Source organism: Lycorma delicatula, chromosome 1 (genome assembly GCF_047948215.1).
Source record: "Lycorma delicatula isolate Av1 chromosome 1, ASM4794821v1, whole genome shotgun sequence".
Classification (NCBI taxonomy): Eukaryota; Metazoa; Arthropoda; class Insecta; order Hemiptera; family Fulgoridae; genus Lycorma; species Lycorma delicatula.
The window spans coordinates 18,289,776-18,361,864 of record NC_134455.1 but is presented as its reverse complement, the minus strand read 5'-3'; positions in this window follow the sequence as shown (position 1 = coordinate 18,361,864).

The following is a 72,089-nucleotide window of genomic DNA, read 5'->3' as shown; positions in this document are numbered from 1 at the left end:
CCACTGTCTGCGTCGGCTATCTGGTTTGCCGACACGGGAACACGCACATACCGTTGTCCATGAGAGAAGCAATCCGCATCTAAATCTAAACCACACAATACTAAAGATTGAGCTTGAGCTTTATTGATTGTGATTGCAAATGCCAATCGAATTGAGAATTGCAATCTTTTAAATTGAAATGGTGTATCGGTCGGGATCATGGGTATTCGAGGAATGAGGACATCTTCACCTTTGAAAGGCCCCGTTAAAATCGTTGCTTCCACTACGTTATTCATCAATTTCTTAACTGCAATTCGCGTGCCGTTGTAGAGTTTTGGCTGATTAATATTCCGCAACAGGATAATTGACACGCCTATTTTCAATTTTAATATGTGTGGTAGCATCCCTAGCAGATCAAGTGAGTTTAAAAATTCCGTTGGATAATTATCTACTTCATCTGCTTCCACAACGGTGTCTATCGACTTATATGTAATTTCCTCACTTTGAATGCTGGATTGAATAACATTATTAAGTTAATAGACATCTTTAATCTTTGCGGCAAGGATAGCTCGTTCACTGAGCCAATCGTGATTTCTATGATTAATTTGAATATCAGAAAATACTTTTTTGATCAGTTCTTCTTTCGACTTTACTAAATTAAATTTAGTAATTTAGTCATTTTTTGATCGAACCGTTGCTAGAATCAATCTAATGAGGAATGTTTCCCCAGTTCCTGCTGGCGCATCCAAGAAGAAGGTCCCCCCAACTCCGTCATTTATAATTTGCATTATGCGATCATAAATGCCTTTCTGTTCACGCGTTAGTTTGGGAATGTTTGATTAGACATATGATTGTAGATCACCAATGTTGTAATTATGTTTACGACGTAAATCCACATCAAATGAAGCAATCCCAGCTCGTGTGGGTGCTGGCATTCACAATTGACCAAGAACTTTATTTGCATTAGCTAAGCACTTGTCTTCAATATTTATCAATGCTTCGTTGTAAATGCCTTCTGTAAATTCAGACAAAAGTGAATATTTAACCTAACAAAGGATTTTTTGGTCATTATATAGATATATTATTTTCTGTGTATTTGGTTATTTCGACTTTTTTGTTTGCATAGTCTTAAGTCTATCTTGGCTATAAGAAAGTTGGTTGTTTCAATTTATTTACTGTAAGTCATCCTTCTTGGTGGCTTTTCTTTTTGTTTTGGTGTTTGTTTTTTTTTAAAATAAAATACAAATGTTTTAGCTGTTAAATATAATTCAAAGAAATTTGTTAATTAATCAGTTGTGATTTTGTTTACATTGACAACGGCCGTATGGGCTCTTTGTGATTGGTCGTTGTGTTTGACAGCGGCCATTTTGCATTGATCTGATTGGTTTTCCTTTGTTTACATTTCCATCTGATTTATTAGTCTCTTATTTATTAAAAAACTCTACAAATTAAAAATAGATAGATAGATTTATTATAAATAGATGAAAACAATCTTTGATCTGGATTATATATCGTGATAAAATTTGAGCTCAATCGGTGCAGAACATTTTGAGTTTTTGAAGCGTACACAAACGAACTTAACATTTATATATATATATATTTATACTGTGTTTTGTGTACTTATACTTTAATAATAAAACTAATTTTTATAACAGAACAGCATAATTTTACACAACGGCACAACTAATTACAATAAACATTTCTTTGATTGATTATATAACATTTTTGATCTTTGTATCTCACAAATATTATTAGATACATACAGTTGAAGTAGTAATTCTTACCGTATCAATTCTTTTAAATTACACCAACACCTATTCTACGTATAAAAGAAAAGGATGTTGAGCCTCCACAGATTTTTCGATTTATTTTAGCTCTACTTGGTGTATGGATTCAGCTTCTGATATAAAGTGAAAGCTGACTCAATGAATCTTAATTATATTTGTCAGTTTCAGTAATGATCAATACCTACACTCTCTTATCTAACTTTATCAGATTATGAACAAGCGATGAGAAAATGTATCAATATTATTGGCCAGTTACAAAATTATGAATGGGTTTAAGTTATTAAATCTGAGGTATCACTTTTTAGAAAACAAAGATAATCACAAGTTTTATTTAAAAAACAAAAATTATGTTTACGGACTGATATAAAACAAATTTAAAGAGAAATGAGCGAAAATTAATGAAATATAACAATTGTGTTACACTGGAGCAGCTATTGTCCTCAGATGAAGATAACAAATATGTTTCATACGCTATCTACGTGGTTCCTGGAGTGAGGTTACCGTTCTGTTCGTAGACTGTTACATAATTCTGTTGCAAGTATAAATGAATCTATTAATGTACTTTTAGTTGTTTACTTTGATCTCTAATTCAACGCTATTACTGATTTTCAACATTACTAACAATTATAGCCTGCACTTCAATAACAATAATGAAGCAGATTAATATACTACATTCATGTCTCTCACATAACTGCTATTACCATTATTATATATACAAAACAATTAAAAACAAACTAATACTGTTGTCGTTTACTACACGATAAATAGATAAAAAAATTGATTAATGTTAAAATACGAGTAGAAATTTCATATACTTTTACATTTTATTTTAATACCGCAATAATTCTTGAATGTAATGAAACATATTTTTATATTTCAACAACCGACTTCAATGACTAAGTCTTACAGAATCTGCGTCTAATCCGGAAGGATCTATGTTGGTAATTTTTTTTTTTTAATGATGACATGTTTTTAAGCGTTACGAAATTCATTTTAAATTATAAAAAAAGGACTGGAATAGCTGTAATGGGCCATACTATGTAGTTACCGGAGATATAATAAGTTAAATGAAAAATAAATATTGCTAAAGAAATTAAAACAGGCGTGACAGAAAAAGATTAACAGACTGTAATTAATAATTTTAATCTATTATTATCTTTCTTTTTATATTAAAAATACACGAATAATCTTCATCATGAGGTTATCTTCTTATTGAGTAAACCCTTCTCTTCTCTTCTCTTTCTTTTCCAGCTATACTTTCCCAATTTCTTTTAGAAGCTCTTTAAATATTTATCGTCTTCTTTTATTTTCACCTTCAATTGATTCTTCTAAAATTGATTTAATCAACCTCTCATCTCGCAGTATGATATATGTCGACGGCAATTGGATTTCTTATATATAGGATTTTTCTTATTGAATTCTATTTTTAACTCCTCTCATTATTTCCTCGTGTCACTCTATCCACTTATTTTCTCCATTTTCCTCCATTAATTCATTCTTCTCGTCTTTAGAATTACTTTTTTCCAGATTCTGATTTTATTTTCGTGAAGTTTTTCATTTTACGTCAGCTTTTTCATTAAAGAAGATATTGCAAAAAATATTCGTCTTTTTACTTTACATTATTTTTGTAATAATTCTAAAAAAAAATTGTTCTAATCATTTTTTAAATTATTTAAAAAATAATTGTTTTTAGATTATTCAAGATAGAATCATAATGTTTCAGATAAATTTAACTGTGTTTAAATAAGTCTGAAATGGCAATAAATATTTCACTTATTTAAAATTACTTATTTATAATAATTTGGTTAAATTATCAAGCTTCAATAATTTTCCGTACTAATACCAGAAAAAATACTTTTAAATAGGTTTCACAACATGTTCTTTTAATTTTATTTTTTTGCCGCTAATGTTAATTGGTTAGGTCATAAGCCAGACTTAACAGTAATTATTACAAGTATTCTTACGTCTCGCACCAGTAACTTAATAGTTAGTAACAATCTGATGAAATAAGGGTAAATAGAATCTGGTATTTGCTTATTGAATCAAATTAATCGATAACTATCAACGAATCCTGACTGCTACTCTTCTGTCAGAATAATAAAATTCATCCTCATAAATTTTTTATAGTCTTATTTGAAGACTATATAATTTTGTAAAAAATTCGAAAATTTTTCGACTAGGTAAAAATCAAAACTGGTTTTGTATTCATACAAATATTACTCAACCGGTGATTTGTACTCAAAACCGCTACTTTAAACACAAGGTATTGATAAACATATTTATAACCGAATAATAATTATCACTGACAACAACATCTCAGCACTCATCGACATGTCCGTCTGCCTACATCTTTTCTTCCATCCAGCGTATAATACCACGCACGTAAAGGCAGCCTGTTTTAAGACATTCACAACAGCTAACTCATCCATCTTTCTCGATATCGTCTGACCGAGACGATCAGAAAATTTTTCTTTCTGTTTCTGTCTAGCCTCCGGAATCACCGTAAGGTATTACTCCAGAGGATGATATGCATGAATGTAAATGAAGTGCATAGTCTTGTTCATTCTCAGATAGGCCGTTCCTGAGATGAATGGTTAATTGAAACCCAACCACCAAAGAACATCGATACCCACGATCTAGTTGGGTATAAAATTAACTACATCTACTAGAATTTGAACCTTACAACTCTCTCAGTATGTTTAAAAGATTACTATATACCAAATACATATCGATCGTTATGTCTAGTAAAATGGCTTCAATCCTGAAACCATGCCCACCCGTTTTTGTTCAAAATACGACGAAGAAAATGTTGTTGATATATGCACAACATTGCTATGCATATATCCGTATATGCACATTAATGCTGTATATGCTGAAAATGCTGTATATGCAATTAGTATTAATTATATCAGAAAGGTAAATCCTTCTGCGCAATTTCGATAATACCAAATGAAATGAATCCCCTGAAATTTTAAGATTTTTGAGTTTTAGTCACTTGATTGAAATCGATCGATTTTCTTGCTCTTTGTCTGAAACGTTAATATATCGGACTTCTTCAATTTTTTTTTGTCGCAAAGCTTAACTGGACAAATCTTTATCCGAGTTGAAAGAAGCAGAATTTTTTTTAAATTATGCGAGATTGATTTTATGTGTGAAAGTTAATACCATTGGAGTGAATTTGGATGCACTGATCTTTTTAAAGCAGCCTGAGCATAAATTTACCTGACTTTGGAGTATTGGTAGAAGAAAATTCCATTTTTATTGTCTTATGCAATGATACTTAATGAAAGGTCTTCATGTATCTAAGGAAGTTACCTAATTAGTCACAGTAGATCAAAGTGTTGATGGTTAAAATTTTAAAGGTAAAATAAAAAAAAAAAAAAATAGTAGATAGTGTAATAGGTTGAACCAAAAGTGCTGATAAGTCAGCCCGTATCTTCTCAGGTGTTTGTTGTAACATGGGAACGAGAGTGCCCAACTCATTATTTTCCCAGCTCTCCACAACGTTTCCTTTATCCGCTGACAACCTGAGAGTTGAATTTAGTCAAAATTTCCTTTTTATGGCTACTGATATTTAGAATTTTTATAATACCAAATAAAAGTGCTACACCAAAAATCGTCTGTAAGCTAGTGAATTTTATCCATTGCTGATGTGAAAATTTCTTATTTTTCCACACCATCACAATAATAAAAATTCCTTTCGGCACGCCGGAAGATGGAGGTAGATCTCACCGGGGCAAAATAGGGGTAGGCAACTCAGATTGTACGAGTTCGTATACTAGGAACTTTAAAGAAATTCAATATTTTACTTAATAAGAAAGTTATAGCGATATATTTTTTTTACTGTTTTTATTTTTTAGTTTCGGTCATCCCTTGCCGTAAGGGTCATGTCAAAAGTTGTTCCTAAAAAAATTTTTTATATACTGTGCCTTTTAAGGTGGATATGATGTGATTTGTCTTCGAAATCTCATTTTTTCCACCCACTGGGCCAATGGTTGACGATATCAAAAAACTTTACTTAGATAAGTTTTATGCCTTTACCAAAAGAATAGTAGGAACTTTAAACGAATACAATATTTTACTTAAAAAGAAACAACAATAACAATATTTTTCTTTCGAAAAAGCACCCCGTTTCCACTCCAATGGTCCGATTTTGCCCATAAACAAATTTAACCGTGATTTTTGGTCGTTACATTTTATGTATCAATTTGAAAATGATTGGCGCAAAATTACAACAGTTATCGTGTCCACAAGAATGTGAAATATATATATATTAAGTTTTGGACTGACAGTGGTTTTGGGGTCTGGGGGGATATGAAACGCAAAGATACGTCGAAATTTTCCGGAGGCAAATCATGGTACCCATTAAAATAGATAGCTTTGTTATGAAATCTACCTAAAAACGGAGAAACGCCAAATTTAAAAAGAATTCTTTTTCAAATTAAAAAAATACAAATATTATTAAAGCATAAAAAAAAATAAACTAGAAAAATTGTTGCTACAGAAGAGAAATGGTTTGCTTTCGTAGTTCAATTCTGAGGATATTTACTAAGTTAATACATCCATATCAGATTATTAACTAGATGGTAGATTACTCTTAATAAATTAGATATACAATTAAGCAATTATAAAAATTGTAGCAAATTTAATCAAAATTTTTAGTAAATCACAAAACGAATAAAATATCCTGTACGGTCACTATCCTGATTATAATAAATCAAATATATGAGATCGAAACTTTCTATAATTTTATTAACATATTTTTATTCGGTTAAATTTGAAACAAAATTTGAAATTTTAACACTTTACTGAAATATTCTTAAATTGTCTTCTAAAATGAAACTCATGTTATGTTTATATGAATAAGAGAGTCATAATTTATTCTTTTAAAAGAAAATGTTCTTTTATTTATTATTTCTTCTGAATCTTTAATAGTGTGATGATAAAGTTCACTGAACACATTTTATACATCATACTAATAGTTGATAAAACTGAAAAATGCACACAGATTATGAAATAAAATTTATTTTAGGAAGTATAAATTACAACAAACGAATGGGGTCCATCTTAGATCAGGTAGATGATACCTGTAGGAAACTAAAAATAACTAATTAAAATATCATCAAAAAAGTATTGGAATATTTCATTTTTGTATGTATTTTCCACTTAATACTTATATATTTTCTAACTAAAAACACTCAATCGTCAGTAAAATAAAAAAAAAAAGGTTTTTGTTTTAGTATTTAGTATTATTTTATTCAATTTGTATTTCAAATAAATAAATTGTTATGCTTCCTAAGATGAAAGCATAACAAAATTTGCAATTAAATTCAATGTTTAAGAAAATATAGGTTCTATGCACATTAAAACCTGATGTGTTACAACCTTTTCTGACAAAATTTTAGCATTGAGGAAATTGTAATTAATAAGTATTAAGAAAAAGAATATAGCTGATTTAAGATTGTAAACAGATATTACCTGAACGTGAACAGACATTAGAGGTGGTTTTAATGATAAAAACAACTTGTTCAGAATCTATTGACAGCGCATCATATTTGTAAAGAGAAGTAGTTGTATAAAAATTTGGATTAGGTAATACTAACATAGACTTCAAAATGCTCGATGCTGAAATAGGTTATAAATATCCTGATGAAATAGAGAAGGCTGAAATTAGAAGATGTGTCAAGTATGAAGTTGGTAAAAAATAACTTGCATTCTAAACCAAACTGCAGGAGAAAAGAAAAAAGTCAAAAACAAGTCAGTGCACATCAAACAAAGACCTTTTTTACTCGAAGGCCAATGAAGAAAATTTTGAACCACAGTATAATCACGCTGTTACATTAAAATAATATAATAACAGAAAACTAATTAATAACAACGGAAACTTAATTACAGTATAATAATACATTTCACAAAATTAACAGACTGTATGATAAAGTTAATGAGAACTGTCTTCCTGATTTCATTCAAGTACTGAATCAAATTATTAATTATTGACTTCTAAAGAAAAGGTACACTATAATTCCTATCTATCCATGCAAATCTACTTTGCCTCTCATAAATACATTACTACATAATCAAATGTGATTAATCGTTTCTGAAATAAATTCTCAAACTTCCCCTATATTTGAAAAAAATAAATGAAAATAAAGTCAATATAATTAATAATTTTAGAAGTAGGATTAACAGTTTATATTATAAAAAAAGTCCTTTTTAATTAAATAATGTTTATTATTAAACAAAAAAATTGTTGGAACAGGAAGGTGTAACGTTTTTAAATTGCTAATATTTTTCATTCGTATAATTTTAGTTAGATTCTAGATTGATTAAGGATCATTAGTGATATTTTTTCCCCAAACATCTTATTAAATTGAAAAAAAAGTAAACTTAAACTAATTTAAGAAAAATATAATTTTAATCTACAAACAGAAGGTAGAAGATAACAATTTTTTTTATTTAAAATTAATTTGTAAATTTAACAGATTCATGCTTGTTATTGACAGAACAGCACTCATACTGATGATATATATATATATATATATATATATATATATATATATTATATATCCTCTGATCCTTTTCATCCAATTCAAATGTTGTGACTTTTAAAAGCAATTGTTTAAAGAGTTGCTACTTGGTTCGGAAGCTTAATTATAAAAAAAATGAATTTTAAGATATAGCTGAATTCAGTGGTTTTACTTTAGAAAATGTCAACATAGAGAAAAGAATCAAAAAAAAAATTAGTTAAATATTAAACCAATACAGTCCTGCTTCAGAATAATAATAAATAATATTTAAAAAATTTGGAAAAAAATTGGATAAATCCCTATTGTAACAGTTAGGTAAGAATTGGATCTAGAAAATTATTCTTTGTCCTATGCAACAGTTACATTAAACCGGACCTAATCCAAAAACAAGGAATTTTTGAAGACAATAGTTGTAATTTATGTTACATAGGACAAAATGAAAGAAAAATTTACACTATAATAAAGAAAAATTTGACTCATTACAAATGTAGAAGAATAGAAAAATCAGTTCTATCTCAACATTACCTGGAAACTGATCATAAAACTAATTTATTAGAAGCAAACGTTTCTAGAAATATGGATAATAAACAGGAATTAATTACTTTTACACAAAAACTTACTTTTCAACAATGGTGAAGAAATTCCTTTGTTGAATAAATGGGTGATGGATATCTAAATATTTTTTAAATTTAAAAAATTATGAAAAAAAATCTGTATTAAAACAAAGAAAACATATTTTTTTTAAAGATATATATCAGAAGAACACTAAACTGTTGTACCATCCCTTAAAACTAGTTCATGGGAGGTGAATGTTTCTGATTGGTTTAACGCTATCTCTCTCTCTCTCTCAGTATAGATCAATTTTTTCATATCCACTTCTATGTAAAGAGATTGTATTATGCCATGGTGTTCAATCTAAGTTAGATTGTAACATCACAGTTGCATTACAGTTTTTTTTTTTATTTTTTAAGCAGACCATAGACTTTTCGATTGGGGGTAAATTAAAACAGAACTTTTATTTTTTGATGAAAGCTTTTTATACAATACAATGATAGAGTCATTTTATACCATTTACTTTTCATATTTTAATTATTTTTTTTATATTATTTCTTCATTTATTAATTTTTGTTATTATTTATAATAACCAAATTATAAGTTATATTGTTATTTATAATAACAACATCTTAAACCCACCGGATTGATCTAGTGGTAAAATGAATTTAATTTGTCTGCAACTATTTGAAGCCAAAGGTTCTGAGGTGCAAATCCTAGTAAAGGTTACTTTATACAAATTTCAGTGATTAGACAGTGAATACACATTGATGGTTAAAGTTCAATTATCTAGTTCTCAGAAGTGGTCGGTCTGCGCATATACATGACACTTACATGTGGTACAAATCATTTTCTTCTCATTTGACCATGAAGTTTCCTTGTTCTTTACAACTTGAAGATTGCAACTTACACATTAGGATTAGAGAACAAAACCTTTTTGAAATACATTTTATTGATGATTTTTAGCAAAAAAACAATACAGCTCTCTTGTTTTTCTGTTTAAATAGAGCAAAATCAATATCTGGTTTGATGGTTTAAATTGCAATTTAAATAAATATTTACATTGATATAGGCAAATTATTTTAATGCATGCAGTGATAATAATCGAAGTAATCCATGAACCTAAAGGAGGTTAAGTGGTGTAAAGTATAAAAGTATATTAAAGTGGTGTATAATTATTCTGGTAATACAAGTAATGTCTATTAAATATTATTAATAATAAAAGAAATTATTATTCAGTAATAATAGCTAAAATTGCAGCAAGTTTTAAGATCATATTTATTTATCTTTAAATTGGTTTTAGAACATCATTAAAATAAAAACAGAATTTTGTAATTAAATATGTGCCACCAGATATACTTTTACTTGATTTTATCACTACTTATAATTTTATGTTGATAACCATAATAAATAATGTTCTGGAACGTTTTTGTTAAAAATAGTTTAAAAATAATTTTAATTTTCATCAATTTAATTTATAGATATTCTAAACAAAAAAAAAAATAAATTATGGAATTTTAATTATTAGATTTTAAATAATCTGTACTTTATTATTGATAAGAATATATATTAATATGGGTTGTAGAGTTTACTTTTGTATCTACAGATGAGGGACAAAAAGGACAAAAAGGTTGGACAAAAAGGTTGATTTCAGACATTAGCCGATAGGTCAAACGAAAGCATGGCGAGGTCTGCTATTATGTCTCTCAGATGTTCTCTGGACATGGAAATTTCGAGCAATATTTATTCCGCTTTGGTAAAAGAAGCTCTCCACGTTGTCGGTACTGTGAACGCGATGACACAGCTGAGCATACAATATTTGAATGGGATAAATGGACAACACTTAGGTTTCTCAGGGGAATACAAAATCTGTCACCCGAGGAACTAATCAGCTTCATATTGAGTTCTAGACAAAATTGGAATAATTTTGAAAAATTCTCCTTTTTAGTTTTAAAAGAGAAAAATGATACTGAAGGACGTATGGGGTACTAATAAAGACTGAAGTAATTGTAGAAGTAGAATATTCATGAGTATTGTCTCTTTATGAAACCTACGACCGCGAGTAGGCGTTACGAGATCGGACTGGGAATGTAAAGACCGAGACCCGGCTTCGTAGTTGGTGGCTGGGAACGACATAGTCGGGCCTGGCCTACCTTCTGCGGTGTTAGAGGCAGGCAACACCAAAAGACCGAGACCCGGTTCCCGGGGCTGGGGCTGGGGACGGCATAGTCGGACTCGGTTCCTGCCCTGGGGATTTGAGGCAGGCAATGAAAAGAAAACAAAAAGAAAAGATCCGACCGGGGGAGCTGACCTACCGTGCCGGACATACAGTCGGAGGGTGGGGAGGCCTCCTTTGATAAAAGGACACTTCCTCGGGCTGCGTATACTTAATTGGATAACCGGCCCGATGGTGTAGGGGGAAAAAAAAAAAAAAAGATGCACTATTAGAAATCTCGATAGCAGAAACCAGTGAAATGTCAAATTAATTTACAAGAGAAGTGCTAAGTATCCAGTATAATTCTGTGTGCAGTTTTATTTTTAAAAAAAAGATCTCACACAATTTTAAACTGTTTTTTGGACATTTTAATCCAAATACTCATTAATGATTCCTCTGTCTAATACAGATTTGTCCTTTAAAAGCCAAATAGTTGTTATTTCTATTTTCTTTCTTTGAAAGTAATGTTACAAGATAAGGATTATTCCGTTACTGTTTTTGGTCATTGCATGTTTATTAACTAGAATCAAAACCTTTAAAATGTGTGATACAGCAATAAAAAAGAAATCAGTAATATAATAATGTATTTACGCTATTTAATTATTTTATGTATGAAATGATATCTTTAGTAACTAATAATATTCATTCAGGATATGATGGAAGAGTATAAGTCGGTAGTTTGAGGAATTTTCTTTTGTAGTTAATCTATCTACATTAATTCTTTTTCCTTTACCTGTAATATTAAGTTCATTGTATACTTCATTTATTTTGCGAACACATATTCCTTCTATTATATATATTATATACTCATATCAGAAGTACTTTTGTGTTTTTCTATAATATTCAAGTAATATGTCTAAAAATTAATTTTTTTTAAAATTCTCATTATATTGATTGCTCTTTGAATGACATAATATTTTATTGTGATATAATTGATCACAAATAACTGACTGGTATTAATGATGTCAGGCAAATCTTACAACTACCAATCATGTAATAGATCATGATTTTTTTTTTAATTTAAATATTTTGAGGACTATATTATGTTGGGAATCATCTCTGAAGAATATTCTGAAATCAATTCAGCATTCTGAAGTAATGGAATGATGTATATAATAATACGTAGACAAAACTTATCTTCAAAAAAATTTATAAATTTAATCTAGAATATAAAAATATTGTAGGAACTTTATAGTTGTCAAAAAAATTACTGATAATTATCGAGGTTCAATATCTGATTAACTAATAGTTATTAAATTTTTCCATAATGTACTCATAAAATAAAATATTAAACAGTCATTTGAAAACAAAATACTAATTAATAAGAAAAATATTAGAAAATGTTGCATTGTTGCTATTTTTTTTATTGACAATAAATACTTCACTTCAATATTATACTAATATTTATAGTAATTACTCGAAAACATTAAAATACCTTTTGTATAATACCTAAATTTATTAATGCGATACTTTGAAAGTTAGTTTTATGTTACATAAGATGGATTGCTTTATAAATGAAATTAAGTTTCGAGCGTTTGTTTACATTACTCCATGGTTTAAACCAAACTGAACAAAGACGCATTTCCCAGTCTTCTGCATAAGATTACTTCCATAATAGCAATATTTTCTTTTGTTATGAATAAAATTAACATTACCTATTTATTCTCTTTATTCATCAACTTTTTTTATTATAAAATTTTCTACTACATTTAAAGAAGATTTTAGCTTACAGAATAGTCTAACATTTTCCTTTGATGAAGAATAAACAACAACATCGTTAAATGCAACTGTGTTTTTAAAAAATACTACTGGATGAATCAGAAGTAACAAAGAATGAATAAAATAAAGTAACTAACAATAAAACCTCAGCCCTAATTACACGTTTTATCACAGGTTTATTTTAATGCAGCAAATTAAACATTTTTAATTCTAATACTGAAGAACAGTACAATTTTAGTAATGTAGTAAATTTAATAATTTTCTGTTATATTCCTAAATATATTATATGATTCTGTATTGTGTGGTACATTAGTGATTTTAATTTCCAGTCTACAGTATTTATTTATTTATTAAAATATAACCGCTTCAATACACACTTATATAAATATATCTATATATATAAAAATGTTAAGTTCGTATGTGTACGGCTTCAAAAACTCAAAATGTTCTGCCGGTGCAGAACATTCGTGCTAAAATTTGAGCTCAATTATTATTGGGCTCCAATTTGTGCACGATATATAACCCGCATCAAAGATTATTTTCATCTATTTTTAATAAATCTATCATCTATTTTTAATTTGTACATTTTTAATTTGGAAATGAAAACAAAGGAAAACCAATCAGATCAATGCAAGATGGCTGCTGTCAAAACAACGACCAAATTTCTTTGAATTATATTTAACAGCTAAAACAACTGAATTTCATTTTTTAAAAAACACACAATAAAAAAAAATAGCACGATATATAACCCGCATCAAAGATTGTTTTCATCTATTTTTAATAAATCCATCTATCTATTTTTAATTTGTGCAGTTTTTAAATAATTAAGAGGCTAATAAATCATATGGAAATGTAAACAAAGGAAAACCAATCAGATCAATGCAAGATGGCCGCTGTAACACAACGACCAATCCAAAGAGCCCGTATGGCCGTTGCCAACTGTAACCAAAATCACAACTGATTAAGTAACAAATTTCTTTGAATTATATTTAACAGCTAAAACATCTGTATTTTATTAAAAAAAAAACAAAAAAACAGCAAAACAAAAAGAAAAGCCACCAAAAAGGACAACCGCAGTTGGTGATGATATGAATGATGTATAGCGTATGAAAATGCCATGCCTGACCGGGATTCCAACTGGGAACCACCAGATTAAAGTCGGAGACGTTGCCACTCGCGCCACGGATGCGGCAAACATGTTCGTTAGGAGCCGAATAACACGACTTACCAATATTTCGTTGTGTGCCAAACCAATTTTATAAGGACTATAATTACTTTTAATACGCGAAACCCTTTCCAGTGATTGAACATTCATTTAAACCTCTTCAAAAATTATTCCTTTTCAACTAAGCCACATTTTGATATCATTGTTTTTCTATAACACGGCTGGAATTCTTTCGTTTAATGATAAGAAGCGTTGTCAAAGACAATAACCGAATTCTCTTCCATAGGACATAATACACCGCTAAACTATTTCTAAATAATTCAAATTCGTGTAATTTTTTTACGAATCGCATTTTTATCAAAATCTCACCTTTTTCATAATTACAGAAGGTTTTAATTTCAAAGAAAAAGAATCAGAAGTCCTATTAATTATGTTATACGTTTATTTACCCTACCTTACAGAAATTTTAAAAGTGGGAATAAATTAAATATTTTTAATCTAATAAATAACAATTGGAATTGAAATAAAAGTGAGTTTTTTTTAAATCTAAGGTATCTAATGGCTATCCAAAAAAAGATGCAAAGCTGTAATGAGATCTGACAATAATTGTTAGCACCCTCAGGTGTGCATTTAACCAGAGCAGCATGCACAAGACCGGATTGAGTAAAAGAGGTAGAAATGAGAAACGTTCACCTCCATAGACTCTGAAACATTCACAGCTTGGATAAATATTATCAGCCAATCATTGTTGGGAAAATTGATATTAATAAATAACCAAACAGACTATAAATATTAATTGCAATCAAAGTTTTAGAAAAAAAAGTGAAAGATGTAGACAATAATAAATCACTCCATAGTAAGTAGTAATTACTGGAGTATAAGTGATATGTATGGTGGTTTCAAAGGCGTTAACTTTATAATCAAATCCACAAATTTTTGAGAAACAGTTCAGTTTGAAAAATTATTTTCACCGGATTTCGAGTTGATAATCAAAGGAAAGAATGTTTGTTAAGTTAATGAAAAAAAGGAAAATAGAACAAGTGTATGCACCAACTAGTACAGAAGATGAAAACTAGATTGAAGTGTTTTGTGACAACCTACTAGGGACTTTTACCTAATGTACATGCAATGATAAATTTACTGTAGACAACTTTACCTCAAAGATTGGTCAAGGAAATTGGAGGAATTTTTTTGTTATATAATAGGAGAAACGAACAGCAGAAAAAAATTTTAGTAGAATTTACAGAGACAAATGAGTATAGGTAATGAATTCATTTGCAGGAAGTGCATTGAGAAGTACTGAACCTGTATAATACCGAACACAGAAATAAGGAATAATATAGGCTTCATATAAAAAAAGATATTTATAAAATAAAGACACATACCATGTGTTGAGATTGTCTTGGAACTGAATACTACTTGTAAACATAGACATGTACAAGCAGTGCTTAGTGAAATGGAATCGGGAAAGAGGAAATCATTCAAGACAACTGCTATTCAGATTGTAAGAAAAATTACAAGAATATTAATAGGGAGTAATGAAGCTAAGTTTCCTGAATCATCGGAAAGGAATTCAAATACCTCTGGAGTAAGTAAGCAAGATACTATACTGAAATAGCAAAAAAGATCTAGATACGGGGCTTACTGGGAGCAACAACTGCAGAAGATTGTGATATTAAGTAAAAACGTTGTTATAAAAGAAAAGGATGATGAAAGAATCTACAGTTACTTGGTGAATTATAAAGAACTGTTATGTAAAAGAGTAAGTTACCTGCATGGCTGGTCGGTAACAGAATAACTTTATGAGAGAAACAGAGAAGAAACTAATAAAATTAAATGTGAGTGTAACTTGTGGAACCTGATAATAGCTTTATATAATAACAATGGTGTTAACATAAGAGAGTAGAAGAAAATACTTGAAAAGTTAGGAAGTATCTTGAGAAATTTATTGGGATATACAGGGAAATCTTAGAAACTATGTGGAAAGATAGGGATATATGCAGGAAATGGGATCGAAAAGAATATTATAGGAAGTATTATCTGCAATTATTTAGGCAAATGAAGGGAATCAACTTAGATGGGTTGTCAGTAGAAGCTGATAAGGCGAGAGCAACAGCAAAATTTTAACATGTTGTTTTATTAATGCTTAACTTGTTTAACTTTTAAGCAATGGGCATATTCTCAGTAAAAATTTCTTTTTAAGAAGGCAGATAGGATGGATCTAACAAATTGTAAACTCCTCAATATATTTCCAGTAAACAACAAAAACATTTTATTGAGGTAATTTTTAACCAGTTTAATAAATGTTTGCGCTTCTTCTTTCTGGGAGTAAATCAAGGGGGATTCAGACCAAGGATTTAGCACAAAAGTCAGTAACTTATATTTCTATTGAAGCAACTGTTAAAGAAATTTAAAGATTTTGAGTTTTTCCATTCAGCTACCTATTCATTAGTTTTCAAATGCTTGATCCAATCAAGAAGCAAGAAACTATTAGCACTTTAAGAAAGATAGATAAAACAATTCGTAACATTTAAATTATATTTATTGGGACAATACGGCCTTTTTACATTGGATAGGAATTTACATGAAACAAAAATAAACCAGGGAGTATGGTAAAGAAGTGGTTTGGGTTCATCAGAATTATTTTCCTTATTTCTACTGGAAATTTTACAGATAATAAATTGGAGCAAGAAGTGTATTAAAAATGATTAATCAAAATATTTGTAGTTGATGTTATTACATTAATTTCTGAGAGTTAATTTGAGAAGAATTGAAGGTAATTTTGAAGTAGCTATTTGTGGAGTGTGAAGCTGTTTGAAAAACAATAAACCCGCCCAAATGCCAATTTGTCCCGCTGAACAGCCAACAGGAGACTTGAAGTTGAATAACTTCAACGTAAAATGAATGGAGGAAGTCAACCATCTTAGGAACATCTTTAGTGCTGATGATCAGCATAAAAAGTAACGATCAGATATATCCTAAATTGGATAAACCTATCTAGATATAAATAATATTTCAAGTTAAATGTCAACATCAAACTAAACAATGTTATGGAGAAGATTAATTCTACCTATCATGATTTACGCTGACAAAACATAATCAAACATAATAATTATCTGGAGTGGATCATAAGACAGTAAAACAAATTAAGAACAGTTGGATACATGTAGATATGTTATAATATTTGTATATGTTAGGAACTACTTGAGGAAGAGAAAAATAAAAACATGAACTAGGAGACCTGCTGGATTGCTGGATATAATTGCTAGGATCACCAAGAGAAAATGAAAATGAATGGAAACACATAATTAGAGTAAAGGATAATTTGACTAGGGGAAGGATGAGAGTAGTCGTCTTGTAATTGAGTGAGAGGGTATGTCTCCAAGAAATGGATTGAGAGGAGGAAATAAGAAGATTTTGGGGAGGAGTACATGGCTAACAGTAGTCCAGAATAGAACAGAGTGGAAACGAATCACAAAAATTTGTTTAGTGAGATAGTGTTATGAATTTTTCAGAAAAAATCATTAACTGAATGTTGTGTATAACATTCACTAATTGTTAGGATGTATTTCTCAAAGTCTTTTGTTTGTAACTAAAATAGATGTTATCATGTTAACTTTATTTTACTCTAATCATATATGATAATTGTGGTCCTACTATAAAATATTAAACTTATCAATTTTTAAATAATCTCATCTAATCTGGTTTTGAACAAATATATTTATTTTTATTTACTTAAAATTTGTTATTACAAAAAAATTTTCAACTCAAATAAGTAATAAAATTTATGTTTATAATTTACTGTAAAAAAAATTACTATTTTTATTATTGTTGTTATCATTGCAGGAATCGTCAAATTGAGTATTACAAAAAATTTTTATAATATTCATACATAAGCTTAAAAATAAAGATTTCAATGATAGAAATGATACCAAGTGATAAAAAATAAATTAAATAAATTTTCTTTTCTTTAGAATTTCAAAACAGACTACAATGACACGTTAATTTTTAATAACAAGCTACTTAACCTGGTATGTTTAGGACTTCTGGCATGTTTAAAAGTAGCATGGGTTCTTTACACATTCCAGTTTTTTAAAAAACTTGTCTGAAATTAACAATCATGTTGACGTTTTATTTTAAACAGAGAGATATAGTTTTAATATCTTTGTGTTCTAGAAATATTAACACCTAGATACTCAGTATTAATACCTTAACATTTCTGATGAATTAAACATATTTAAAGTACAGTGTCCCACGAAAAAAAAAATCGGGTTTTTGTTTAAAAGAGATGAAAAAAAGACAGAAAATCGTATTATTCTTTCTGTAACAAATAACATTATTCTCACATGTTCGCATGTGAGAATGTATACATTATACTGTCACGTGTTCGCGGATCGATTCGATATTTAGAGATTAACAATTTAAAATTTTTATACAATTACAATTTATTGGTTTTAAAAACATAAGTGAAACAAGACAAATCAATAATAATAATAGTAAAAAGAATGCCCTGAGGTAGATAATTCCCAAGTCCGGAACATAATACGTTTGTTCCACGACCAAGCGGAAACAGCTTTACATAAGTACTGTAGGAGTACATAGTGCTGGCTAACGGGGCTCCGAGTGTTTTCCTCTGAGATGGAATTTTCTTTGGCTTAATTCCACCTACAGGCCGTATCAATGATTGGTTTTTCGACCAGCTGAGAGATGAAAATTTAACTGATTAAGGAAATGGATTTACACCATCTTTAGAGCTGGTGGTGTGGTGGCCATGGTCGAGGTGATTGCAGATGTGACGGAGGCTCTGCCGCTGTCCACATGCCCCCTGCGATACAAGAGAGCGTATATGCTCTCTGCCAGTAATATGCCTGTTCCACCAAATTAACGGACCGGTGCTCCAGGGTAGGTTGCCCCTTATTTGGGGGGGGGGGGTACCACGGCGTCTAGCCTTGCTACAGAAGGGATTGAATACCATGCCAATTGAACAATCAATAAACATGACATAGAGTTCACGCAAATACCCTCGTATGGAACGAACCATTTCGCTCGAGGCGAAAAGGAGAAAGAGTACTGATGCTGGAAGGATGTTGAAGGAGGTAAAAAAACATACAGAGGACTATATTCAAGAGTAACTTTGGTAAATCAAAATATCTGGTTTTGGAGAGGGTGGCAATTTTTCGAAGACAAGGGCTTTCCTCAACGATCAAAAGACAAACAATTTTGCTGGAGGCCCAGTAAATGAGATCCGTAAAACGTACAATGACTTCATGTAGAGACGGTTAATGACATCCAGTAGCAGAAGATCCCTGGGCTAAATAAGATAGATGAGTTTGCTGTACAAGAGTTGAGGTATTGCGATTCTGGATGAAAAAATGGTTCTAGAAGTTTGTCATAAATAAAGCTTCACCAAATAATAATGTGAAATCTCCTATTGGAAACTAGTTTACATAATACAATGTCAGTATTCTTCGATTCATAATTGACTGCTTTTAGAACTGAAGACTCCGTTTCTCATAAAAGTGGCTTCTTCAGTAAATAAAACTGAATTTACCTTATCAGCGTTGTCTAGAAGCCAATGACATATGTTTAAACACTAGGGGGTAATCTGTTGGCTGAAAATGTTGAACCTTCTGCTGGCGAAAAGATAAACATTTTTTTTCGTAGGATGTGCCACACTTTTTTTTTTGACAAACTAGTACGACATAAAATTCGCCTTGTAAAATTGCCTGAGCTACGGAATATGCTGAATCACACGATGATTTACTTGGCGTTCAACAGATAACGAACACGATGAAAATGACTCTCCCTCATAAGTGTTGATAAACCGAAGTAAAAGGTTTCTTCGTATTTGGAATCCGCCCTCTGTAAATTTCTCCTGATATTAACGTCAAGTAGCGCCAGAAAATCCTTAACAAAATTCTTAAACAAAAATTATATAGGCATATTCTTCGTTAGAAAATTGAAACGGTATTTTTATACTACAATAGAAAATATGTAGTGTAATTGTTTTTCTCTAAACTTTTTGTCTGGATGATTATTTATGACAAGATTCAAACGAAGTACGCAATTTTTATTTTTGACCAGTTGTTATAATTGTCACCTTATACAATAGCGTTTTTTAAAGTGTATTTCTAAAAAAACATACATTTTAATTTAGTTTTTTAAGTAGTTATTTCGTTTTACCCGTGTAAATGATTGAATACACAAAGAAGAAATATTGTTTTATAAATTTTATAATGCTTTTAAAATTATTTTTAGTAATTAGCGTTTTATTTTTTTAAATAATTTTCATTAAGTACAGAAAATATAATACAATTTCTGTCTATTTCCTTCAACTAAAACCCGATTTTTAAAAGTTTCTATATACTATTTATTGGATGTATTTACATTAATTTTCTCAGAATTAAATCGTCTTCATGTTTTTTTACATTGTTCTGCATTTATTTCTAATTTAATAAAGCTATTTTATTACAACCTGATAAAACTTGTTTATCGACACGGAATTTTGTGTGTCATTTCTGATATCTTAAAACGTACTGGAATAAAAGTTCTGAGACCGGTTTTATCCTATTTTATATCTCAAACTACATGAGAAACCACCAACTTCTCCCTTTAATTTCGGTACCAAAAATTACAGTAGGGCTTCTTTTTATTAAAAAAGTTGGTTCTACGAGGAAAAATCTCACGCTAGCCGTAACTTGACAACAACCCATTTCCAGACTTATGTTTACATGAAATTTTCTCATTATTTTCACGATGAGAACATGTCCTGAAAATTTATCCATTTCTTTGTGGGACACTGTATTATACATAAAATAAATTTATGAAAATATTTTTATATTTTTTTCTTAACGTTAAAATGCACACTAAGAAAGGGTTTTTAAATCAAGTGTTTAAAGGGTAAAATGGAGTAACAATGAAATTTAAATGTTTGATTACTCTGTAACAAATGAAGAAGAACTTGTTTTTTTGGTGTGCGTAATTTTCACATGATTATTTAAAAAAATAATTTTCAGATTTTTTGAAATTCCAAATTTGAAGGGTTAAAATGCGTTTGAATTTTTTTTTTTAACTCGTCTATTTTTTAATTTCTTAATAACAAATGAAGATATCAGCTTGATTTTTGGTGTGCGTAATTTTCATGCTTGAAAAGCAATTTAAAAATTATTCTAAATTCGACTTTGAAAGGGGTGAAGAAAGGTAAAAAATCTAAACAATGCTTGCAAATTTTTCCCGTTTCCGACTATACTTAACGAGATATTCACTAGATTGATGCTTCAAAATACTCTTGAGATACCGAAAAACCATTTTATGGTTTTTTATGTTAGAATGTTTAAGAGGTAAGACGGTGTATGCCGAGGCAGCTGATCCGTTATATATAATTTTTCAGCATGTACGATGATACTGGCTACATCTGTCTCCAGTTACTTGACTAAAAAACATAAAATAAATATAACTAAAAAATTTAAAAAAGAAGATGAGAAACAAAGTACTGTCTCCTCCAATTGGTGTCTGTTGGGTAACGCAAAGAACCAAGCAAAATACATTTTTCCTCGTACTTTGTACGGGTATGAAGTTATAAAAAATATGTTTAAGATGAAGATCGACTGTTTTAATACATCCATTCTTAGACCATTAAACGTTTCGGTTCTGTTCTGTACCCACTGTTGCTCGGAAGAAATTACAATACACAGATATTTTCTTATAAATTCAACAGGTTTAATTTTTAATTATTATTATAATTACTATTTTTACAAGGATGAGTTTAAAAAACACAGAAAGGTCCAGGGGACAGAATTTTGTAATTAAATATGTGCCACCAGATATACTTTTACTTGATTTTATCACCACTTATAATTTTATGTTGATAACCATAACAAAATATGTTCTGGAACGTTTTTGTTAAAATTAGTTTAAAAATAATTTTAATTTTCATCAATTTAATTTATAGATATTCTAAACAAGACAAATAAATAAATTATGGAATTTTAATTATTCGATTTTAAATAATCTGTTCTTTATTATTGATAAGAATATATATTAATATGGGTTGTAGAGTTTACTTTTGTATCTACAGATGAGGGACAAAAAGGACAAAAAGTTTGGACAAAAAGGTTGATTTCAGACATTAGCCAATAGGGCAAACGAAAGCATGGCGAGGTCTGCTACTATGTCTCTCAGATGTTCTCTGGACATGGAAATTTCGAGCAATATTTATTCCGCTTTGGTAAAAGAAGCTCTCCACGTTGTCGGTACTGTGAACGCGATGACACAGCTGAGCATAAATTATTTGAATGCGATAAATGGACAACAGGTTTCGCAGGGGAATACAGAATTTCACACCCGAGGAACTAATCAGCTTCATATTGAGTTCTAGACAAAATTGGAATAATTTTGAAAAATTCTCCTTTTTAGTTTTAAAAGAGAAAAATGATACTGAAAGACGTATGGGGTACTAATAAAGACTGAAGTAATTGTAGAACTAGGATATTCATGAGTATTGTCTCTTTCTGAAACCTACGACCGCGAGTAGGCGTTACGAGATCGGACTGGGAATGTAAAGACCGAGAACCGGCTTCGTAGTTGGTGGCTGGGAACGACATAGTCGGGCCTGGCCTACCTTCTGCGGTGTTAGAGGCAGCCAACACCAAAAGACCGAGACCCGGTTCCCGGGGCTGGGGCTGGGGCTGGGGACGGCATAGTCGGACTCGGTTCCTGCCCTGGGGATTTGAGGCAGGCAATGTAAAGAAAACAAAAAGAAAATATCCGAACGGGGGGGCTGACCTACCGTGCCGGACATACAGTCGCTGGGTGGGGAGGCCTCCTTTGAGTAAAAGGACACTTCCTCGGGCTGCGTGTACTTAATTGGATAACCGGCCCGAGGGTGTAGGAAGAACAAAAAAAAAAAAAAAAAAAAAAAAGATACTCTATAGAAATCGATAGCAGAAACCAGTGAAATGTCAAATTAATTTACAAGAGAAGTGGTAAGTATCCAGTATAATTCTGTGGGCAGTTTTAAAAAAAAAAAAAATGATCACACATAATTTGAAACTGTTTTTTGGACATTTTAATCCAAATATTCATTAATGATTCCTCTGCCTAATACAGATTTGTCCTTTAAAAGCCAAATAGTTGTTATTTCTATTTTCTTTCTTTGAAAGTAATGTTACAAGATAAGGATTATTCCGTTACTGTTTTTGGTCATTGCATGTTTATTAACTAGAATCAAAACCTTTAAAATGTGTGATACAGCAATAAAAAAAAATCAGCAATATAATAATGTATTTACGTTATTTAATTATTTTATGTATGAAATAATAACTTCTTTAGTAACTAATAATATTCATTCAGGATATGATGGAAGAGTAATAAGTCGGTAGTTTGAGGAATTTTCTTTTGTAGTTAATCTATCTACATTAATTCTTTTTCCTTTACCTGTAATATTAATTTCATTGTATACTTCATTTATTTTTCGAACACATCTTCCTTCTATTATATATATTATATACTCATATCAGAAGTACTTTTGTGTTTTTCTATAATATTTAAGTAATATGTCTAAAAATTAATTTTTTTTTAAAATTCTCTTTATATTGACTGCTCTTTGAATGACACAATATTTTATTGTGATATAATTGATCACAAATAACTGACTGGTATTAATGATGTCAGGCAAATCTTACAACTGCCAATCATGTAATGAATCATTATGTTGGGATTCATCTCTGAAGAATATTCTGAAATCAGAAAAAAAAGCTTTAGAAATCAATTCAGCATTCTGAAGTAATGGAATGATGTATATAATAATACGTAGACAAAACTTATCTTCAAAAAAATTTATAAATTTAATCTAGAATATAAAAATATTGTAGGAACTTTATAGTTGTCAAAAAAATTACTGATAATTATCGAGGTTCAATATCTGATTAACTAATAGTTATTAAATTTTTCCATAATGTACTCATAAAATAAAATATTAAACAGTCATTTGAAAACAAAATACTAATTAATAAGAAAAATATTAGAAAATTTTGCATTGTTGCTATTTTTTTTATTGACAATAAATACTTCACTTCAATATTATACAATATTTATAGTAATTACTCGAAAACATTAAAATACCTTTTGTATAATACCTAAATTTATTAATGCGATACTTTGAAAGTTAGTTTTATGTTACATAAGATGGATTGCTTTATAAATGAAATTAAGTTTCGAGCGTTTGTTTACATTACTCCATGGTTTAAACCAAACTGAACAAAGACGCATTTCCCAGTCTTCTGCATAAGATTACTTCCATAATAGCAATATTTTCTTTTGTTATGAATAAAATTAACATTACCTATTTATTCTCTTTATTCATCAACTTTTTTTATTATAAAATTTTCTACTACATTTAAAGAAGATTTTAGCTTACAGAATAGTCTAACATTTTCCTTTGATGAAGAATAAACAACAACATCGTTAAATGCAACTGTGTTTTTAAAAAATACTACTGGATGAATCAGAAGTAACAAAGAATGAATAAAATAAAGTAACTAACAATAAAACCTCAGCCCTAATTACACGTTTTATCACAGGTTTATTTTAATGCAGCAAATTAAACATTTTTAATTCTAATACTGAAGAACAGTACAATTTTAGTAATGTAGTAAATTTAATAATTTTCTGTTATATTCCTAAATATATTATATGATTCTGTATTGTGTGGTACATTAGTGATTTTAATTTCCAGTCTACAGTATTTATTTATTTATTAAAATATAACCGCTTCAATACACACTTATATAAATATATCTATATATATAAAAATGTTAAGTTCGTATGTGTACGGCTTCAAAAACTCAAAATGTTCTGCCGGTGCAGAACATTCGTGCTAAAATTTGAGCTCAATTATTATTGGGCTCCAATTTGTGCACGATATATAACCCGCATCAAAGATTATTTTCATCTATTTTTAATAAATCTATCATCTATTTTTAATTTGTACATTTTTAATTTGGAAATGAAAACAAAGGAAAACCAATCAGATCAATGCAAGATGGCTGCTGTCAAAACAACGACCAAATTTCTTTGAATTATATTTAACAGCTAAAACAACTGAATTTCATTTTTTAAAAAACACACAATAAAAAAAATTAGCACGATATATAACCCGCATCAAAGATTGTTTTCATCTATTTTTAATAAATCTATCTATCTATTTTTAATTTGTGCAGTTTTTAAATAATTAAGAGGCTAATAAATCATATGGAAATGTAAACAAAGGAAAACCAATCAGATCAATGCAAGATGGCCGCTGTAACACAACGACCAATCCAAAGAGCCCGTATGGCCGTTGCCAACTGTAACCAAAATCACAACTGATTAAGTAACAAATTTCTTTGAATTATATTTAACAGCTAAAACATCTGTATTTTATTAAAAAAAAAACAAAAAAACAGCAAAACAAAAAGAAAAGCCACCAAAAAGGACAACCGCAGTTGGTGATGATATGAATGATGTATAGCGTATGAAAATGCCATGCCTGACCGGGATTCCAACTGGGAACCACCAGATTAAAGTCGGAGACGTTGCCACTCGCGCCACGGATGCGGCAAACATGTTCGTTAGGAGCCGAATAACACGACTTACCAATATTTCGTTGTGTGCCAAACCAATTTTATAAGGACTATAATTACTTTTAATACGCGAAACCCTTTCCAGTGATTGAACATTCATTTAAACCTCTTCAAAAATTATTCCTTTTCAACTAAGCCACATTTTGATATCATTGTTTTTCTATAACACGGCTGGAATTCTTTCGTTTAATGATAAGAAGCGTTGTCAAAGACAATAACCGAATTCTCTTCCATAGGACATAATACACCGCTAAACTATTTCTAAATAATTCAAATTCGTGTAATTTTTTTACGAATCGCATTTTTATCAAAATCTCACCTTTTTCATAATTACAGAAGGTTTTAATTTCAAAGAAAAAGAATCAGAAGTCCTATTAATTATGTTATACGTTTATTTACCCTACCTTACAGAAATTTTAAAAGTGGGAATAAATTAAATATTTTTAATCTAATAAATAACAATTGGAATTGAAATAAAAGTGAGTTTTTTTTAAATCTAAGGTATCTAATGGCTATCCAAAAAAAGATGCAAAGCTGTAATGAGATCTGACAATAATTGTTAGCACCCTCAGGTGTGCATTTAACCAGAGCAGCATGCACAAGATCGGATTGAGTAAAAGAGGTAGAAATGAGAAACGTTCACCTCCATAGACTCTGAAACATTCACAGCTTGGATAAATATTATCAGCCAATCATTGTTGGGAAAATTGATATTAATAAATAACCAAACAGACTATAAATATTAATTGCAATCAAAGTTTTAGAAAAAAAAGTGAAAGATGTAGACAATAATAAATCACTCCATAGTAAGTAGTAATTACTGGAGTATAAGTGATATGTATGGTGGTTTCAAAGGCGTTAACATTATAATCAAATCCACAAATTTTTGAGAAACAGTTCAGTTTGAAAAATTATTTTCACCGGATTTCGAGTTGATAATCAAAGGAAAGAATGTTTGTTAAGTTAATGAAAAAAAGGAAAATAGAACAAGTGTATGCACCAACTAGTACAGAAGATGAAAACTAGATTGAAGTGTTTTGTGACAACCTACTAGGGACTTTTACCTAATGTACATGCAATGATAAATTTACTGTAGACAACTTTACCTCAAAGATTGGTCAAGGAAATTGGAGGAATTTTTTTGTTATATAATAGGAGAAACGAACAGCAGAAAAAAATTTTAGTAGAATTTACAGAGACAAATGAGTATAGGTAATGAATTCATTTGCAGGAAGTGCATTGAGAAGTACTGAACCTGTATAATACCGAACACAGAAATAAGGAATAATATAGGCTTCATATAAAAAAAGATATTTATAAAATAAAGACACATACCATGTGTTGAGATTGTCTTGGAACTGAATACTACTTGTAAACATAGACATGTACAAGCAGTGCTTAGTGAAATGGAATCGGGAAAGAGGAAATCATTCAAGACAACTGCTATTCAGATTTTAAGAAAAATTACAAGAATATTAATAGGGAGTAATGAAGCTAAGTTTCCTGAATCATCGGAAAGGAATTCAAATACCTCTGGAGTAAGTAAGCAAGATACTATACTGAAATGGCAAAAAAGATCTAGATACGGGGCTTACTGGGAGCAACAACTGCAGAAGATTGTGATATTAAGTAAAAACGTTGTTATAAAAGAAAAGGATGATGAAAGAAGTTACTTGGTGAATTATAAAGAACTGTTATGTAATAGAGTAAGTTACCTGCATGGCTGGTCGGTAACAGAATAACTTTATGAGAGAAACAGAGAAGAAACTAATAAAAATTAAATGTGAGTGTAACTTGTGGAACCTGATAATAGCTTTATATAATAACAATGGTGTTCAAATAAGAGAGTAGAAGAAAATACTTGAAAAGTTAGGAAGTATGTTGAGAAATTTATTGGGATATACAGGGAAATCTTAGAAACTATGTGGAAAGATAGGGATATATGCAGGAAATGGGATCGAAAAGAATTTTAGAGGAAGTATTATCTGCAATTATTTAGGCAAATGAAGGGAATCAACTTAGATGGGTTGTCAGTAGAAGCTGATAAGGCGAGAGCAACAGCAAAATTTTATCATGTTGTTTTATTAATGCTTAACTTGTTTACTTTTTAAGCGATGGGCATATTCCCAGTAAAAAATTCTTTTTAAGAAGGCAGATAGGAAGGATCTAACAAATTGTAAACTCCTCAATATATTTCCAGTAAACAACAAAACATTTTATTGAGGTAATTTTTAACCAGTTTAATAAATGTTTGCGCTTCTTCTTTCTGGGAGCAAATCAAGGGGGATTCAGACCAAGGATTTAGCACAAAAGTCAATAACTTATATTTCTATTGAAGCAACCGTTAAAGAAATTTAAAGTTTTTGAGTTTTTCCATTCAGCTACCTATTCATTAGTTTTCAAATGCTTCATCCAATCAAGAAGCAAGAAACTATTAGCATTTTAAGAAAGATAGATAAAACTATTCGTAACATTTAAATTATATTTATTGGGAACAATACGGCCTTTTCTACTTCGGATAGGAATTTACATGAAACAAAAATAAACCAGGGAGCATGGTAAAGAAGAGGTTTGGGCTCATCAGAATTATTTTCCTTATTTCTACAGGAAATTTTACAGAGAATTTATTGGAGCAAGAAGTGCATTAAAAATGATTAATCAAAATATTTGTAGTTGATGTTATTACATTAATTTCTGAGAGTTAATTTGAGAAGAATTGAAGGTAATTTTGAAGTAGCTATTTGTGGAGTGTGAAGCTGTTCGAAAAACAATAAACCCGCCCAAATGCCAATTTGTCCCGCTGAACAGCCAACAGGAGACTTGAAGTTGAATAACTTCAACGTAAAATGAATGGGGGAAGTCAACTATCTTAGGAACATCTTTAGTGCTGATGATCAGCATAAAAAGTAACGATGAGATATATTCTAAATTGGATAAACCTATCTAGATATAAAAAATATTTCAAGTTAAATATCAACATCAAACTAAACAATGTTATGGAGAAGATTAATTCTACCTATCATGATTTACTGCTGACAAAAGATAATCATTATCTGGAGTGGATCATAAGACAGTAAAAAAAATTAAGAACAGTTGGATACATGTAGATATGTTATAATATTTGTATATGTTAGGAACTACTTGAGGAAGGGAAAAATAAAAACACGAACTAGGAGACTTGCTGGATTGCTGGATTTAATTGCTAGGATCACCAAGAAAAAATGAAAATGAATGGAAACACATAATTAGAGTAAAGGATAATTTGACTAGGGGAAGGATGAGAGTAGTCGTCTTGTAATTGGGTGAGAGGGTATGTCTCCAAGAAATGGATTGAGAGGAGGAAATAAGAAGATTTTGTGGAGGAGTACATGGCTAACAGTAGTCCAGAATAGAACAGAGTGGAAACGAATCACAAAATTTTGTTTAGTGAGATAGTGTTATGAATTTTTCAGAAAAAATGATTAACTGAATGTTGTGTATAACATTCACTAATTGTTAGGATGTATTTCTCAAAGTCTTTTGTTTGTAACTAAAATAGCATGGGTTCTTTACACATTCCAGTTTTTTAAAAAACTTGTCTGAAATTAACAATCATGTTGACGTTTTATTTTAAACAGAGAGATATAGTTTTAATATCTAGGTGTTCTAGAAATATATTCACCTAGATACTCAGTATTAATACCTTAACATTTATGATGAATTAAACATATTTAACGTACAGAGTGTCCCACGGAAAAAAAATCGCGTTTTTGTTTAAAAGAGACGAAAAATAGACAGAAAATCGTATTATTCTTTCTGTACCAAATAACATTATTCTCACATGTTCGCATGTGAGAATGTATACATTATACTGTCACATGTTCGCGGATCGATTCGATATTTAGAGATTAACAATTGAAAATTTTTATACAATTACAATTTATTGGTTTTAAAAACATAAGTGAAACAAGACAAATCAATAATAATAATAATAGTAAAAAGAATGCCCTGAGGTAGATAATTCCCAAATCCGGAACATAATAGGTACGTTCCACGACCAAGGCGGAAACAGCTGTACATAAGTACTATAGGAGTACATAGTGCTGGCTAACGGGGCTCCGAGTGTTTTCCTCGGAGATGTAATTTTTCTTTGGCTTAATTCCACCTACAGGCCGTATCAAGGATTGGTTTTTCGACCAGATGAGACATGAAAATTTAACTGATTAAGGAAATGGATTTACCCCATCTTTAGAGCTGGTGGTGTGGTGGCCAGGGTCGAGGTGATTGCAGATGTGACGGAGGCTCTGCCGCTGTCCACATGCCCCCTGCGATACGAGAGAGCGTATACGCTCTCTGCCAGTAATATGCCTGTTCCACCAAAGTATCGGACCGGACTTCCAGGGTAGGTTGCCCTTTATTGTGGGGGGGGGGGTGTACCACGGTGTCTAGCCTTGCTACAGAAGGGATTGAATACCATGCCAATTGAACAATCAATAAACATGACTGAGAGTTCACGCAAATACCCTCGTATTGAACCAACCGTTTCGCTCGAGGCGAAAAGGAGAAAGAGTACTGATGCTGGAAGGATGTTGAAGGAGGTAAAAAACGTACAGAGGACTATATACAAGATTAACTTTGGTAAATCAAAATATCTGGTTTTGGGGAGGGTGGCAATTTTTCGAAGACAAAGGCTTTCCTCAACGATCAAAAGACAAACAATTTTGCTGGGGGCCCAGTACATGAGATCCGTAAAACGTACAATGACTTCATGTAGAGACGGTTAATGACATCCAGTCGCAGAAGATCCCTGGGCTAAATAAGATAGATGAGTTTGCTGTACAAGAGTTGAGGTATTGCGGTTCTGGATGAAAAAATGGTTCTAGAAGTTTGTCATAAATAAAGCTTCACCAAATAATAATGTGAAATCTCCTATTGGAAACTAGTTTACATAATACAATGTCAGTTTTCTTCGCTTCATAAATGACTGCTTTTAGAACTGAAGACTCCGTTTCTCATAAAAGTGGCTTCTTCAGTAAATAAAACTGAATTTACCTTATCAGCGTTGTCTAGAACCCAATGACATATGTTTAAATTCTGGGGAGTAATCTGTTGGCTGAAAATTTTGAACCTTCTGCTGGCGAAAAGATAAACATTTTTTTTCGTAGGATGTGCCACACTTTTTTTTTTTACAAACTAGTACGACATAAAATTCGCCTTGTAAAAGTGCCTGAGCTACGGAATATGCAGAATCACACGATGATTTACTTGGCGTTCAACAGATAACGAACACGATGAAAATGACTCTCCCTCATAAGTGATGATAAACAGAAGTAAAGGGTTTCTTCGTATTTGGAATCCGCCCTCTGTAAATTTCTCCTGATATTAACGTCAAGTAGCGCCAGAAAATCCTTAACAAAATTCTTAAACAAAAATTATATAGGCATATTCTTCGTTAGAAAATTGAAACGGTATTTTTATACTACAATAGAAAATATGTAATGTAATTGTTTTTCTCTAAACTTTTTGTCTGTATGATTATTTATGACAAGATTCAAACGAAGTACGCAATTTTTATTTTTGACCAGTTGTTATAATTGTCACCCTATACGATAGCGTTTTTTAAAGTGTATTTCTAAAATAACATACATTTTAATTTAGTTTTTTAAGTAGTTATTTCGTTTTACCCGTGTAAATGATTGAATACACAAAGATGAAATATTGTTTTATAAATTTTATAATTCTTTTAAAATTATTTTTAGTAATTAGCGTTTTATTTTTTTAAATAATTTTCATTAGGTACAGAAAATAAAATACAATTTCTGTCTATTTGCTTCAACAAAAACTCGATTTTTAAAAGTTTCTATATACTATTTTTTGGATGTATTTACATAATTTTCTCAGAATTAAACCGTCTTCATGTTTTTTTACATTGTTCTGCATTTATTTCTAATTTAATAAAGCTATTTTATTACAACCTGATAAAACTTGTTTATCGACACCGAATTTTGTGTTTCATTTCTGATATCTTAAAACGTACTTGAATAAAAGTTCTGAGACCTGTTTTATCCTATTTTATAGCTCAAACTACATGAGAAACCACCAACTTCTCCCTTTAATTTCGGTACCAAAAATTACAGTAGGGCTTCTTTTTATTAAAAAAGTTGGTTCTACGAGGAAAAATCTCACGCTAGCCGTAACTTGACAACAACCCATTTCCAGACTTAAGTTTACATGAAATTTTCTCATTATTTTCACGATGAGAACATGTCCTGAAAATTTATCCATTTCTTTGTGGGACACTATATTATACATAAAATAAATTTATGAAAATATATGTATATATATGTTTTTCTTAAGGTTTAAATGCACACTAAGAAAGAATTTTTAAATCAAGTGTTTGAAGGGTAAAATGGAGTAACAATGAAATTTAACTGTTTTTGATTTTTCGGTAACAAATGAAGAAGAATTTGTTTTTTGGTGTGCGTAATCTTCACATGAATATTTTAAAAATAATTTTCAGATTTTTGAAATTCCAAATTTGAAGGGTTAAAATGCGTTTGAATTTTTTTTTTAACTCGACTATTTTTTAATTTCTTAATAACAAATGAAGATATTAACTTGATTTTTGGTGTGCGTAATTTTCATGCTTGAAAAGCAATTTAAAAATTTTTCTAAATTCGACTTTGAAAGGGGTGCAGAAAGTTAAAAAACCTAAACGATGCTTGCAAATTTTTCCCGTTTCCGATTATACTTAACGAGATATTCACTAGATTGATACTTCAAAATACTCTTCAGATACCGAAAAACCATTTTATGGTTTTTTTATGTTAGAATGTTGAATGAGGTAAGACGGTGTATGCCGAGGCGGCTGATCCATTATATATACTTTTGCAGCATGTACGATGATACTGGCTACATCTGTCTCCAGTTACCTGACTAAAAAACATAAAATAAATATAACTAAAAAATTTAGAAAAGAAGATGAGAAACAAAGTACGGTCTCCTCCAATTGGTGTCTGTTGGGTAACGCAAAGAACCAAGCAAAATACATTTTTTCTCGTACTTTGTACGGGTATTAAGTTATAACTAATATTTTTAAGATGAAGATCGACTGTTTTAATACCCCCATTCTTAGACCATTAAACGTTTCTGTTTTGTTCTGACCCCACTGTTGCTCTGAAGAAATTACAATACACAGATATTTTCTTATAAATTGAACAGGTTTTATTTTTAATTATTATTATAATTACTATTTTTACAAGGATGAGTTTAAAAAACACAGAAAGGTCCAGGGGACAGAATTTTGTACTTAAATATGTGCCACCAGATATACTTTTACTTGATTTTATCACTACTTATAATTTTATGTTGATAACCATAATAAATAATGTTCTGGAAAGTTTTTGTTAAAAATAATTTAAAAATAATTTTAATTTTCATCAATTTAATTTATAGATATTCTAAACAAAACAAAAAATAAATTATGGAATTTTAATTATTAGATTTTAAATAATCTGTTCTTTATTATTGATAAGAATATATATTAATATGGCTTGTAGAGTTTACTTTTGTATCTACAGATGAGGGGGCTATGTGGACAAAAAGGTTGATTTCAGCCATTAGCCATGGGTCAAACGAAACCATGGCGAGGTCTGCTACTATGTCTCTCAGATGTTCTCTGGACATGGAAATTTCGAGCAATATTTATTCCGCTTTGGTAAAAGAAGCTCTCCACGTTGTCGGTACTGTGAACGCGATGACACAGCTGAGAATACAATATTTGAATGCGATAAATGGACAACACTTAGGTTTCGCACGGGAATACAGAATCTCACACCCGAGGAACTAATCAGCTTCATATTGAGTTCTAGACAAAATTGGAATAATTTTGAAAAATTCTCCTTTTTAGTTTTAAAAGAGAAAAATGATAGTGAAAGACGTATGGGGTACTAATAAAGACTGAAGTAATTGTAGAACTAGGATATTCATGAGTATTGTCTCTATATGAAACCTACGACCGCGAGTAGGCGTTACGAGATCGGACTGGGAATGTAAAGACCGAGACCCGACTTCGTAGTTGGTGGCTGGGAACGACATAGTCGGGCCTGGCCTACCTTCTGCGGTGTTAGAGCCAGGCAACACCAAAAGACCGAGACCCGGTTCCCGGGGCTGGGGCTGGGGACGGCATAGTCAGACTCGGTTCCTGCCCTGGGGATTTGAGACAGGCAATGTAAAGAAAACAAAAAGAAAAGAAAAGATCCGACCGGGGGGCTGACCTACCGTGCCGGACATACAGTCGGTGGGTGGGGAGGCCTCCTTTGAGTAAAAGGACACTTCCTCGGGCTGCGTATACTTAATTGGATAACCGGCCCGAGGGAGTAGATGCTCTATTAGAAATCGATACCAGAAACCAGTGAAATGTCAAATTAATTTACAAGAGAAGTGGCAAGTATCCAGTATAATTCTGTGTGCAGTTTTATTAAAAAAATGATCTCACACAATTTTAAACTGTTTTTTGGACATTTTAATCCAAATATTCATTAATGATTCCTCTGCCTAATACAGATTAGTCCTTTAAAAGCCAAATAGTTGTTATTTCTATTTTCTTTCTTTGAAAGTAATGTTACAAGATAAGGATTATTCCGTTACTGTTTTGGTCATTGCATGTTTATTAACTAGAATCGAAACCTTTAAAATGTGTGATACAGCAATAAAAAAAAAATCAGCAATATAATAATGTATTTACGCTATTTAATTATTTTATGTATGAAATGATATCTTTAGTAACTAATAATATTCATGCAGGATATGATGGAAGAGTAATAAGTCGGTAGTTTGAGGAATTTTCTTTTGTAGTTAATCTATCTACATTAATTCTTTTTCCTATACCTGTAATATTAATTTCATTGTATACTTCATTTATTTTTCGAACACATCTTCCTTCTATTATATATATTATATAGTCATATCAGAAGTACTTTTGTGTTTTTCTATAATATTCAAGTAATATGTCTAAAAATTAATTTTTTTTTAAATTCTCTTTATATTGATTGCTCTTTGAATGACACAATATTTTATTGTGATATAATTGATCACAAATAACTGACTGGTATTAATGATGTCAGGCAAATCTTACAACTGCCAATCATGTAATGAATCATTATGTTGGGATTCATCTCTGAAGAATTTCTGAAATCAGAAAAAAGCTTTAGAAATCAATTCAGCATTCTAAAGTAATGGAATGATGTATTCAATAATACGTAGACAAAACTTATCTTCAGAAAAATTATTAAATTTAATCTAGAATATAAAAATGTTGTAGGAACTTTATAGTTGTCAAAAAAATTACAGGTAATTATCGAGGTTCAATATCTGATTAACTAATAGTTATTAAATTTTTCCATAATGTACTCATAAAATAAAATATTAAACAGTCATTTGAAAACAAAATACTAATAAATAAGAAATATATTAGAAAATTTTGCATTGTTGCTATTTTTTTTATTGACAATAAATACTTCACCTCAATATTATACTAATATTTATAGTAATTACTCGAAAACATTAAAATACCTTTTGTATAATACCTAAATTTATTAATGCGATACTTTGAAAGTTAGTTTTATGTTACATAAGATGGATTGCTTTATAAATGAAATTAAGTTTCGAGCGTTTGTTTACATTACTCCATGGTTTAAACCAAACTGAACAAAGACGCATTTCCCAGTCTTCTGCATAAGATTACTTCCATAATAGCAATATTTTCTTTTGTTATGAATAAAATTAACATTACCTATTTATTCACTTTATTCATCAACTTTTTTTATTATAAAATTTTCTACTATATTTAAAGAAGATTTTAGCTTACAGAATAGTCTAACATTTTCCTTTGATGAAGAATAAGCAACAACATAGTTAAATGCAACTGCGTTTTTAAAAAATACTACTGGATGAATCAGAAGTAACAAAGAATGAATAAAATAAAGTAACTAACAATAAAACCACAGCCCTATTTACACATTTTATCACAGGTTTATTTTAATGCAGCAAATTAAACATTTTTAATTCTAATACTGAAGAAGAGTACAATTTTAGTAATGTAGTAAATTTAATAATTTTCTGTTATATTCCTAAATATATTATATGATTCTGTATTGTGTGGTACATTAGTGATTTTAATTTCCAGTCTACAGTATTTATTTATTTATTAAAATATAACCGCTTCAATACACACTTATATAAATATATCTATATATATAAAAATGTTAAGTTCGTATGTGCACCGGCTTCTGCCGGTGCAGAACATTCGTGCTAAAATTTGAGCTCAATTGTTATTGGGCTCCAATTTGAGCACGATATATAACCCGCATCAAAGATTGTTTTCATCTATTTTTAATAAATCTATCATCTATTTTTAATTTGTACATTTTTAATTTGGAAATGAAAACAAAGGAAAACCAATCAGATCAATGCAAGATGGCCGCTGTCAAACACAACGACCAAATTTCTTTGAATTATATTTAACAGCTAAAACAACTGAATTTCATTTTTTAAAAAACACACAATAAAAAAAATTAGCACGATATATAACCCGCATCAAAGATTGTTTTCATCTATTTTTAATAAATCCATCTATCTATTTTTAATTTGTACAGTTTTTCAATAAATAAGAGGCTAATAAATCAGATGGAAATGTAAACAAAGGAAAACCAATCAGATCAATGCAAGATGGCCGCTGTCAAACACAACGACCAATCCAAAGAGCCCGTATGGCCGTTGCCAACTGTAACCAAAATCACAACTGATCAAGTAACAAATTTCTTTGAATTATATTTAACAGCTAAAACATCTGTATTTTATTAAAAAAAACACCAAAACAAAAAGAAAAGCCAGCAAGAAGAACAACCGCAGTTGGTGATGATATGAATGATTTATAGCGTATGAAAATGCCATGCCTGACCGGGATTCCAACTGGGAACCACCAGATTAAAGTCAGAGACGTTGCCACTCGCCCCACGGAGGCGGCAAACATGTTCGTTAGGAGCCGAATAACACGACTTACCAATATTTCGTTGTGTGTCAAACCAATTTTATAAGGACTATAATTACTTTTAATACGCGAAACCCTTTCCAATGATTGAACATTCATTTAAACCTCTTCAGAAATTATTCCTTTTGAACTAAGCCACATTTTGATATCATTGTTTTTCTATAACACGGCTGGAATTCTTTTCGTTTAATGATAAGAAGCGTTGTCGAAGACAATAACCGAATTCTCTTCCAAAGGACATAATACACCGCTAAACTATTTCTAAATAATTCAAATTTGTTTAATTTTTTTACGAATCGCGTTTTTATCAAAATCTCACCTTTTTCATAATTACAGAAGGTTTTAATTTCAAAGAAAAAGAATCAGAAGTCCTATAAATTATGTTATACATTTATTTACACTACCTTACAGAAATTTTAAAAGTGGGAATTAATTAAATATTTTTAATCTAATATATAACAATTGGAATTGAAATAAAAGTGAGTTTTTTTTTAATTCTAAGGTATCTAATGCCTATCCAAAAAAAGATGCAAAGCTGTAATGAGATCTGACAATAATTGTTAGCACTCTCAGGTGTGCATTTAACCAGACCTGCATGCACAAGATCGGATTGAGTAAAAGAGGTAGAAATGAGAAATGTTCACCTCCATAGACTCTGAAACATTCACAGCTTGGATAAATATTATCAGCCAATCATTGTTGGGAAAATTGATATTAATAAATAACCAAACAGACTATAAATATTAATTGCAATCAAAGTTTTAGAAAAAAAAGTGGAAGATGTAGACAATAATAAATCACTCCATAGTAAGTAGTAATTACTGGAGTATAAGTGATATGTATGGTGGTTTCAAAGGCATTAACTTTATAATCAAATCCACAAATTTTTGAGAAACAGTTCAGTTTGAAAAATTATTTTCACAGGATTTCGAGTTGATAATCAAAGGAAAGAATGTTTGTTAAGTTAATGAAAAAAAGGAAAATAGAACAAGTGTATGCACCAACTAGTACAGAAGATGAAAACTAGATTGAAGTGTTTTGTGACAACTTACTAGAGACTTTTACCTAATGTACATGCAATGATAAATTTACTGTAGACAACTTTACCTCAAAGATTGGTCAAGGAAATTGGAGGAATTTTTCTGTTATATAATAGGAGAAACGAACAGCAGAAGAAAAAGTTTAGTAGAATTTACAGAGACAAATGAGTATAGGTAATGAATTCATTTGCAGGAAGTGCATTGAGAAGTACTGAACCTGTATAATACCGAACACAGAAATAAGGAATAATATAGGCTTCATATAAAAAAATATATTTATAAAATAAAGACACATACCATGTGTTGAGATTGTCTTGGAACTGAATACTACTTGTAAACATAGACATGTACAAGCAGTGCTTAGTGAAATGGAATCGGGAAAGAGGAAATCATTCAAGACAACTGCTATTCAGATCGTAAGAAAAATTACAAGAATATTAATAGGGAGTAATGAAGCTAAGTTTCCCGAATCATCAGAAAGGAGTTCAAATGCCTCTGGAGTAAGTAAGCAAGATACTATACTGAAATGGCAAAAAAGATATAGATACGGGGCTTACTGGGAGCAACAACTGCAGAAGATTGTGACATTAAGTAAAAAAGTTGTTATAAAAGAAAAGGATGATGAAAGAAGTTACTTGGTGAATTATAAAGAACTGTTATGTAATAGAGTAAGTTACCTGCATGGCTGGTCAGTAACAGAATAACTTTATGAGAGAAACAGAGAAGAAACTAATAAAAATTAAATGTGAGTGTAACTTGTGGAACCTGATAATAGCTTTATATAATAACAATGGTGTTCAAATAAGAGAGTAGAAGAAAATACTTGAAAAGTTAGGAAGTATGTTGAGAAATTTATTGGGATATACAGGGAAATCTTAGAAACTATGTGGAAAGATAGGGATATATGCAGGAAATGGGATCGAAAAGAATTTTAGAGGAAGTATTATCTGCAATTATTTAGGCAAATGAAGGGAATCAACTTAGATGGGTTGTCAGTAGAAGCTGATAAGGCGAGAGCAACAGCAAAATTTTATCATGTTGTTTTATTAATGCTTAACTTGTTTACTTTTTAAGCGATGGGCATATTCCCAGTAAAAAATTCTTTTTAAGAAGGCAGATAGGAAGGATCTAACAAATTGTAAACTCCTCAATATATTTCCAGTAAACAACAAAACATTTTATTGAGGTAATTTTTAACCAGTTTAATAAATGTTTGCGCTTCTTCTTTCTGGGAGCAAATCAAGGGGGATTCAGACCAAGGATTTAGCACAAAAGTCAATAACTTATATTTCTATTGAAGCAACCGTTAAAGAAATTTAAAGTTTTTGAGTTTTTCCATTCAGCTACCTATTCATTAGTTTTCAAATGCTTCATCCAATCAAGAAGCAAGAAACTATTAGCATTTTAAGAAAGATAGATAAAACTATTCGTAACATTTAAATTATATTTATTGGGAACAATACGGCCTTTTCTACATCGGATAGGAATTTACATGAAACAAAAATAAACCAGGGAGCATGGTAAAGAAGAGGTTTGGGCTCATCAGAATTATTTTCCTTATTTCTACAGGAAATTTTACAGAGAATTTATTGGAGCAAGAAGTGCATTAAAAATGATTAATCAAAATATTTGTAGTTGATGTTATTACATTAATTTCTGAGAGTTAATTTGAGAAGAATTGAAGGTAATTTTGAAGTAGCTATTTGTGGAGTGTGAAGCTGTTCGAAAAACAATAAACCCGCCCAAATGCCAATTTTTCCCGCTGAACAGCCAACAGGAGACTTGAAGTTGAATAACTTCAACGTAAAATGAATGGGGGAAGTCAACTATCTTAGGAACATCTTTAGTGCTGATGATCAGCATAAAAAGTAACGATGAGATATATTCTAAATTGGATAAACCTATCTAGATATAAAAAATATTTCAAGTTAAATATCAACATCAAACTAAACAATGTTATGGAGAAGATTAATTCTACCTATCATGATTTACTGCTGACAAAAGATAATCATTATCTGGAGTGGATCATAAGACAGTAAAAAAAATTAAGAACAGTTGGATACATGTAGATATGTTATAATATTTGTATATGTTAGGAACTACTTGAGGAAGGGAAAAATAAAAACACGAACTAGGAGACCTGCTGGATTGCTGGGTTTAATTGCTAGGATCACCAAGAAAAAATGAAAATGAATGGAAACACATAATTAGAGTAAAGGATAATTTGACTAGGGGAAGGATGAGAGTAGTCGTCTTGTAATTGGGTGAGAGGGTATGTCTCCAAGAAATGGATTGAGAGGAGGAAATAAGAAGATTTTGTGGAGGAGTACATGGCTAACAGTAGTCCAGAATAGAACAGAGTGGAAACGAATCACAAAATTTTGTTTAGTGAGATAGTGTTATGAATTTTTCAGAAAAAATGATTAACTGAATGTTGTGTATAACATTCACTAATTGTTAGGATGTATTTCTCAAAGTCTTTTGTTTGTAACTAAAATAGCATGGGTTCTTTACACATTCCAGTTTTTTAAAAAACTTGTCTGAAATTAACAATCACGTTGACGTTTTATTTTAAACAGAGAGATATAGTTTTAATATCTAGGTGTTCTAGAAATATATTCACCTAGATACTCAGTATTAATACCTTAACATTTATGATGAATTAAACATATTTAACGTACAGAGTGTCCCACGGAAAAAAAATCGCGTTTTTGTTTAAAAGAGACGAAAAATAGACAGAAAATCGTATTATTCTTTCTGTACCAAATAACATTATTCTCACATGTTCGCATGTGAGAATGTATACATTATACTGTCACATGTTCGCGGATCGATTCGATATTTAGAGATTAACAATTGAAAATTTTTATACAATTACAATTTATTGGTTTTAAAAACATAAGTGAAACAAGACAAATCAATAATAATAATAATAGTAAAAAGAATGCCCTGAGGTAGATAATTCCCAAATCCGGAACATAATAGGTACGTTCCACGACCAAGGCGGAAACAGCTGTACATAAGTACTATAGGAGTACATAGTGCTGGCTAACGGGGCTCCGAGTGTTTTCCTCGGAGATGTAATTTTTCTTTGGCTTAATTCCACCTACAGGCCGTATCAAGGATTGGTTTTTCGACCAGATGAGACATGAAAATTTAACTGATTAAGGAAATGGATTTACCCCATCTTTAGAGCTGGTGGTGTGGTGGCCAGGGTCGAGGTGATTGCAGATGTGACGGAGGCTCTGCCGCTGTCCACATGCCCCCTGCGATACGAGAGAGCGTATACGCTCTCTGCCAGTAATATGCCTGTTCCACCAAAGTATCGGACCGGACTTCCAGGGTAGGTTGCCCTTTATTGTGGGGGGGGGGGGTGTACCACGGTGTCTAGCCTTGCTACAGAAGGGATTGAATACCATGCCAATTGAACAATCAATAAACATGACTGAGAGTTCACGCAAATACCCTCGTATTGAACCAACCGTTTCGCTCGAGGCGAAAAGGAGAAAGAGTACTGATGCTGGAAGGATGTTGAAGGAGGTAAAAAACGTACAGAGGACTATATACAAGATTAACTTTGGTAAATCAAAATATCTGGTTTTGGGGAGGGTGGCAATTTTTCGAAGACAAAGGCTTTCCTCAACGATCAAAAGACAAACAATTTTGCTGGGGGCCCAGTACATGAGATCCGTAAAACGTACAATGACTTCATGTAGAGACGGTTAATGACATCCAGTCGCAGAAGATCCCTGGGCTAAATAAGATAGATGAGTTTGCTGTACAAGAGTTGAGGTATTGCGGTTCTGGATGAAAAAATGGTTCTAGAAGTTTGTCATAAATAAAGCTTCACCAAATAATAATGTGAAATCTCCTATTGGAAACTAGTTTACATAATACAATGTCAGTTTTCTTCGCTTCATAAATGACTGCTTTTAGAACTGAAGACTCCGTTTCTCATAAAAGTGGCTTCTTCAGTAAATAAAACTGAATTTACCTTATCAGCGTTGTCTAGAACCCAATGACATATGTTTAAATTCTGGGGAGTAATCTGTTGGCTGAAAATTTTGAACCTTCTGCTGGCGAAAAGATAAACATTTTTTTTCGTAGGATGTGCCACACTTTTTTTTTTTACAAACTAGTACGACATAAAATTCGCCTTGTAAAAGTGCCTGAGCTACGGAATATGCAGAATCACACGATGATTTACTTGGCGTTCAACAGATAACGAACACGATGAAAATGACTCTCCATCATAAGTGATGATAAACAGAAGTAAAGGGTTTCTTCGTATTTGGAATCCGCCCTCTGTAAATTTCTCCTGATATTAACGTCAAGTAGCGCCAGAAAATCCTTAACAAAATTCTTAAACAAAAATTATATAGGCATATTCTTCGTTAGAAAATTGAAACGGTATTTTTATACTACAATAGAAAATATGTAATGTAATTGTTTTTCTCTAAACTTTTTGTCTGTATGATTATTTATGACAAGATTCAAACGAAGTACGCAATTTTTATTTTTGACCAGTTGTTATAATTGTCACCCTATACGATAGCGTTTTTTAAAGTGTATTTCTAAAATAACATACATTTTAATTTAGTTTTTTAAGTAGTTATTTCGTTTTACCCGTGTAAATGATTGAATACACAAAGATGAAATATTGTTTTATAAATTTTATAATTCTTTTAAAATTATTTTTAGTAATTAGCGTTTTATTTTTTTAAATAATTTTCATTAGGTACAGAAAATAAAATACAATTTCTGTCTATTTGCTTCAACAAAAACTCGATTTTTAAAAGTTTCTATATACTATTTTTTGGATGTATTTACATAATTTTCTCAGAATTAAACCGTCTTCATGTTTTTTTACATTGTTCTGCATTTATTTCTAATTTAATAAAGCTATTTTATTACAACCTGATAAAACTTGTTTATCGACACCGAATTTTGTGTTTCATTTCTGATATCTTAAAACGTACTTGAATAAAAGTTCTGAGACCTGTTTTATCCTATTTTATAGCTCAAACTACATGAGAAACCACCAACTTCTCCCTTTAATTTCGGTACCAAAAATTACAGTAGGGCTTCTTTTTATTAAAAAAGTTGGTTCTACGAGGAAAAATCTCACGCTAGCCGTAACTTGACAACAACCCATTTCCAGACTTAAGTTTACATGAAATTTTCTCATTATTTTCACGATGAGAACATGTCCTGAAAATTTATCCATTTCTTTGTGGGACACTATATTATACATAAAATAAATTTATGAAAATATATGTATATATATGTTTTTCTTAAGGTTTAAATGCACACTAAGAAAGAATTTTTAAATCAAGTGTTTGAAGGGTAAAATGGAGTAACAATGAAATTTAACTGTTTTTGATTTTTCGGTAACAAATGAAGAAGAATTTGTTTTTTGGTGTGCGTAATCTTCACATGAATATTTTAAAAATAATTTTCAGATTTTTGAAATTCCAAATTTGAAGGGTTAAAATGCGTTTGAATTTTTTTTTTAACTCGACTATTTTTTAATTTCTTAATAACAAATGAAGATATTAACTTGATTTTTGGTGTGCGTAATTTTCATGCTTGAAAAGCAATTTAAAAATTTTTCTAAATTCGACTTTGAAAGGGGTGCAGAAAGTTAAAAAACCTAAACGATGCTTGCAAATTTTTCCCGTTTCCGATTATACTTAACGAGATATTCACTAGATTGATACTTCAAAATACTCTTCAGATACCGAAAAACCATTTTATGGTTTTTTTATGTTAGAATGTTGAATGAGGTAAGACGGTGTATGCCGAGGCGGCTGATCCATTATATATACATTTGCAGCATGTACGATGATACTGGCTACATCTGTCTCCAGTTACCTGACTAAAAAACATAAAATAAATATAACTAAAAAATTTAGAAAAGAAGATGAGAAACAAAGTACGGTCTCCTCCAATTGGTGTCTGTTGGGTAACGCAAAGAACCAAGCAAAATACATTTTTTCTCGTACTTTGTACGGGTATTAAGTTATAACTAATATTTTTAAGATGAAGATCGACTGTTTTAATACCCCCATTCTTAGACCATTAAACGTTTCTGTTTTGTTCTGACCCCACTGTTGCTCTGAAGAAATTACAATACACAAATATTTTCTTATAAATTGAACAGGTTTTATTTTTAATTATTATTATAATTACTATTTTTACAAGGATGAGTTTAAAAAACACAGAAAGGTCCAGGGGACAGAATTTTGTACTTAAATATGTGCCACCAGATATACTTTTACTTGATTTTATCACTACTTATAATTTTATGTTGATAACCATAATAAATAATGTTCTGGAAAGTTTTTGTTAAAAATAATTTAAAAATAATTTTAATTTTCATCAATTTAATTTATAGATATTCTAAACAAAACAAAAAATAAATTATGGAATTTTAATTATTAGATTTTAAATAATCTGTTCTTTATTATTGATAAGAATATATATTAATATGGCTTGTAGAGTTTACTTTTGTATCTACAGATGAGGGGGCTATGTGGACAAAAAGGTTGATTTCAGACATTAGCCATGGGTCAAACGAAACCATGGCGAGGTCTGCTACTATGTCTCTCAGATGTTCTCTGGACATGGAAATTTCGAGCAATATTTATTCCGCTTTGGTAAAAGAAGCTCTCCACGTTGTCGGTACTGTGAACGCGATGACACAGCTGAGAATACAATATTTGAATGCGATAAATGGACAACACTTAGGTTTCACACGGGAATACAGAATCTCACACCCGAGGAACTAATCAGCTTCATATTGAGTTCTAGACAAAATTGGAATAATTTTGAAAAATTCTCCTTTTTAGTTTTAAAAGAGAAAAATGATAGTGAAAGACGTATGGGGTACTAATAAAGACTGAAGTAATTGTAGAACTAGGATATTCATGAGTATTGTCTCTATATGAAACTTACGACCGCGAGTAGGCGTTACGAGATCGGACTGGGAATGTAAAGACCGAGACCCGACTTCGTAGTTGGTGGCTGGGAACGACATAGTCGGGCCTGGCCTACCTTCTGCGGTGTTAGAGCCAGGCAACACCAAAAGACCGAGACCCGGTTCCCGGGGCTGGGGCTGGGGACGGCATAGTCAGACTCGGTTCCTGCCCTGGGGATTTGAGACAGGCAATGTAAAGAAAACAAAAAGAAAAGAAAAGATCCGACCGGGGGGCTGACCTACCGTGCCGGACATACAGTCGGTGGGTGGGGAGGCCTCCTTTGAGTAAAAGGACACTTCCTCGGGCTGCGTATACTTAATTGGATAACCGGCCCGAGGGAGTAGATGCTCTATTAGAAATCGATACCAGAAACCAGTGAAATGTCAAATTAATTTACAAGAGAAGTGGCAAGTATCCAGTATAATTCTGTGTGCAGTTTTATTAAAAAAATGATCTCACACAATTTTAAACTGTTTTTTGGACATTTTAATCCAAATATTCATTAATGATTCCTCTGCCTAATACAGATTAGTCCTTTAAAAGCCAAATAGTTGTTATTTCTATTTTCTTTCTTTGAAAGTAATGTTACAAGATAAGGATTATTCCGTTACTGTTTTGGTCATTGCATGTTTATTAACTAGAATCGAAACCTTTAAAATGTGTGATACAGCAATAAAAAAAAAATCAGCAATATAATAATGTATTTACGCTATTTAATTATTTTATGTATGAAATGATATCTTTAGTAACTAATAATATTCATGCAGGATATGATGGAAGAGTAATAAGTCGGTAGTTTGAGGAATTTTCTTTTGTAGTTAATCTATCTACATTAATTCTTTTTCCTATACCTGTAATATTAATTTCATTGTATACTTCATTTATTTTTCGAACACATCTTCCTTCTATTATATATATTATATAGTCATATCAGAAGTACTTTTGTGTTTTTCTATAATATTCAAGTAATATGTCTAAAAATTAATTTTTTTTTAAATTCTCTTTATATTGATTGCTCTTTGAATGACACAATATTTTATTGTGATATAATTGATCACAAATAACTGACTGGTATTAATGATGTCAGGCAAATCTTACAACTGCCAATCATGTAATGAATCATTATGTTGGGATTCATCTCTGAAGAATTTCTGAAATCAGAAAAAAGCTTTAGAAATCAATTCAGCATTCTAAAGTAATGGAATGATGTATTCAATAATACGTAGACAAAACTTATCTTCAGAAAAATTATTAAATTTAATCGAGAATATAAAAATGTTGTAGGAACTTTATAGTTGTCAAAAAAATTACAGGTAATTATCGAGGTTCAATATCTGATTAACTAATAGTTATTAAATTTTTCCATAATGTACTCATAAAATAAAATATTAAACAGTCATTTGAAAACAAAATACTAATAAATAAGAAATATATTAGAAAATTTTGCATTGTTGCTATTTTTTTTATTGACAATAAATACTTCACCTCAATATTATACTAATATTTATAGTAATTACTCGAAAACATTAAAATACCTTTTGTATAATACCTAAATTTATTAATGCGATACTTTGAAAGTTAGTTTTATGTTACATAAGATGGATTGCTTTATAAATGAAATTAAGTTTCGAGCGTTTGTTTACATTACTCCATGGTTTAAACCAAACTGAACAAAGACGCATTTCCCAGTCTTCTGCATAAGATTACTTCCATAATAGCAATATTTTCTTTTGTTATGAATAAAATTAACATTACCTATTTATTCACTTTATTCATCAAATTTTTTTTTTATAAAATTTTCTACTATATTTAAAGAAGATTTTAGCTTACAGAATAGTCTAACATTTTCCTTTGATGAAGAATAAGCAACAACATAGTTAAATGCAACTGTGTTTTTAAAAAATACTACTGGATGAATCAGAAGTAACAAAGAATGAATAAAATAAAGTAACTAACAATAAAACCACAGCCCTATTTACACATTTTATCACAGGTTTATTTTAATGCAGCAAATTAAACATTTTTAATTCTAATACTGAAGAAGAGTACAATTTTAGTAATGTAGTAAATTTAATAATTTTCTGTTATATTCCTAAATATATTATATGATTCTGTATTGTGTGGTACATTAGTGATTTTAATTTCCAGTCTACAGTATTTATTTATTTATTAAAATATAACCGCTTCAATACACACTTATATAAATATATCTATATATATAAAAATGTTAAGTTCGTATGTGCACCGGCTTCTGCCGGTGCAGAACATTCGTGCTAAAATTTGAGCTCAATTGTTATTGGGCTCCAATTTGAGCACGATATATAACCCGCATCAAAGATTGTTTTCATCTATTTTTAATAAATCTATCATCTATTTTTAATTTGTACATTTTTAATTTGGAAATGAAAACAAAGGAAAACCAATCAGATCAATGCAAGATGGCCGCTGTCAAACACAACGACCAAATTTCTTTGAATTATATTTAACAGCTAAAACAACTGAATTTCATTTTTTAAAAAACACACAATAAAAAAAATTAGCACGATATATAACCCGCATCAAAGATTGTTTTCATCTATTTTTAATAAATCCATCTATCTATTTTTAATTTGTACAGTTTTTCAATAAATAAGAGGCTAATAAATCAGATGGAAATGTAAACAAAGGAAAACCAATCAGATCAATGCAAGATGGCCGCTGTCAAACACAACGACCAATCCAAAGAGCCCGTATGGCCGTTGCCAACTGTAACCAAAATCACAACTGATCAAGTAACAAATTTCTTTGAATTATATTTAACAGCTAAAACATCTGTATTTTATTAAAAAAAACACCAAAACAAAAAGAAAAGCCAGCAAGAAGAACAACCGCAGTTGGTGATGATATGAATGATTTATAGCGTATGAAAATGCCATGCCTGACCGGGATTCCAACTGGGAACCACCAGATTAAAGTCAGAGACGTTGCCACTCGCCCCACGGAGGCGGCAAACATGTTCGTTAGGAGCCGAATAACACGACTTACCAATATTTCGTTGTGTGTCAAACCAATTTTATAAGGACTATAATTACTTTTAATACGCGAAACCCTTTCCAATGATTGAACATTCATTTAAACCTCTTCAGAAATTATTCCTTTTGAACTAAGCCACATTTTGATATCATTGTTTTTCTATAACACGGCTGGAATTCTTTTCGTTTAATGATAAGAAGCGTTGTCGAAGACAATAACCGAATTCTCTTCCAAAGGACATAATACACCGCTAAACTATTTCTAAATAATTCAAATTTGTTTAATTTTTTTACGAATCGCGTTTTTATCAAAATCTCACCTTTTTCATAATTACAGAAGGTTTTAATTTCAAAGAAAAAGAATCAGAAGTCCTATAAATTATGTTATACATTTATTTACACTACCTTACAGAAATTTTAAAAGTGGGAATTAATTAAATATTTTTAATCTAATATATAACAATTGGAATTGAAATAAAAGTGAGTTTTTTTTTAATTCTAAGGTATCTAATGCCTATCCAAAAAAAGATGCAAAGCTGTAATGAGATCTGACAATAATTGTTAGCACTCTCAGGTGTGCATTTAACCAGACCTGCATGCACAAGATCGGATTGAGTAAAAGAGGTAGAAATGAGAAATGTTCACCTCCATAGACTCTGAAACATTCACAGCTTGGATAAATATTATCAGCCAATCATTGTTGGGAAAATTGATATTAATAAATAACCAAACAGACTATAAATATTAATTGCAATCAAAGTTTTAGAAAAAAAAGTGGAAGATGTAGACAATAATAAATCACTCCATAGTAAGTAGTAATTACTGGAGTATAAGTGATATGTATGGTGGTTTCAAAGGCATTAACTTTATAATCAAATCCACAAATTTTTGAGAAACAGTTCAGTTTGAAAAATTATTTTCACAGGATTTCGAGTTGATAATCAAAGGAAAGAATGTTTGTTAAGTTAATGAAAAAAAGGAAAATAGAACAAGTGTATGCACCAACTAGTACAGAAGATGAAAACTAGATTGAAGTGTTTTGTGACAACTTACTAGAGACTTTTACCTAATGTACATGCAATGATAAATTTACTGTAGACAACTTTACCTCAAAGATTGGTCAAGGAAATTGGAGGAATTTTTCTGTTATATAATAGGAGAAACGAACAGCAGAAGAAAAAGTTTAGTAGAATTTACAGAGACAAATGAGTATAGGTAATGAATTCATTTGCAGGAAGTGCATTGAGAAGTACTGAACCTGTATAATACCGAACACAGAAATAAGGAATAATATAGGCTTCATATAAAAAAATATATTTATAAAATAAAGACACATACCATGTGTTGAGATTGTCTTGGAACTGAATACTACTTGTAAACATAGACATGTACAAGCAGTGCTTAGTGAAATGGAATCGGGAAAGAGGAAATCATTCAAGACAACTGCTATTCAGATCGTAAGAAAAATTACAAGAATATTAATAGGGAGTAATGAAGCTAAGTTTCCCGAATCATCAGAAAGGAATTCAAATGCCTCTGGAGTAAGTAAGCAAGATACTATACTGAAATGGCAAAAAAGATATAGATACGGGGCTTACTGGGAGCAACAACTGCAGAAGATTGTGACATTAAGTAAAAAAGTTGTTATAAAAGAAAAGGATGATGAAAGAAGTTACTTGGTGAATTATAAAGAACTGTTATGTAATAGAGTAAGTTACCTGCATGGCTGGTCGGTAACAGAATAACTTTATGAGAGAAACAGAGAAGAAACTAATAAAAATTAAATGTGAGTGTAACTTGTGGAACCTGATAATAGCTTTATATAATAACAATGGTGTTCAAATAAGAGAGTAGAAGAAAATACTTGAAAAGTTAGGAAGTATGTTGAGAAATTTATTGGGATATACAGGGAAATCTTAGAAACTATGTGGAAAGATAGGGATATATGCAGGAAATGGGATCGAAAAGAATTTTAGAGGAAGTATTATCTGCAATTATTTAGGCAAATGAAGGGAATCAACTTAGATGGGTTGTCAGTAGAAGCTGATAAGGCAAGAGCAACAGCAAAATTTTATCATGTTGTTTTATTAATGCTTAACTTGTTTACTTTTTAAGCGATGGGCATATTCCCAGTAAAAAATTCTTTTTAAGAAGGCAGATAGGAAGGATCTAACAAATTGTAAACTCCTCAATATATTTCCAGTAAACAACAAAACATTTTATTGAGGTAATTTTTAACCAGTTTAATAAATGTTTGCGCTTCTTCTTTCTGGGAGCAAATCAAGGGGGATTCAGACCAAGGATTTAGCACAAAAGTCAATAACTTATATTTCTATTGAAGCAACCGTTAAAGAAATTTAAAGTTTTTGAGTTTTTCCATTCAGCTACCTATTCATTAGTTTTCAAATGCTTCATCCAATCAAGAAGCAAGAAACTATTAGCATTTTAAGAAATATAGATAAAACTATTCGTAACATTTAAATTATATTTATTGGGAACAATACGGCCTTTTCTACATCGGATAGGAATTTACATGAAACAAAAATAAACCAGGGAGCATGGTAAAGAAGAGGTTTGGGCTCATCAGAATTATTTTCCTTATTTCTACAGGAAATTTTACAGAGAATTTATTGGAGCAAGAAGTGCATTAAAAATGATTAATCAAAATATTTGTAGTTGATGTTATTACATTAATTTCTGAGAGTTAATTTGAGAAGAATTGAAGGTAATTTTGAAGTAGCTATTTGTGGAGTGTGAAGCTGTTCGAAAAACAATAAACCCGCCCAAATGCCAATTTGTCCCGCTGAACAGCCAACAGGAGACTTGAAGTTGAATAACTTCAACGTAAAATGATTGGGGGAAGTCAACTATCTTAGGAACATCTTTAGTGCTGATGATCAGCATAAAAAGTAACGATGAGATATATTCTAAATTGGATAAACCTATCTAGATATAAAAAATATTTCAAGTTAAATATCAACATCAAACTAAACAATGTTATGGAGAAGATTAATTCTACCTATCATGATTTACTGCTGACAAAAGATAATCATTATCTGGAGTGGATCATAAGACAGTAAAAAAAATTAAGAACAGTTGGATACATGTAGATATGTTATAATATTTGTATATGTTAGGAACTACTTGAGGAAGGGAAAAATAAAAACACGAACTAGGAGACCTGCTGGATTGCTGGATTTAATTGCTAGGATCACCAAGAAAAAATGAAAATGAATGGAAACACATAATTAGAGTAAAGGATAATTTGACTACGGGAAGGATGAGAGTAGTCGTCTTGTAATTGGGTGAGAGGGTATGTCTCCAAGAAATGGATTGAGAGGAGGAAATAAGAAGATTTTGTGGAGGAGTACATGGCTAACAGTAGTCCAGAATAGAACAGAGTGGAAACGAATCACAAAATTTTGTTTAGTGAGATAGTGTTATGAATTTTTCAGAAAAAATGATTAACTGAATGTTGTGTATAACATTCACTAATTGTTAGGATGTATTTCTCAAAGTCTTTTGTTTGTAACTAAAATAGCATGGGTTCTTTACACATTCCAGTTTTTTAAAAAACTTGTCTGAAATTAACAATCATGTTGACGTTTTATTTTAAACAGAGAGATATAGTTTTAATATCTAGGTGTTCTAGAAATATATTCACCTAGATACTCAGTATTAATACCTTAACATTTATGATGAATTAAACATATTTAACGTACAGAGTGTCCCACGGAAAAAAAATCGCGTTTTTGTTTAAAAGAGACGAAAAATAGACAGAAAATCGTATTATTCTTTCTGTACCAAATAACATTATTCTCACATGTTCGCATGTGAGAATGTATACATTATACTGTCACATGTTCGCGGATCGATTCGATATTTAGAGATTAACAATTGAAAATTTTTATACAATTACAATTTATTGGTTTTAAAAACATAAGTGAAACAAGACAAATCAATAATAATAATAATAGTAAAAAGAATGCCCTGAGGTAGATAATTCCCAAATCCGGAACATAATAGGTACGTTCCACGACCAAGGCGGAAACAGCTGTACATAAGTACTATAGGAGTACATAGTGCTGGCTAACGGGGCTCCGAGTGTTTTCCTCGGAGATGTAATTTTTCTTTGGCTTAATTCCACCTACAGGCCGTATCAAGGATTGGTTTTTCGACCAGATGAGACATGAAAATTTAACTGATTAAGGAAATGGATTTACCCCATCTTTAGAGCTGGTGGTGTGGTGGCCAGGGTCGAGGTGATTGCAGATGTGACGGAGGCTCTGCCGCTGTCCACATGCCCCCTGCGATACGAGAGAGCGTATACGCTCTCTGCCAGTAATATGCCTGTTCCACCAAAGTATCGGACCGGACTTCCAGGGTAGGTTGCCCTTTATTGTGGGGGGGGGGGGGTGTACCACGGTGTCTAGCCTTGCTACAGAAGGGATTGAATACCATGCCAATTGAACAATCAATAAACATGACTGAGAGTTCACGCAAATACCCTCGTATTGAACCAACCGTTTCGCTCGAGGCGAAAAGGAGAAAGAGTACTGATGCTGGAAGGATGTTGAAGGAGGTAAAAAACGTACAGAGGACTATATACAAGATTAACTTTGGTAAATCAAAATATCTGGTTTTGGGGAGGGTGGCAATTTTTCGAAGACAAAGGCTTTCCTCAACGATCAAAAGACAAACAATTTTGCTGGGGGCCCAGTACATGAGATCCGTAAAACGTACAATGACTTCATGTAGAGACGGTTAATGACATCCAGTCGCAGAAGATCCCTGGGCTAAATAAGATAGATGAGTTTGCTGTACAAGAGTTGAGGTATTGCGGTTCTGGATGAAAAAATGGTTCTAGAAGTTTGTCATAAATAAAGCTTCACCAAATAATAATGTGAAATCTCCTATTGGATTTAGTTTACATAATACAATGTCAGTTTTCTTCGCTTCATAAATGACTGCTTTTAGAACTGAAGACTCCGTTTCTCATAAAAGTGGCTTCTTCAGTAAATAAAACTGAATTTACCTTATCAGCGTTGTCTAGAACCCAATGACATATGTTTAAATTCTGGGGAGTAATCTGTTGGCTGAAAATTTTGAACCTTCTGCTGGCGAAAAGATAAACATTTTTTTTCGTAGGATGTGCCACACTTTTTTTTTTTACAAACTAGTACGACATAAAATTCGCCTTGTAAAAGTGCCTGAGCTACGGAATATGCAGAATCACACGATGATTTACTTGGCGTTCAACAGATAACGAACACGATGAAAATGACTCTCCCTCATAAGTGATGATAAACAGAAGTAAAGGGTTTCTTCGTATTTGGAATCCGCCCTCTGTAAATTTCTCCTGATATTAACGTCAAGTAGCGCCAGAAAATCCTTAACAAAATTCTTAAACAAAAATTATATAGGCATATTCTTCGTTAGAAAATTGAAACGGTATTTTTATACTACAATAGAAAATATGTAATGTAATTGTTTTTCTCTAAACTTTTTGTCTGTATGATTATTTATGACAAGATTCAAACGAAGTACGCAATTTTTATTTTTGACCAGTTGTTATAATTGTCACCCTATACGATAGCGTTTTTTAAAGTGTATTTCTAAAATAACATACATTTTAATTTAGTTTTTTAAGTAGTTATTTCGTTTTACCCGTGTAAATGATTGAATACACAAAGATGAAATATTGTTTTATAAATTTTATAATTCTTTTAAAATTATTTTTAGTAATTAGCGTTTTATTTTTTTAAATAATTTTCATTAGGTACAGAAAATAAAATACAATTTCTGTCTATTTGCTTCAACAAAAACCCGATTTTTAAAAGTTTCTATATACTATTTATTGGATGTATTTACACTAATTTTCTCAGAATTAAACCGTCTTCATGTTTTTTTACATTGTTCTGCATTTATTTCTAATTTAATAAAGCTATTTTATTACAACCTGATAAAACTTGTTTATCGACACCGAATTTTGTGTTTCATTTCTGATATCTTAAAACGTACTGGAATAAAAGTTCTGAGACCTGTTTTATCCTATTTTATAGCTCAAACTACATGAGAGAAACCACCAACTTCTCACTTTAATTTCGGTACCAAAAATTACAGTAGGGCTTCTTTTTATTAAAAAAATTGGTTCTACGAGGAAAAAACTCACGCTAGCCGTAACTTGACAACAACCCATTTCCAGTCTTATGTTTACATGAAATTTTCTCATTATTTTCACGATGAGAACATGTCCTGAAAATTTATCCATTTCTTTGTGGGACACTGTATTATACATAAAATAAATTTATGAAAATATTTATATATGTTTTTCTTAAGGTTTAAATGCACACTAAGAAAGGGTTTTTAAATCAAGTGTTTAAAGGGTAAAATGGAGTAACAATGAAATTTAAATGTTTTTGATTTCTCGGTAACAAATGAAAAGAACTTGTTTTTTGGCGTCCGTAATCTTCACATGAATATTTAAAAAATAATTTTTAGATTTTTTGAAATTCCAAATTTGAAGGGTTAAAATGCGTTTGAATATTTTTTTTAACTCGACTATTTTTTAATTTCTTAATAACAAATGAAGATATCAACTTGATTTTTGGTCTGCGTAATTTTCATGCTTGAAAAGCAATTTAAAAATTTTTCTAAATTTGACTTTGAAAGGGGTGAAGAAAGGTTAAAAATCTAAACAATGATTGCAAATTTTTCCCGTTTCCGACTATACTTAACGAGATATTCACTAGATTGTTGCTTCAAAATACTCTTGAGATACCGAAAAACCATTTTATGGTTTTTTTATGTTAGAATGTTTAAGAGGTAAGACGGTGTATGCCGAGGCAGCTGATCCATTATATATAATTTTTCAGCATGTACGATGATACTGGCTACATCTGTCTCCAGTTACTTTACAAAAAACATAAAATAAATATAACTAAAAATTTAAAAAAGAAGATGAGAAACAAAGTACGGTCTCCTCCAATTGGTGTCTGTTGGGTAACGCAAAGAACCAAGCAAAATACATTTTTCCTCGTACTTTGTACGGGTATTAAGTTATAACAAATATTTTTAAGATGAAGATCGACTGTTTTAATACCTCCATTCTTAGACCATTAAACGTTTCGGTTCTGTTCTGACCCCGCTGATGCTCTGAAGAAATTACAATACACAGATATTTTCTTATAAATTGAACAGGTTTAATTTTTAATTATTATTATAATTACTATTTTTACAAGGATGAGTTTAAAAAACACAGAAAGGTCCAGGGGACAGAATTTTGTAATTATATATGTGCCACCAGATATACTTTTACTTGATTTTATCACTACTTATAATTTTATGTTGATAACCATAATAAATAATGTTCTGGAACGTTATTGTTAAAAATAGTTTAAAAATAATTTTAATTTTCATCAATTTAATTTATATATATTCTAAACAAAAAAAAATAAATTATGCAATTTTAATTATTAGATTTTATATAATCTGTTTTTATTATTGATAAGAATATATATTAATATGGGTTGTAGAGTTTACTTTTGTATCTACAGATGAGGGGGCTATGTGGACAAAAAGGTTGATTTCAGACATTAGCCAATGGGTCAAACGAAAGCATGGCGAGGTCTGCTACTATGTCTCTCAGATGTTCTCTGGACATGGAAATTTCGAGCAATATTTATTCCGCTTTGGTAAAAGAAGCTCTCCACGTTGTCAGTACTGTGAACGCGATGACACAGCTGAGAATACAATATTTGAATGCGATAAATGGACAACACTTAGGTTTCGCACGGGAATACAGAATCTCACACCCGAGGAACTAATTAGCTTCATATTGAGTTCTAGACAAAATTGGAATAATTTTGAAAAATTCTCCTTTTTAGTTTTAAAAGAGAAAAATGATACTGAAAGACGTATGGGGTACTAATAAAGACTGAAGTAATTGTAGAACTAGGATATTTATGAGTATTGTCTCTTTATGAAACCTACGAACGCGAGTAGGCGTTACGAGATCGGACTGGGAATGTAAAGACCGAGACCCGGCTTCGTAGTTGGTGGCTGGGAACGACATAGTCGGGCCTGGCCTACCTTCTGCGGTGTTAGAGGCAGGCAACACCAAAAGACCGAGACCCGGTTCCCGGGGCTGGGGCTGGGGACGGCATAGTCGGACTCGGTTCCTGCCCTGGGGATTTGAGGCAGGCAATGTAAAGAAAACAAAAAGAAAAGATCTGACCGGGGGGGCTGACCTACCGTGCCGGACATACAGTCGGGGGTGGGGAGGCCTCCTTTGAGTAAAAGGACACTTCCTCGGGCTGCGTATACTTAATTGGATAACCGGCCCGAGGGAGTAGATGCTCTATTAGAAATCGATACCAGAAACCAGTGAAATGTCAAATTAATTTACAAGAGAAGTGGCAAGTATCCAGTATAATTCTGTGTGCAGTTTTATTAAAAAAATGATCTCACACAATTTTAAACTGTTTTTTGGACATTTTAATCCAAATACTCATTAATGATTCCTCTGCCTAATACAGATTAGTCCTTTAAAAGCCAAATAGTTGTTATTTCTATTTTCTTTCTTTGAAAGTAATGTTACAAGATAAGGATTATTCCGTTACTGTTTTTGGTCATTGCATGTTTATTAACTAGAATCAAAACCTTTAAAATGTGTGATACAGAAATAAAAAAAAAAATCAGCAATATAATAATGTATTTACGCTATTTAATTATTTTATGTATGAAATAATAACTTCTTTAGTAACTAATAATATTCATTCAGGATATGATGGAAGAGTAATAAGTCGGTAGTTTGAGGAATTTTCTTTTGTAGTTAATCTATCTACATTAATTCTTTTTCCTTTACCTGTAATATTAAGTTCATTGTATACTTCATTTATTTTGCGAACACATCTTCCTTCTATTATATATATTATATACTCATATCAGAAGTACTTTTGTGTTTTTCTATAATATTCAAGTAATATGTCTTAAAATTAATTTTTTTTTTTAATTCTCTTTATATTGATTGCTCTTTGAATGACACAATATTTTATTGTGATATAATTGATCACAAATAACTGACTGGTATTAATGATGTCAGGCAAATCTTACAACTGCCAATCATGTAATAAATCATGATTTTTTTTTTAATTTAAATATTTTGAGGACTATATTATTTTGGGATTCATCTGTGAAGAATTTCTGAATCAGAAAAAAGCTTTAGAAATCAATTCAGCATTCTGAAGTAATCATTCTGAAGCATTCTGAATACATCATTCTGGAATGATGTATTCAATAATACGTAGACAAAACTTATCTGCAGAAAAATTATTAAATTTAATCTAGAATATAAAAATGTTGTAGGAACTTTATAGTTGTCAAAAAAATTACAGATAATTATCGAGGTTCAATATCTGATTAACTAATAGTTATTAAATTTTTCCATAATGTACTCATAAAATAAAATATTAAACAGTCATTTGAAAACAAAATACTAATAAATAAGAAATATATTAGAAAATTTTGCATTGTTGCTATTTTTTTTATTGACAATAAATACTTCACCTCAATATTATACTAATATTTATAGTAATTACTCGAACACATTAAAATACCTTTTGTATAATACCTAAATTTACTAATGCGATACTTTGAAAGTTAGTTTTATGTTACATAAGATGGATTGCTTTATAAATGAAATTAAGTTTCGAGCGTTTGTTTACATTACTCCATGGTTTAAACCAAACTGAACAAAGACGCATTTCCCAGTCTTCTGCATAAGATTACTTCCATAATAGCAATATTTTCTTTTGTTATGAATAAAATTAACATTACCTATTTATTCTCTTTATTCATCAACTTTTTTTTATTATAAAATTTTCTACTACATTTAAAGAAGATTTTAGCTTACAGAATAGTCTAACATTATCCTTTGATGAAGAATAAACAACAACATAGTTAAATGCAACTGTGTTTTTAAAAAATACTACTGGATGAATCAGAAGTAACAAAGAATGAATAAAATAAAGTAACTAACAATAAAACCTCAGCCCTAATTACACGTTTTATCACAGGTTTATTTTAATGCAGCAAATTAAACATTTTTAATTCTAATACTGAAGAACAGTACAATTTTAGTAATGTAGTAAATTTAATAATTTTCTGTTATATTCCTAAATATATTATATGATTCTGTATTGTGTGGTACATTAGTGATTTTAATTTCCAGTCTACAGTATTTATTTATTTATTAAAATATAACCGCTTCAATACACACTTATATAAATATATCTATATATATAAAAATGTTAAGTTCGTATGTGTACGGGTTCTAAAACTCAAAATGTTCTGCCGGGGCAGAACATTCGTGCTAAAATTTGAGCTCAATTGTTACTGGGCTCCTATTTGTGCACGATATATAACCCGCATCAAAGATTGTTTTCATCTATTTTTAATAAATCTATCATCTATTTTTAATTTGTACATTTTTAATTTGGAAATGAAAACAAAGGAAAACCAATCAGATCAATGCAAGATAGCCACTGTCAAACACAACGACCAAATTTCTTTGAGTTATATTTAACAGCTAAAACAACTGAATTTCATTTTTTAAAAAACACACAATAAAAAAAATTAGCACGATATATAACCCGCATCAAAGATTGTTTTCATCTATTTTAATAAATCTATCTATCTATTTTTAATTTGTGCAGTTTTTCAATAATTAAGAGGCTAATAAATCAGATGGAAATGTAAACAAAGGAAAACCAATCAGATCAATGCAAGATGGCCGCTGTCAAACACAAAGACCAATCCAAAGAGCCCGTATGGCCGTTGCCAACTGTAACCAAAATCACAACTGATTAAGTAACAAATTTCTTTGAATTATATTTAACAGCTAAAGCATCTGTATTTTATTAAAAAAAAAAAAAAAAACCAAAACAAAAAGAAAAGCCACCAAGAAGGACAACCGCAGTTGGTGATGATATGAATGATTTATAGCGTATGAAAATGCCATGCCTGACCGGGATTCCAACTGGTAACCACCAGATTAAAGTCGGAGACGTTGCCACTCGCGCTACGGAGGCGGCAAACATGTTCGTTAGGAGCCGAATAACACGACTTACCAATATTTCGTTGTGTGTCAATTTTATAAGGACTATAATTACTTTTAATACGCGAAACCCTTTCCAATAATTGAACATTCATTTAAACCACTTCAAAAATTATTCCTTTTCAACTAAGCCACATTTTGATATCATTGTTTTTCTATAACACGGCTGGAATTCTATTCGTTTAATGATAAGAAGCGTTGTCAAAGACAATAACCGAATTCTCTTCCATAGGACATAATACACCGTTAAACTATTTCTAAATAATTCAAATTCGTGTAATTTTTTTACGAATCGCATTTTTATCAAAATCTCACCTTTTTCATAATTACAGAAGGTTTTAATTTCAAAGAAAAAGAATCAGAAGTCCTATTAATATGTTATACGTTTATTTACCCTACCTTACAGAAATTTTAAAAGTGGGAAATAATTAAATATTTTTAATCTAATAAATAGCAATTGGAATTGAAATAAAAGTGAGATTTTTTTAAATCTAAGGTTGCAAAAACAAATTGTTAATGTATCTAATGCCTATCCAAAAAAAGATGAAAGCTGTAATGAGATCTGACAATAATTGTTAGCACTCTGAGGTGTGCATTTAACCAGACCTGCATGCACAAGATCGGATTGAGTAAAAGAGGTAGAAATGAGAAATGTTCACCTCCATAGACTCTGAAACATTCACAGCTTGGATAAATATTTTCAGCCAACCATTGTTGGGAAAATTGACATTAATAAATAACCACACAGACTATAATTATTAATTGCAATCAAAGTTTTAGAAAAAAAGTGGAAGATGTAGACAATAATAAATCACTCCATAGTAAGTAGTAATTACTGGAGTATAAGTGATATGTATGGTGGTTTCAAAGGCATTAACTTTATAATCAAATCCACAAATTTTTGAGAAACAGTTCAGTTTGAAAAATTATTTTCACAGGATTTCGAGTTGATAATCAAAGGAAAGAATGTTTGTTAAGTTAATGAAAAAAAAGGAAAATAGAACAAGTGTATGCACCAACTAGTACGGAAGATGAAAACTAGATTGAAGTGTTTTGTGACAACTTACTAGAGACTTTTACCTAATGTACATGCAATGATTAATTTACTGTAGACAACTTTACCTCAATGATTGGTCAAGGAAATTGGAGGAATTTTTTTGTTATATAGTAGGAGAAACGAACAGCAGAAGAAAAAGTTTAGTAGAATTTACAGAGACAAATGAGTATAGGTAATGAATTCATTTGCAGGAAGTGCATTGAGAAGTACTGAACCTGTATAATACCGAACACAGAAATAAGGAATAATATAGGCTTCATATAAAAAAAGATATTTATAAAATAAAGACACATACCATGTGTTGAGATTGTCTTGGAACTGAATACTACTTGTAAACATAGACATGTACAAGCAGTGCTTAGTGAAATGGAATCGGGAAAGAGGAAATCATTCAAGACAACTGCTATTCAGATCGTAAGAAAAATTACAAGAATATTAATAGGGAGTAATGAAGCTAAGTTTCCCGAATCATCAGAAAGGAATTCAAATGCCTCTGGAGTAAGTAAGCAAGATACTATACTGAAATGGCAAAAAAGATATAGATACGGGGCTTACTGGGAGCAACAACTGCAGAAGATTGTGACATTAAGTAAAAAAGTTGTTATAAAAGAAAAGGATGATGAAAGAAGTTACTTGGTGAATTATAAAGAACTGTTATGTAATAGAGTAAGTTACCTGCATGGCTGGTCGGTAACAGAATAACTTTATGAGAGAAACAGAGAAGAAACTAATAAAAATTAAATGTGAGTGTAACTTGTGGAACCTGATAATAGCTTTATATAATAACAATGGTGTTCAAATAAGAGAGTAGAAGAAAATACTTGAAAAGTTAGGAAGTATGTTGAGAAATTTATTGGGATATACAGGGAAATCTTAGAAACTATGTGGAAAGATAGGGATATATGCAGGAAATGGGATCGAAAAGAATTTTAGAGGAAGTATTATCTGCAATTATTTAGGCAAATGAAGGGAATCAACTTAGATGGGTTGTCAGTAGAAGCTGATAAGGCGAGAGCAACAGCAAAATTTTATCATGTTGTTTTATTAATGCTTAACTTGTTTACTTTTTAAGCGATGGGCATATTCCCAGTAAAAAATTCTTTTTAGGAAGGATCTAACAAATTGTAAACTCATCAATATATTTCCAGTAAACAACAAAACATTTTATTGAGGTAATTTTTAACCAGTTTAATAAATGTTTGCGCTTCTTTTTTCTGGGAGCAAATCAAGGGGGATTCAGACCAAGGATTTAGCACAAAAGTCAATAACTTATATTTCTATTGAAGCAACTGTTAAAGAAATTTAAAGATTTTGAGTTTTTCCATTCAGCTACCTATTCATTAGTTTTCAAATGCTTGATCCAATCAATAAGCAAGAAACTATTAGCACTTTAAGAAAGATAGATAAATCTATTCGTAACATTTAAATTATATTTATTGGGACAATACGGCCTTTTTTACATTGGATAGGAATTTACATGAAACAAAAATAAACCAGGGAGCATGGTAAAGAAGAGGTTTGTGCTCATCAGAATTATTTTCCTTATTTCTACAGGAAATTTTACAGAGAATAAATTGGAGCAAGATGTGCATTAAAAATGATTAATCAAAATATTTGTAGTTGATGTTATTACATTAATTTCTGAGAGTTAATTTGAGTAGAATTGCAGGTAATTTTGAAGTAGCTATTTGTGGAGTGTGAAGCTGTTCGAAAAACAATAAACCCGCCCAAATGCCAATTTGTCCCGCTGAACAGCCAACAGGAGGCTTGAAGTTGAATAACTTCAACGTAAAATGAATGGAGGAAGTCAACTATCTTAGGAACATCTTTAGTGCTGATGATCAGCATAAAAAGTAACGATGAGATATATTCTAAATTGGATAAACCTATCTAGATATAAAAATATTTCAAGTTAAATGTCAACATCAAACTAAACAATGTTATGGAGAAGATTAATTCTACCTATCATGATTTACGCTGACAAAACATAATAAAACATAATCATTATCTGGAGTGGATCATAAGACAGTAAAAAAAATTAAGAACAGTTGGATACATGTAGATATGTTATAATATTTGTATATGTTAGGAACTACTTGAGGAAGAGAAAAATAAAAACACGAACTAGGAGACCTGCTGGATTGCTGGATATAATGCTAGGATCACCAAGAGAAAATGAAAATGAATGGAAACACATAATTAGAGTAAAGGATAATTTGACTAGGGGAAGGATGAGAGTAGTCCTCTTGTAATTGAGTGAGAGGGTATGTCTCCAAGAAATGGATTGAGAGGAGGAAATAAGAAGATTTTGTGGAGGAGTACATGGCTAACAGTAGTCCAGAATAGAACAGAGTGGAAACGAATCACAAAAATTTGTTTAGTGAGATAGTGTTATGAATTTTTCAGAAAAAATGATTAACTGAATGTTGTGTATAGCATTCACTAATTGTTAGGATGTATTTCTTACAGTCTTTTGTTTGTAACTAAAATACATGTTATCATGTTAATTTTATTTTACTCTAATAATATATGATAATTGTGGTCCTACTATAAAATATTAAACTTATCAATTTTTAAATAATCTCATCCAATCTGGTTTTGAACAAATATTTTTATTTTTATTTTCTTAAAATTTGTTATTACAAAAAAATTTTCAACTCATATAAGTAATAAAATTTATGTTTATAATTTACTGTAAAAAAAAGTTACTATTTTTATTATTGTTGTTATCATTGCAGGAATCGTCAAATTGAGTATTACTAAAAAATTTTATAATATTCATACATAAGCTTAGAAATAAAGATTTCAATGATAGAAATGATACCAAGTGATAAAAAATAAATTAAATAAATTTTCTTTTCTTTACAATATGAAACAGACTACAATGACACGTTAATTTTTAATAACAAGCTACTTAAACTGGTATGTTTAGGACTTCTGGCATGTTTAAAAGTAGCATGGGTTCTTTACACATTCCAGTTTTTTAAAAAACTTGTCCGAAATTAACAATCATGTTGACGTTTTATTTTAAACAGAGAGATATAGTTTTAATATCTAGGTGTTCTAGAAATATTAACACCTAGATACTCAGTATTAATACTTTAACATTTCTGATGAATTAAACATATTTAAAGTACAGTGTCCCACGAAAAAAAAAATCGGGTTTTTGTTTAAAAGAGATGAAAAAAAGACAGAAAATCGTATTATTCTTTCTGTAACAAATAACATTATTCTCACATGTTCGCATGTGAGAATGTATACATTATACTGTCACGTGTTCGCGGATCGATTCGATATTTAGAGATTAACAATTGAAAATTTTTATACAATTACAATTTATTGGTTTTAAAAACATAAGTGAAACAAGACAAATCAATAATAATAATAGTAAAAAGAATGCCCTGAGGTAGATAATTCCCAAGTCCGGAACATAATACGTTTGTTCCACGACCAAGCGGAAACAGCTTTACATAAGTACTGTAGGAGTACATAGTGCTGGCTAACGGGGCTCCGAGTGTTTTCCTCTGAGATGGAATTTTCTTTGGCTTAATTCCACCTACAGGCCGTATCAATGATTGGTTTTTCGACCAGCTGAGAGATGAAAATTTAACTGATTAAGGAAATGGATTTACACCATCTTTAGAGCTGGTGTGGTGGCCATGGTCGAGGTGATTGCAGATGTGACGGAGGCTCTGCCGCTGTCCACATGCCCCCTGCGATACAAGAGAGCGTATATGCTCTCTGCCAGTAATATGCCTGTTCCACCAAATTAACGGACCGGTGCTCCAGGGTAGGTTGCCCCTTATTTGGGGGGGGGGGGGGGTACCACGGCGTCTAGCCTTGCTACAGAAGGGATTGAATACCATGCCAATTGAACAATCAATAAACATGACATAGAGTTCACGCAAATACCCTCGTATGGAACGAACCATTTCGCTCGAGGCGAAAAGGAGAAAGAGTACTGATGCTGGAAGGATGTTGAAGGAGGTAAAAAAACATACAGAGGACTATATTCAAGAGTAACTTTGGTAAATCAAAATATCTGGTTTTGGAGAGGGTGGCAATTTTTCGAAGACAAGGGCTTTCCTCAACGATCAAAAGACAAACAATTTTGCTGGAGGCCCAGTAAATGAGATCCGTAAAACGTACAATGACTTCATGTAGAGACGGTTAATGACATCCAGTAGCAGAAGATCCCTGGGCTAAATAAGATAGATGAGTTTGCTGTACAAGAGTTGAGGTATTGCGATTCTGGATGAAAAAATGGTTCTAGAAGTTTGTCATAAATAAAGCTTCACCAAATAATAATGTGAAATCTCCTATTGGAAACTAGTTTACATAATACAATGTCAGTATTCTTCGATTCATAATTGACTGCTTTTAGAACTGAAGACTCCGTTTCTCATAAAAGTGGCTTCTTCAGTAAATAAAACTGAATTTACCTTATCAGCGTTGTCTAGAAGCCAATGACATATGTTTAAACACTAGGGGGTAATCTGTTGGCTGAAAATGTTGAACCTTCTGCTGGCGAAAAGATAAACATTTTTTTTCGTAGGATGTGCCACACTTTTTTTTTTGACAAACTAGTACGACATAAAATTCGCCTTGTAAAATTGCCTGAGCTACGGAATATGCTGAATCACACGATGATTTACTTGGCGTTCAACAGATAACGAACACGATGAAAATGACTCTCCCTCATAAGTGTTGATAAACCGAAGTAAAAGGTTTCTTCGTATTTGGAATCCGCCCTCTGTAAATTTCTCCTGATATTAACGTCAAGTAGCGCCAGAAAATCCTTAACAAAATTCTTAAACAAAAATTATATAGGCATATTCTTCGTTAGAAAATTGAAACGGTATTTTTATACTACAATAGAAAATATGTAGTGTAATTGTTTTTCTCTAAACTTTTTGTCTGGATGATTATTTATGACAAGATTCAAACGAAGTACGCAATTTTTATTTTTGACCAGTTGTTATAATTGTCACCTTATACAATAGCGTTTTTTAAAGTGTATTTCTAAAAAAACATACATTTTAATTTAGTTTTTTAAGTAGTTATTTCGTTTTACCCGTGTAAATGATTGAATACACAAAGAAGAAATATTGTTTTATAAATTTTATAATGCTTTTAAAATTATTTTTAGTAATTAGCGTTTTATTTTTTTAAATAATTTTCATTAAGTACAGAAAATATAATACAATTTCTGTCTATTTCCTTCAACTAAAACCCGATTTTTAAAAGTTTCTATATACTATTTATTGGATGTATTTACATTAATTTTCTCAGAATTAAATCGTCTTCATGTTTTTTTACATTGTTCTGCATTTATTTCTAATTTAATAAAGCTATTTTATTACAACCTGATAAAACTTGTTTATCGACACGGAATTTTGTGTGTCATTTCTGATATCTTAAAACGTACTGGAATAAAAGTTCTGAGACCGGTTTTATCCTATTTTATATCTCAAACTACATGAGAAACCACCAACTTCTCCCTTTAATTTCGGTACCAAAAATTACAGTAGGGCTTCTTTTTATTAAAAAAGTTGGTTCTACGAGGAAAAATCTCACGCTAGCCGTAACTTGACAACAACCCATTTCCAGACTTATGTTTACATGAAATTTTCTCATTATTTTCACGATGAGAACATGTCCTGAAAATTTATCCATTTCTTTGTGGGACACTGTATTATACATAAAATAAATTTATGAAAATATTTTTATATTTTTTTCTTAACGTTAAAATGCACACTAAGAAAGGGTTTTTAAATCAAGTGTTTAAAGGGTAAAATGGAGTAACAATGAAATTTAAATGTTTGATTTCTCTGTAACAAATGAAGAAGAACTTGTTTTTTTGGTGTGCGTAATTTTCACATGATTATTTAAAAAAATAATTTTCAGATTTTTTGAAATTCCAAATTTGAAGGGTTAAAATGCGTTTGAATTTTTTTTTTTAACTCGTCTATTTTTTAATTTCTTAATAACAAATGAAGATATCAGCTTGATTTTTGGTGTGCGTAATTTTCATGCTTGAAAAGCAATTTAAAAATTATTCTAAATTCGACTTTGAAAGGGGTGAAGAAAGGTAAAAAATCTAAACAATGCTTGCAAATTTTTCCCGTTTCCGACTATACTTAACGAGATATTCACTAGATTGATGCTTCAAAATACTCTTGAGATACCGAAAAACCATTTTATGGTTTTTTATGTTAGAATGTTTAAGAGGTAAGACGGTGTATGCCGAGGCAGCTGATCCGTTATATATAATTTTTCAGCATGTACGATGATACTGGCTACATCTGTCTCCAGTTACTTGACTAAAAAACATAAAATAAATATAACTAAAAAATTTAAAAAAGAAGATGAGAAACAAAGTACTGTCTCCTCCAATTGGTGTCTGTTGGGTAACGCAAAGAACCAAGCAAAATACATTTTTCCTCGTACTTTGTACGGGTATGAAGTTATAAAAAATATGTTTAAGATGAAGATCGACTGTTTTAATACATCCATTCTTAGACCATTAAACGTTTCGGTTCTGTTCTGAACCCACTGTTGCTCGGAAGAAATTACAATACACAGATATTTTCTTATAAATTCAACAGGTTTAATTTTTAATTATTATTATAATTACTATTTTTACAAGGATGAGTTTAAAAAACACAGAAAGGTCCAGGGGACAGAATTTTGTAATTAAATATGTGCCACCAGATATACTTTTACTTGATTTTATCACCACTTATAATTTTATGTTGATAACCATAACAAAATATGTTCTGGAACGTTTTTGTTAAAATTAGTTTAAAAATAATTTTAATTTTCATCAATTTAATTTATAGATATTCTAAACAAGACAAATAAATAAATTATGGAATTTTAATTATTCGATTTTAAATAATCTGTTCTTTATTATTGATAAGAATATATATTAATATGGGTTGTAGAGTTTACTTTTGTATCTACAGATGAGGGACAAAAAGGACAAAAAGTTTGGACAAAAAGGTTGATTTCAGACATTAGCCAATAGGGCAAACGAAAGCATGGCGAGGTCTGCTACTATGTCTCTCAGATGTTCTCTGGACATGGAAATTTCGAGCAATATTTATTCCGCTTTGGTAAAAGAAGCTCTCCACGTTGTCGGTACTGTGAACGCGATGACACAGCTGAGCATAAATTATTTGAATGCGATAAATGGACAACAGGTTTCGCAGGGGAATACAGATTTTCACACCCGAGGAACTAATCAGCTTCATATTGAGTTCTAGACAAAATTGGAATAATTTTGAAAAATTCTCCTTTTTAGTTTTAAAAGAGAAAAATGATACTGAAAGACGTATGGGGTACTAATAAAGACTGAAGTAATTGTAGAACTAGGATATTCATGAGTATTGTCTCTTTCTGAAACCTACGACCGCGAGTAGGCGTTACGAGATCGGACTGGGAATGTAAAGACCGAGACCCGGCTTCGTAGTTGGTGGCTGGGAACGACATAGTCGGGCCTGGCCTACCTTCTGCGGTGTTAGAGGCAGCCAACACCAAAAGACCGAGACCCGGTTCCCGGGGCTGGGGCTGGGGACGGCATAGTCGGACTCGGTTCCTGCCCTGGGGATTTGAGGCAGGCAATGTAAAGAAAACAAAAAGAAAATATCCGAACGGGGGGGCTGACCTACCGTGCCGGACATACAGTCGCTGGGTGGGGAGGCCTCCTTTGAGTAAAAGGACACTTCCTCGGGCTGCGTGTACTTAATTGGATAACCGGCCCGAGGGTGTAGGAAGAACAAAAAAAAAAAAAAAAAAAAAAAGATGCTCTATAGAAATCGATAGCAGAAACCAGTGAAATGTCAAATTAATTTACAAGAGAAGTGGTAAGTATCCAGTATAATTCTGTGGGCAGTTTTATTAAAAAAAAAAATGATCACACATAATTTGAAACTGTTTTTTGGACATTTTAATCCAAATATTCATTAATGATTCCTCTGCCTAATACAGATTTGTCCTTTAAAAGCCAAATAGTTGTTATTTCTATTTTCTTTCTTTGAAAGTAATGTTACAAGATGAGGATTATTCCGTTACTGTTTTTGGTCATTGCATGTTTATTAACTAGAATCAAAACCTTTAAAATGTGTGATACAGCAATAAAAAAAAATCAGCAATATAATAATGTATTTACGTTATTTAATTATTTTATGTATGAAATAATAACTTCTTTAGTAACTAATAATATTCATTCAGGATATGATGGAAGAGTAATAAGTCGGTAGTTTGAGGAATTTTCTTTTGTAGTTAATCTATCTACATTAATTCTTTTTCCTTTACCTGTAATATTAATTTCATTGTATACTTCATTTATTTTTCGAACACATCTTCCTTCTATTATATATATTATATACTCATATCAGAAGTACTTTTGTGTTTTTCTATAATATTTAAGTAATATGTCTAAAAATTAATTTTTTTTTTAAATTCTCTTTATATTGACTGCTCTTTGAATGACACAATATTTTATTGTGATATAATTGATCACAAATAACTGACTGGTATTAATGATGTCAGGCAAATCTTACAACTGCCAATCATGTAATGAATCATTATGTTGGGATTCATCTCTGAAGAATATTCTGAAATCAGAAAAAAAAGCTTTAGAAATCAATTCAGCATTCTGAAGTAATGGAATGATGTATATAATAATACGTAGACAAAACTTATCTTCAAAAAAATTTATAAATTTAATCTAGAATATAAAAATATTGTAGGAACTTTATAGTTGTCAAAAAAATTACTGATAATTATCGAGGTTCAATATCTGATTAACTAATAGTTATTAAATTTTTCCATAATGTACTCATAAAATAAAATATTAAACAGTCATTTGAAAACAAAATACTAATTAATAAGAAAAATATTAGAAAATTTTGCATTGTTGCTATTTTTTTTATTGACAATAAATACTTCACTTCAATATTATACTAATATTTATAGTAATTACTCGAAAACATTAAAATACCTTTTGTATAATACCTAAATTTATTAATGCGATACTTTGAAAGTTAGTTTTATGTTACATAAGATGGATTGCTTTATAAATGAAATTAAGTTTCGAGCGTTTGTTTACATTACTCCATGGTTTAAACCAAACTGAACAAAGACGCATTTCCCAGTCTTCTGCATAAGATTACTTCCATAATAGCAATATTTTCTTTTGTTATGAATAAAATTAACATTACCTATTTATTCTCTTTATTCATCAACTTTTTTTATTATAAAATTTTCTACTACATTTAAAGAAGATTTTAGCTTACAGAATAGTCTAACATTTTCCTTTGATGAAGAATAAACAACAACATCGTTAAATGCATCTGTGTTTTTAAAAAATACTACTGGATGAATCAGAAGTAACAAAGAATGAATAAAATAAAGTAACTAACAATAAAACCTCAGCCCTAATTACACGTTTTATCACAGGTTTATTTTAATGCAGCAAATTAAACATTTTTAATTCTAATACTGAAGAACAGTACAATTTTAGTAATGTAGTAAATTTAATAATTTTCTGTTATATTCCTAAATATATTATATGATTCTGTATTGTGTGGTACATTAGTGATTTTAATTTCCAGTCTACAGTATTTATTTATTTATTAAAATATAACCGCTTCAATACACACTTATATAAATATATCTATATATATAAAAATGTTAAGTTCGTATGTGTACGGCTTCAAAAACTCAAAATGTTCTGCCGGTGCAGAACATTCGTGCTAAAATTTGAGCTCAATTATTATTGGGCTCCAATTTGTGCACGATATATAACCCGCATCAAAGATTATTTTCATCTATTTTTAATAAATCTATCATCTATTTTTAATTTGTACATTTTTAATTTGGAAATGAAAACAAAGGAAAACCAATCAGATCAATGCAAGATGGCTGCTGTCAAAACAACGACCAAATTTCTTTGAATTATATTTAACAGCTAAAACAACTGAATTTCATTTTTTAAAAAACACACAATAAAAAAAATTAGCACGATATATAACCCGCATCAAAGATTGTTTTCATCTATTTTTAATAAATCTATCTATCTATTTTTAATTTGTGCAGTTTTTAAATAATTAAGAGGCTAATAAATCATATGGAAATGTAAACAAAGGAAAACCAATCAGATCAATGCAAGATGGCCGCTGTAACACAACGACCAATCCAAAGAGCCCGTATGGCCGTTGCCAACTGTAACCAAAATCACAACTGATTAAGTAACAAATTTCTTTGAATTATATTTAACAGCTAAAACATCTGTATTTTATTAAAAAAAAAACAAAAAAACAGCAAAACAAAAAGAAAAGCCACCAAAAAGGACAACCACAGTTGGTGATGATATGAATGATGTATAGCGTATGAAAATGCCATGCCTGACCGGGATTCCAACTGGGAACCACCAGATTAAAGTCGGAGACGTTGCCACTCGCGCCACGGATGCGGCAAACATGTTCGTTAGGAGCCGAATAACACGACTTACCAATATTTCGTTGTGTGCCAAACCAATTTTATAAGGACTATAATTACTTTTAATACGTGAAACCCTTTCCAGTGATTGAACATTCATTTAAACCTCTTCAAAAATTATTCCTTTTCAACTAAGCCACATTTTGATATCATTGTTTTTCTATAACACGGCTGGAATTCTTTCGTTTAATGATAAGAAGCGTTGTCAAAGACAATAACCGAATTCTCTTCCATAGGACATAATACACCGCTAAACTATTTCTAAATAATTCAAATTCGTGTAATTTTTTTACGAATCGCATTTTTATCAAAATCTCATCTTTTTCATAATTACAGAAGGTTTTAATTTCAAAGAAAAAGAATCAGAAGTCCTATTAATTATGTTATACGTTTATTTACCCTACCTTACAGAAATTTTAAAAGTGGGAATAAATTAAATATTTTTAATCTAATAAATAACAATTGGAATTGAAATAAAAGTGAGTTTTTTTTTAAATCTAAGGTATCTAATGGCTATCCAAAAAAAGATGCAAAGCTGTAATGAGATCTGACAATAATTGTTAGCACCCTCAGGTGTGCATTTAACCAGAGCAGCATGCACAAGATCGGATTGAGTAAAAGAGGTAGAAATGAGAAACGTTCACCTCCATAGACTCTGAAACATTCACAGCTTGGATAAATATTATCAGCCAATCATTGTTGGGAAAATTGATATTAATAAATAACCAAACAGACTATAAATATTAATTGCAATCAAAGTTTTAGAAAAAAAAGTGAAAGATGTAGACAATAATAAATCACTCCATAGTAAGTAGTAATTACTGGAGTATAAGTGATATGTATGGTGGTTTCAAAGGCGTTAACTTTATAATCAAATCCACAAATTTTTGAGAAACAGTTCAGTTTGAAAAATTATTTTCACAGGATTTCGAGTTGATAATCAAAGGAAAGAATGTTTGTTAAGTTAATGAAAAAAAGGAAAATAGAACAAGTGTATGCACCAACTAGTACAGAAGATGAAAACTAGATTGAAGTGTTTTGTGACAACTTACTAGAGACTTTTACCTAATGTACATGCAATGATAAATTTACTGTAGACAACTTTACCTCAAAGATTGGTCAAGGAAATTGGAGGAATTTTTCTGTTATATAATAGGAGAAACGAACAGCAGAAGAAAAAGTTTAGTAGAATTTACAGAGACAAATGAGTATAGGTAATGAATTCATTTGCAGGAAGTGCATTGAGAAGTACTGAACCTGTATAATACCGAACACAGAAATAAGGAATAATATAGGCTTCATATAAAAAAATATATTTATAAAATAAAGACACATACCATGTGTTGAGATTGTCTTGGAACTGAATACTACTTGTAAACATAGACATGTACAAGCAGTGCTTAGTGAAATGGAATCGGGAAAGAGGAAATCATTCAAGACAACTGCTATTCAGATCGTAAGAAAAATTACAAGAATATTAATAGGGAGTAATGAAGCTAAGTTTCCCGAATCATCAGAAAGGAATTCAAATGCCTCTGGAGTAAGTAAGCAAGATACTATACTGAAATGGCAAAAAAGATATAGATACGGGGCTTACTGGGAGCAACAACTGCAGAAGATTGTGACATTAAGTAAAAAAGTTGTTATAAAAGAAAAGGATGATGAAAGAAGTTACTTGGTGAATTATAAAGAACTGTTATGTAATAGAGTAAGTTACCTGCATGGCTGGTCGGTAACAGAATAACTTTATGAGAGAAACAGAGAAGAAACTAATAAAAATTAAAT